At 45.5% G+C, this 72,089-nt stretch overlaps 2 protein-coding genes across 2 annotated transcripts; both read right to left on the reverse strand.

Moving 5' to 3' along the window:
• Positions 1 to 17,517: 17,517 nt before the first annotated feature.
• On the reverse strand, positions 17,518 to 35,261 carry LOC135379099 (choline dehydrogenase, mitochondrial-like). The gene is made up of 6 exons (XM_064612354.1): positions 35,113 to 35,261; positions 33,149 to 33,296; positions 26,406 to 26,563; positions 23,002 to 23,179; positions 21,670 to 21,889; positions 17,518 to 17,725 (listed from the first exon to the last, which is right to left on the reverse strand). Exons 1-6 carry the CDS (start codon positions 35,221 to 35,223, stop codon positions 17,572 to 17,574), a joined length of 969 nt encoding a protein of 322 aa, XP_064468424.1. The 5' UTR covers positions 35,224 to 35,261; the 3' UTR covers positions 17,518 to 17,571.
• A 919-nt stretch (positions 35,262 to 36,180) lies between these two features.
• Positions 36,181 to 47,885, reverse strand: LOC135396272 (glucose dehydrogenase [FAD, quinone]-like). Its single transcript, XM_064627293.1, has 4 exons — positions 47,702 to 47,885; positions 40,075 to 40,206; positions 36,443 to 36,567; positions 36,181 to 36,270 (listed from the first exon to the last, which is right to left on the reverse strand). The coding sequence occupies exons 1-4, from the start codon at positions 47,835 to 47,837 to the stop codon at positions 36,181 to 36,183; spliced, it is 483 nt and encodes a 160-aa protein (XP_064483363.1). The 5' UTR covers positions 47,838 to 47,885.
• Between the last annotated feature and the right edge of the window lie 24,204 nt (positions 47,886 to 72,089).

The raw sequence follows: 72,089 nt of genomic DNA on the forward strand, positions 1-72,089 counted from the left end.
CCCCAATGTGAGAGGCCTCATCATCATCTTCCCCTTCGTCAAATGCGCCAAGCAGCACAAGTGCCACAACTTCTACAATCATGTCCTCGTCAAAAACGTCGTCTGCCTCTGCCGCCATGTTCGCTGAGACGGGCGGGCGTAATTCGTAATGGGCGAAAATTTCTAAACGGGGGTACCTACCCACAGGTCACGTGACATCTCACTCGAGTCACGTGGTGCGTAACCTCGGGATTACCCGGGTGGAATAAAAAAAAAACCCACCCTATGATAAGTGATATGAAAAGTTCCACGACACTTCCAAATCCATGAAACACGAGTTGGTGTTGTTGCCATAGAACGTATAGCCCTAAGCACTCCTGAGCGTGGCACTGAGGAGTACTAAACACGACATGTTGGTTTGTGGTTCTCCTCATTCTGCCTTCCACTGATGACGTGTCCTGTATGGGGGTACGAAACGTCTGTTTTTCCTGTTATGTCAGTTCCGAGTTATTCTTTCGGAGTATTTTTGATAAACACGACATGTATCTTATTTTTTCAAAAATAAAAATCAACCGCCACTCGAAAACTCGGTACGCAAAATAGAGGGTGTTTATTTTTAGCGTTTACATAATATTTATTTAACAAAAAAACTATGAGAGCAGCTTAGACGTCGTTTGTTCAGTTGAGTTCTACGGCCACGCGGACACCCTCTCGAAGAACGTGCGCAACTACGAGGTGATTAATGAGCTAAAATTGATTAATTAACTTTTTTAGTTAGGGGATTTCGATCGAAAGCGATATGACAGATTGAGAGAATATCCTGGTTGCAAGCCCTTCCACGTTTAACAAATGCTGAAAAAACGCATGTGCGTTTAAATATCAATCCTCAAATTTTTATATGCAAATGAGCCGGAACCGAAACCGCGAGGACCGGGAGCGCGGGGAGTACAGCGCTCACTTCACGTTAGATTGTCACGTGCTTTGGAGCGATGAAGATGATTGGAGTAGGGGCCGCTCAGCTGTGCAGACAAACCGCTTTCTGACCCGGATGAGCCTTCGTCGGAGAGGGTAATCCGCTCCCCAGGCGCGCTTTTTCCGTTTCGGCTCATTTGCGTATCGCACATTCGGAGATGGACATTTTAACGCGCGTGCGTGTTTCAGGATTTTTTTAAACGTGGAATGGCGTTCAACGAAGATAGTCAATCAATCTGCTATCTCTCTTTTGCTCGAACTTCTCTAATTAAAAAGTTAATTTTTGAATTTCAGGTAATTAGTCATCTGGTAGTTACGTACTCTCTTCAAGATGTCGTTGGCCTGGTCGTAGAACTCAAATACAAAAAAAAAACATCTATGCTGCTGCCATAGTTCTTTTTATAGCAATGCTTTAAAGTATCAAAATAAACACCTGGTATAAAAGCCACCAGAGAGCCTTCCAGGAATTTTCGAAATAAATCGCAAAACATCGCAGGGTTCTTGAAGGTGAGGTACCGTCATCGTGACTTTCCTAGCGACAGCACGTCCTGCGATTCGCGCTCTTCGTCACGTTGGATGCCTACTAGCAGTTACGCCGATCAGATAGAAATTGCTCCTTGAGACACAATGTTGCCAGTCGAAAAACAGATTGTGGGCCTTATCGCGTTGTATTTCTCAAGAGTAGAAATTCAGTTTAGGACACCTTCGTGTCAGCCAGAGGAGCAATATCGTAGGAAGGTACAGTCTCAAACACGTGGGATGCAATGACGTCAATTCGAGAGGATTCTAATGACGCGAGATTAATACCGATATCACACGTGCGGACAGTTTTCAAAGTTAATTGGAACCAATGGTCAATAACATGCGCGTACTATCACCTTCGAAGCGGTAAATGCGAACAAGTGCAAAAGCAATACAAAAATGTCATTCTAAATTATACACTATATGTTCCTCTCAGCTCACATTTTATTATACAACGTTATCATGTTACCTGTCGTTCGGCAACCCTTCTAATAAATGCGACCGATGCGGTCGCCCCCTCGGTCCTCCTTCGAAACGTATTCGTAAGACAAAAAGTGCCGAATCAAGCAGCTTGTATGAGCAGCTTCAACAAACTTTGTGCGTACGACGCTACCACGTAGAAGAAGAGCGTGCACAGTTGAAGAAGAAGAAGACACAGCAACGAGCGTTCCATCTGAAGCGTTTTGTCTAACACCCTTTTCCAGTCTTCGCACAGAGACGGCCCTGACATGATGCAGTCGAACGAAAGATGCATTAGCCCTGATCCTCAAGGCACGTCACCTAGTCCTGTTCACCCGTCGAGCAACAAGGAAACAACGTCTGGTGAAGTTTCAGGAAGTCCCCAGTCCCGCCAGGACACTGCCCCTTCTTCTGCCCACAGTGGAAGATCCTCTGAGCCTGCATCACACTTCGGGTCAATGCCTGTCAGAAGTCCTCCCTTCTACTCGCTGAGGAGTTTGGAGACGCGCGAAGAAAGCGAACCATACCCAGAAAGAGAAAACGACAACTTATTGTATGTCTGGGTATTTTGCACCATAATATGTAGCCTTATGGTTCTACCCACCGGACTCATCTTCCTTCAGTTCCTCCGCAACGTCGAAACTGCGAGCGTGACACCTTTCACCAAAGCTCCCACGAACCATCCTTCGACGTCCAGATTTGACCACGTCACGGTCCCGGAGCATTGGGACGGACTGCCAGCAACGTGTTTGAAGAGCGCCGCAATCTCCGACAATATCCACGACGTAGCCGACTACGACATCGTAAGGGACAACATCAGCGAGCCCAGTAAGGACGTCGTATTTTGCTGTGTTTACAACAACAGCCGTTTCCGAAAACCGAAACAATACGACTACCTCCCGAAGCACGTACCATTCCATCTCTGTTCTTGCTTGATCTACTGGTCAGTGGGCATCGACGCTGGTCAGCTGGTCAGTAGGGCTCCCAGTTTCGATCACTATTACGGTCTTCGACAGCTCGGATCACTCAGACGGAAGTGGAACAGGGTTCTGCTCTCAGTGGGAGGATATCCTGAGGACAGCTTTCAGTTCGCGCGGCTCGGTTGGGACAAGGGAATGATGGCAAGGATCGCCGTAGACATCCTGGACACCGTCCTTCGTTTTCACCTGGATGGCGTCAACATACATTGGGTGTATCCTGAGGACGATTGCGGACTACCATCCGATGGAGAGACGCTGGCTGACCTCCTGGACAGACTGAAAGAACTGTTTCATCTCAATGCCCAAGTTGGACGGCATTTCAATATTACAGTGATGCTACCAGGAACCGCAAGTGAAGCTCGACAACATTTCAATATCTCTCTCCTTCGGGATAAGGTTGATACCCTGTTCTTCGACACGAAGATTTCCACGTTTCCCCCCGGTAAATATTTCGCTCAGCGGTGTTTGCAGGCCAGGAAGAGTTTCGATGCAGTCTGGAAGGCAATCAGCGCTCTGGCACCAGGGAATGCTTGCTTCAGCGTCAGCCTGCTCTTTGAAGCCGCTTACACGGGAAACGTACCGGGCGTACCGGACGAAATATCCAATCAAAGAGGCAAAGCTGCGCTGTTTGAGTTTTGTACACTAGTTTTGTCGAGATACACAGCCTTTACTAACTGCGAGGCGTACTGGCATCTGGGAGGACCAAAGAGCAGGGTCTTCTTCGTTGAATCCCTGGCGTCCCTGAAACATAAATTTTCGAAAACGAGATGCGTCCTGGTGTACGACATCGACTTCGACGATTTTAACGCAACGTGTCCGTCACCGTTTCGGCAAGACTATGGACTACACAGGATCTGGAAAGCGACGATTTAGTCGAATAAACCGATAGGATAGAAGGAGCCACGTCAATCAATACTCTACCGTACCGTTCACGGGCATCTACGTTATCTCCAATAAGCCATGGTGGTTTTAAGTTCAGAACTTGCACTCGTACAAGTAAACAAATAAATTAGATAAAATCATCTGCCTGTCTGTAGTTCTAGTTACGTATGCGGATGTAATGAGCACCCAAGCAGCACAATGTACGCAAAGTCGAGTGCAATAGGGGTGGACGGTATGTGTCTCATCAATGTTCTTTAATGTCAGGAGTCTGTTCAAGGCCTTCCATCCCTATTGCACTTGTTTTTCAGTACATTGTGCTGCTTGGGCAATGCACACTTGGTTTATGGTTGAACAGGTAAGGGTGGCGCACGATAGGACGAGGGGACAGCGGCTTCGCGGGGTGATAAGTCGGGCTAATCTAATCACGTGATCAGGTAAACGTTGTTCTCCAGATAACGTATTTTACTCTCGCTTGCTGCTTTCTCTGTCTTGCATATGGCTTACCCGGAGCCACTAGAACAAGCGTATTTAGTGACTCAAGTCTTACCAATGGACTCTGTGGGGAAAGGACGTATTACCTTACATCATTCTGGTAGTCAATGTGTTTGGACAACGGTTTCTACCTCTTGAATCAGGGTTTGTTTCCCGTGTTGATAAAGGAGTGCAGAGGAATGCATGCTAGGCGATGTTCGTAGAAAATATCGAATGCCTCCGTGGGAAGTGCGAGTGTTCCCAGGTAACACAAAAATTTGCGGCAACGTTGTCTAAATGTCAGCTCGTACATTGCTTGGACGTTGCTAATGCCCGCAACATCAACGTTATCTCAAAAGTTCATTTCAAGTAATGCCGCAACATCCATTGTTAACATCACATCAACGTTAGGTTGCCACTGTGATGCTTCTCAACCACAACAACGTTCCAGTAATGTACATGTGCAACATTACAGCAATGTATGAAATTCGAGCATTTCCTCAACATTACAGTGTACAACCAACCCTCGATTTTTGAACACCCGTCGTGTTACAAAAAAAAAGGTTCATAAATAGAAGTACAAGGTGCGCTGGAGAGAAACGGGCTGAAACACGACATGAAATACAATATAGTACGTTTATTTTTGACAATGCTTTGTAATTGTGCACTGCATCATACGTTCAGCCGTATTTATTCTATTCAGAAGAGACGATAGAAACGAGGCACTTGACTCGTCTTTCTGATCCTCAAAGTACTGTATCGCGCTGTGGATGTGATTCCATACTGAGCGAGCTCTCACAACTTCCGAGCAGTATTACTAGTTATCTTCACTATCACTATGGTCACCTTCGGCACCATCATTTGACAACTGCACTAAAGCACCACCATCCAGCGGCTCACATACGTCTTCATCGTCAGCACAGGAAATGCACACCTGTGTTCTCACTTTCTAATTCTTCTGGCTGTGGGACAATGACGGGTGTTTGACCTTCGTTCTGTGTTCATGTTTATTGAGTTTATCCCAGTACTTAGTACAGTAGTAGCAGTACAGTAGTCTCTGCCGTCTCCTTTCATAAATAGACGTCACAACAGCTCGGATATCAAGGGTTCATAAACTGAGGGAGAAATACGTGAAAACAGTTTGGTTCCTCGTGACGCCGTTCATAAACCCAGGGAATTCGCGAATCGAGGGTTCATAAAACGAGGGTGCACTGTATATAATTTTCATTGAAGGTGACTTCTGAAACGTGTACCCGCGTTGCGGCGCATCGTATCGAAGAAACAGCTGAACGAATACGTCACCAAATATAGACGGTTTTGGCGTCAGCGCGAATCTATCTACCACCTTTTGTATCACGACTCAGCGAACTTTTAACCAGTTCGTGGTGTTCGAACTGAGGTGTAATGAAAGGCATTAGTAACTCATAAGGGTTCCACTCGGGCTTCACTCATCATCTCGAAATAAACGTATGTTATATGGTACCATACGGTTGCCTTCGGCCGTGATGGCAACCGGCATCCGTCAGTCGAGTCGTTGACATGAACGCAAAATACGTAAACGCAACGCAACATACGTAACGCAAAATACGTTCCAAATACCGTTTTTGTTCATGTGAAATACTGTTGCCTTTCCGTTGCTCGCGTTCGTACCGCCACGAACGTTCACAGCCGGGCCCGTTAGATCTAGATCTGCTGCAGTACGCTTTGTCGTGATGCGTGCAGTGGATTATGCAGGTGCCTGCCAGCGTGTGACGGCAGCTGTTGTTCGTTTCTTCAGAAGGGTACCCGGAGAGGCAGGTATGCAAAGTCAGCAGTCTATGCGACGCCATCACATCAGTTTGCCGGTGGACGCCTACAGATCGCGTAACAAATTCTCAATACCGTAAGGGCCGATCTGTTTTCGGCAAGTGAAGGCAGCTTGAGAGTTGTAGCAACTCGTCGGGAACGAACGCAAAGTAGAAAGCCGCGGAGTATTCCAAGCAATATATTTTCTATTAAAATCCGTTATGCAGGTTAGCACAATGTTTTTGTCCCTTTCTGGTGATTTATGAGTCAATAATCAGTCAACCATTCCTGGGATCTTTCTACTAGAAAACTCAAATAAAGTGCAAGTGTGTGATCCACGTCAAGAGGAGACTCAATCGCCCGCCCTTCTGTGTCGATGAATATGGTAAGCTCTAACATGACACACTGTGAGAGGGTATTTCCACATCTGTGTTGCACATCACAGGGCAGCCCAACTCTGATTATGTGCACACCTCACGTTTGAACAGGGAATTTTCAAGCGGCTAGCACAGGCAAGGCTCAGTTCCCAGGTGAACAGCGATGTGCCATCAACGTCGAGGTTGACCAGGGTGGACGGCGTCGAACCATCAGCATTGACACAGACCACGGTGAAGAGCTAGCTGGTAAAGGAGGTGAGTTACATGTGAGCTCTAAAGTAAGTATTTCATTGTGTACTTATTTCCATCCTCAGTCATTCAACCCGGATGGGCAGTTGCCACCTAGACCTGCCGTTTTCTTTACGGAACCTGAGAAATGGCTTTATGGTGGCACCCAAGGGAAACGCATACCACTTCACCATGCTTGTACTTTGGAAAAGGCCGCCGTGCTGTGCCTTCTTATGTACGACATTAAGGACTGGTCCTACCCACTTGCACACAGCAAGACGCTGCTGCTGAAGCAACAAGTAGTCGTGAATGACGACATTCAAAAGGCATGAATGGAAAACTGAAGGACCTTCTGAAGGCGGCTCGAGAAGAAGGACATAATTTTAGTGCTATATTTACACCAAAGCCAAGGGGAAGATAAGTGCCGTTTTGTTTTTCGTTCACATGTATTGTACTCGAAAGAATAAAAGCTTTTGTCGCACAGGTTGTGAAGAGAGGGAAGCCCAAGATCAGTGGCGGCAGAGAGGGATACAAACCTCAAGAATGGTGCCATCGATATTCCGAGCAGCGGCTGCTCCCTCAAAGTTAGCCGTCGTGATCATAGGTATAGTGCATTGAAAGGTTCGTGGGGACATGCTTAGAAGTTTACCTCATCATTTTGTTCATGAAAAAAAGCTGGACATGCTAACATGTGGGAAACTTATTATTAATACGTCACCACAAACCGTGAAGTGCATTGCCTATGATCAAGAAGCTGAACAGTTCGGAAGCAGCCCCTGCTTGAATATCGGCGGCGCCGTCCCTGGGTTTTGTAACCTTCACGGCCTATATAGCATCGCGAGTAACCTGTATTTAAGGGTTACCAGTAAACCACGGCTCGCATGAAGTATAGGTTACACTGTAACCCACCCTCATGGGTTACACGGTAACTGCTAAAATAAAGGTAAAAAACCGGCACACTTTTTGCTCTTATTTAGGGGTTACTAGATTTAGAGTGCACTCTCACATACCCAGCTCAGCAGGTGGGTAGCAGAGGGTTATGACGTCACACGACGTCAAGTGAGAGTCCCGCGTCTTTTAACTTTCGGATTCCGATCATATTGCGGTGGCTTTAGCACGACTGTTGTTTCGTTGGATGCATGCCTTTTTCTTCCTTCATCATCATCATCTTCCCCTTCGTCAAATGCGTCAAGCAGCGCAAGTGCCGCGACTTCTACAATCACGTACTCGTCAAAAACGTCGTCTGCCTCTGCCGCCATGTTCGCTGAGACGGGCGTAATTCGTAATGGGCGAAAATTTCTAAACGGGGGTACCTACCCACAGGTCACGTGACATCTCACTCGAGTCACGTGGTGCGTAACCTGGGGGTTACCCGGCTGGAATAAAAAAAAAACGCACCCTATGATAAGTGATATGAAAAGTTCCACGACTCTTCCAAATCCATGAAACACGAGTTGGTGTTGTTGCCATAGAACGTATGGCCCTAAGCACTCCTGAGTGTGGCACTGAGGAGTACTAAACACGACATGTTGGTTTGTGGTTCTCCTCATTCTGCCTTCTACTGATGACGTGTCGTGTATGGGGTACGAAGCGTCTGTTTTTTCTGTTATGTCAGTTCCGAGTTATTCCATCGGAGTATTTTTGATAAACACGACTCGTATCTTATTTTTTCAAAAATAAAAATCAACCGCCACTCGAAAACTCGGTACGCAAAACAGAGGGTGTTTATTTTTAGCGTTTACATAATATTTATTTAACAAAAAAACTATGAGAGCAGCTTAGACGTCGTTTGTCCAGTTGAGTTCTACGGCCAGGCGGACACCCTCTCGAAGAACGTGCGCAACTACGAGGTGATTAATGAGCTAAAATTGATTAATTAACTTTTTAGTTAGGGGATTTCGATCGAAAGCGAGATGGCAGATGGAGAGATTATCCTCGTTGCAAGCCCTTCCACGTTTAACAAATGCTGAAAAAACGCATGTGCGTTTAAATATCCATCCTCAAATTTGTATATGCAAATGAGCCGGAACCGAAACCGCGACGACCGGGAGCGCGGGGAGTACAGCGCTCATTTGACGTTAGATGGTCACGTGCTTTGGAGCGATGAAGATGATTGGAGTAGGTGCCGCTCAGCCGTCCACGTAAACCGCTTTCTGACGCGGATGAGCCTTCGTCGGAGAGGGTGATCCGTTCCCCAGGCGCGCTTTTTCCGTTTCGGCTGATTTGCGTATCGCACATTCGGAGATGGATATTTTAACGCGCGTGCGTGTTTCAGGATTTTTTTAAACGTGGAATGGCGTTCAACGAAGATAGTCAATCAATCTGCTATCTCTCTTTTGCCCGAAATTCTCCAATTAAAAAGTTAATTTTTGAATTTCAGGTAATTAGTCATCTGGTAGTTACGTACACTCTTCAAGATGTTGTCGGCCTGGTCGTAGAACTCAAATACAAAAAAAAAAAACATCTATGCTGCTGCCATAGTTCTTTTTATAGCAATGCTTTAAAGTATCAAAATAAACACCTGGTATAAAAGCCACCAGAGAGCCTTCCAGGAATTTTCGAAATATCCCGCAAAACGTCACAGGGTTCTTGAAGGTGAGGTACCGTCATCGTGACGTCATCGTGACGACTTTCCTATCGACAGCACGTCCTGCGATTCGCGCTCTTCCTCGCGTTGGGTGCCTACTAGCAGTTACGCCGATCAGATAGAAATTGCTTCTTGAGACACAATGTTGCCAGTCGAAAAACAGATTGTGGGCCTTATCACGTTGTACAGGGTGTATGCTATAAAAGGTCAGTGACATTTTCGCGCGTGACACTGTATCTATTTGAGAGACGGACTTGTGCTGCCATACAGTGAATCACTTATGCCAGAGAAACCTACGAAAAAATTGTGGTTACCATTCACTGCGTAATAAAGTAAACACGGCCACGGAAACTTTCGTCTTCATGTGTTTCCTATGCGCAATACCGATGGATGGAGGTGAAAGTTTGCATGGCCATATTTATTTTATTACACAATGCTAGGTAACCACAATCGTTTCGTAGGTTCCTCTAGCATAAATGATTCACTTTGAGGCAGAGAAAGTCTTTTCGTGATAGAGGTATAGCATCAAGGAGGTATCACTTTTTGCACGAAAATGTGACTCACCTTTTATAGCATACACCCTGTATTTCTCAAGAGTAGAAATTCAGTTTAGGACACCGCTGTGTCAGCCAGAGGAGCAATATCGTAGGAAGGTACAGTCTCAAACACGTGGGATGCAATGACGTCAATTCGAGAGGATTCTGATGACGCGAGATTAATACCGATATCACACGTACGGACAGCTTTCAATGTTAATTGGAACCAATGGTCAATAACATGCGCGTACTATCACCTTCGAAGCGGTAAATGCGAACAAGTGCAAAAGCAATACAAAAATGTCAGTCTAAATTATACACTACATGTTCCTCTCAACTCGCATTTTATTATACAACGTTATCATGTTACCTGTCGCTCGGCACCCCTTCTAATAAATGCGACCGATGCGGTCGCCCCCTCGGTCCTCCTTCGAGACCTATCCGTAAGACAAAAAGTGCCGAATCAAGCAGCTTGTATGAGCAGCTTCAACAAACTTTGTGCGTACGACGCTACCACGTAGAAGAAGAGCGTGCACAGTTGAAGAAGAAGAAGACACAGCAACGAGCGTTCCATCTGAAGCGTTTTGTCTCACACCCTTTTCCAGTCTTCGCACAGAGACGGCCCTGACATGATGCAGTCGAACGAAAGATGCATTAGCCCTGATCCTCAGGGCACGTCACCTAGTCCTGTTCACCCGTCGAGCAACAAGGAAACAACGTCTGGAGCAGTGTCAGGAAGTCCCCAGTCCCGCCAGGACACTGCCCCTTCTTCTGCGCACAGTGGAAGATCCTCTGAGCCTGCATCACACTTCGGGTCAATGCCTGTCAGAAGTCCTCCCTTCTACTCGCTGAGGAGCTTGGAGACGCGCGAAGAAAGCGAAGCATACCCAGAAAGAGAAAACTACAACTTATTATATGTCTGGGTATTTTGCACCATAATATGTAGCCTTATGATTCTACCCACCGGACTCATCTTCCTTCAGTTCCTCCGCAACGTCGAAACTGCGAGCGTGACACCTTTGACCAAAGCTCCCACGAACCATCCTTCGACGTCCAGATTTGACCACGTCACGGTCCCGGAGCATTGGGACGGACTGCCAGCAACGTGTTTGAAGAGCGCCGCAATCTCCGACAACATCCACGACGTAGCCGACTACGACATCGTAAGGGACAACGTCAGCGAGCCCAGTAAGGACGTCGTATTTTGCTGTGTTTACAACAACAGCCGTTTCCGAAAACCGAAACAATACGACTACCTCCCGAAGCACGTACCATTCCATCTCTGCTCTTGCTTGATCTACTGGTCAGTGGGCATCGACGCTGGTCAGCTGGTCAGTAGGGTTCCCAGTTTCGATCACTATTACGGTCTTCGACAGCTTGGATCACTCCGACGGAAGTGGAACAGGATCCTGCTCTCAGTGGGAGGATATCCTGAGGACAGCTTTCAGTTCGCGCGGCTCGGTTGGGACAAGGGAATGATGGCAAGGATCGCCGTAGACATCCTGGACACCGTCCTTCGTTTTCACCTGGATGGCGTCAACATACACTGGGTGTATCCCGAGGACGATTGCGGACTACCATCCGATGGAGAGACGCTGGCTGACCTCCTGGACAGACTGAAAGAACTGTTTCACCTCAATGCCCAAGTTGGACGCCATTTCAATATTACAGTGATGCTACCGGGAACCGCAAGTGAAGCTCGACAACATTTCAATATCTCTCTCCTTCGTGGTAAGGTTGATACCCTGTTCTTCGACACGAAGATTTCGACGTTTCCCCCTGGTAAATATTTCGCTCAGCGGTGTTTGCAGGCCAGGAAGAGTTTCGATGCGGTCTGGAAGGCAATCAGCGCTCTGGCACCAGGGAATGCTTGCTTCAGCGTCAGCCTGCTCTTTGAAGCCGCTTACACGGGAAACGTACCGGGCGTACCGGACGAAATATCCAATCAAAGAGGCAAAGCTGCGCTGTTTGAGTTTTGTACACTAGTTTTGTCGAGATACACGGCTTTTACTAACTGCGAGGCGTACTGGCACCTGGGAGGACCACAGAGCAGGGTCTTCTTCGTTGAGTCCCTGGCGTCCCTGAAACATAAATTTTCGAAAGCAAGATGCGTCCTGGTGTACGACATCGACTTCGATGATTTTAACGGAACGTGTCCCTCACCGTTTCAGCAAGACTATGGACTACACAGGATCTGGAAAGCGACGATTTAGTCGAATAAACCGATAGGATAGAAGGAGCCACGTCAATCAATACGCTACCGTACCGTTCACGGGCGTCTACGTTATCTCCAATAAGCTACGGTGGTTTCAGGTTTAAAACTTGCACTCGTACAAGTAAACAAATAAATTAGATAAAATCACCTGCTTGTCTGTAGTTGTTCTAGTCATGTATGCAGATGTCATGAGCACCCAAGCAGCACAATGTACTGAAAGTCGAGTGCAATAGGGGTGGACGGTATGTCCCTCATCAATGTTCTTTAATGTCAGGAGTCTGTTCAAGGCCTTCCATCTACCCGTCCACCCCTATTGCACTTGTTTTTCAGTACGTAACATGAAAAACGGTTAGGAGCAACTAATATTTATTCGAACAAGAACTTTCGTGCAAGAGACTGCACTTCTTCAGGTTGCACTTGTTCAGGTTCTTGCACGAAAGTTCTTGTTCGAATAAATATTAGTTGCTCCTAACCGTTTTTCATGTTACGTGTGTGATTCCCTCTTCGCGGGCTCCTTGACAGTGTTTTATTTTGTTTTGTTTTTCAGTACATTGTGCTGCTTGGTCAATACAAACTTGGTTTATGGTTGAACAGGTAAGGGTGGCGCACGATAGAGGAGACAGCGCCTTCGCGAGGTGATAAGTCGTGCTAATCTAATCAAGTAATCAGGTAAACGTTGTTCTCCAGATCAACGTATCTTGCTCGCGCGTGCTGCTTCCTCTGTCTTGCATACGGCTTACCAGGAGCCACAAGAGTAAGCTTATTTAGTGACTCAAGGCTTACCAATGGACTCTGTGGGGAAAGGACGTAATACCTTGCGTAATTCGGGTACGTAATTCTGGTAGTCAATGTGTTTGGACAACGGTTTCTACCTCTTGAATCATGGTTTGTTTCGCGTGTTGATAAAGGAGTGCAGAGGAATGCATGCCATGCGATGTTCGTAGAAAATATCGAATGCCTCCGTGGGAAGTGCGAAGTGGTCCCAGGTAGCACAAATATTTGCGGCAACGTTGTCTAAATGTCAGCTCGTACATTGCTCAGACGTTGCTAAGGCCCGCAACATCAAAGTTATCTCCAAACTTCATTTCAAGTAATGCCGCAACATCCATTGTTAACATCACATCAACGTTAGGTTGCCGCTGTGATGCTTCTCAACCACAACAACGTTCCAGTAATGTACATGTGTAACATTACAGCAATGTATGAAATTCGAGCATTTCCTCAACATTACAGTGTATAACCAACCCTCGATTTTTGAACACCCGTCGTGTTACAAAAAAACAACAACACAAGAAGGTTCATAAATAGAAGTACAAGGTGCGCTGGAGAGAAACGGGCTGAAACACGACATGAAATACACTATAGTACGTTTATTTTTTACAATGCTTTGTAGTTGTGCACTGCATCATACGTTCAGCCGTATTTATTCTATTCAGAAGAGACGATAGAAATGAGGCACTTGACTCGTCTTTCTGATCCTCAAAGTACTGTATCGCGCTGTGGATGTGATTCCATACTGAGCGAGCTCTCACAACTTCCGAGAAGTATTACTAGTTATCTTCACTATCACTATGGTCACCTTCAGCACCATCATTTGACAACTGCACTAAAGCACCATCATCCAGCGGCTCACATACGTGTTCATCGTCAGCACAGGAAATGCACACCTGTGTTCTCACTTTCTAATTCTTCTGGCTGTGGGACAATGACGGGTGTTTGACCTTCGTTCTTTGTTCATGTTTATTGAGTTTATCCCAGTACTTAGTACAGTAGTAGTGGTACAGTAGTCTCTGCCGTCTCCTTTCATAAATAGACGTCACAACAGTTCGGATATCAAGGGTTCATAAACTGAGGGAGATATACATGAAAAAAGTTTGGTTCCTCGTGACGCCGTTCATAAACCCAGGGAATTCGCGAGTCGAGGGTTCATAAAACAAAGGGTTCACTGTATATAGTTTTCATTGAAGGTAACTTCTGAAACGTGTACGCTCGCTGCGGCGCATCGTATCGAAGAAACAGCTGAACGAATAAGTCACCAAATATTACATGGAAGGAGAACACGAAGCAGTCGTATTACTGAACAGCAAACACCGACTGCAAGTACGTTTTTCCCTCCTTCGAGACCCCACGGTTTTGGCGTCAGCGCGAATCTATCCACCACCTTCTGTATCACGACTCAGCGAACTTTTAACCAGTTCATGGTGCTCGAACTGAGGTGTAATGAAAAGGATTAGTAACTCATAAGGGTTCCATTCAGGCTTCACTCATCATCTCGAAATAACCATATGTTATATGGTACCATACGGTTGCCTTCGGCCGTGATGGCATCCGGCATCCGTCAGTCGAGTCGTTGACATGAGTAGGGTCATCACGACGTGAACAGTGATCAAATACTGCCTGCACCGAACACACGCGGCGAACGCTTTCACCGGCAAGTTCCCGGACTGTGCCATTCATTCTTTGTTTGTTTGCTTTTTGCATGTGTGTGTGAACTCATTCCAGTATTGAAAACAGATCCCGTCCCAAGCAGCACACAATGTTGGGCCCATATTGGCTGGTCATTGGGGATACGGGTCCAATATGGGACCCTTTTTGCCAATATTTCACCCATATTGGTTCCAAGATTGATTCTCTCGCATGATTGCCAAGTTTGAGCCAATATGGGAAAAATCTTGTCAATATAGGCGCTATATTGCCCGTATACAACTCATATTGACTGAAAATACAGAAAATCGTACGCACACGTGTTATACCAAATGCCCAAGCAGCACGGCAAGATCGGACGTTGAAGCTTGTGAAATGCCCAGTTCAATTCGCCGTTAAATGCTACAACTTCCCGCAGATGATACACATCGTTCGAAACAGTCAACATACGTGGTTTCACTGCACTGGTGGCACTGCAACTCAACAGCTTAAAGGTACTATAAAGCAGTCGAGGTGCAATCCCATGTTTTGTGAGCCCTGAATTGTGTACGTCCTCAGGAGTAAAATGCCGCGAAAGTTTCTCACATAGACGTTATAGCTCCCGAAAAAATGTAAATTTAAATCTACTCGCAACACTGTGGCGAAGCAGACCGACGAAACGCCAACTCCGCCAAGTACGGTGGCGAAAATGTCTCATGCGCACGACTCTGGGCCAAACAGACCGAAGTACGATAGCAGCGCCACGGTGCTGAAACAAGGCCCAGGTATAGACGTTGAGCTACTGAGTGCAAGATTCGGTTTTGGTTTATTTTCTTTCACACAAATTACATTTTCTCAAAAGGTAGTATTTGCAAATCCCAGCAGGAAAGCCATCTGTTTATCGGTCTCCTTGTTAACAGGGTTGCTTGACAAATTGTTGACTTCTTCCCACCAGGCGTCGCCCCGACATTCTTGACTGCATTTTTATTTACCAATTAAAATACTTAGAGTAAACTCCTGCGCATATTGCTTGTTGTGCTGAACCTTTGAATCTAGCACTCTCACGTCATGCTGATTGCATAGGTTCGACCTCGGCTGCTTTATAGTACCTTTAACTTTCCACTTGCTGCACACAGTCGCCATCTTGCTTCAAGACGCCAATGCGAATCGATCGAACCGACTGAGAGCGTAGTCGTTTCAGCGAAATCACGAGTACTGTAACTAACGCGCATGCGCTGTACTCGGGTCAGACGTTTCATTCGGATAAAATGTCGCTGGTTCCTCTAATGATAACGGAATTGCGGCAAGTCAAGTAAAAAACGCAATGCTTGATTGAAAGGGATGGTTCTTCTGTAAAGTTAGGTTCTTTCAAGTTACTGCAAGCAGTGTGAGTTGCTCTGGAGTATGTCCGTCACCGTCACGAAAGTGTTTCGCTCCTTTACTCTCGGAGCGGGTTGGAAACTTCATAGAATATTGTGATCCTAATGAAGGCTTCTGAGGGATGTTTGGCATTGGCAGTTCCGTGGGACTGCCTGCCTAGCAGTAGCTGATCCTGTTCTTCCTTTTTAGAGCGAGGGCAGTGCTGTCCTTGAAATGTGACGTGGGAAAGCTTGCGTGTCCCATGCTACAGTTAGCAATACGACTGCATGTGTCCTTCGGCAAAACGGGCGTGGCATCTGTTCTGTGTTTTTAAGCCTAAAGCAGTGTTGTTCTTGTAAAGCTATACGCAACGCGCATAATTAAAATTTGCAGAAATGAAAAAGCAAAGAGAAGAGATAAGTAATGTCAGTTGTGGATATTATACCGAATAATGCATGTACCATCTTTTGAAGTAGGAAAACCTAATCCCTCGGTGTGTGTGTGTGTGGCGGCAGGGATGGGATTGAAAAGATGACCATGGGCATGGAGGATTTCATTGTCGCCTTGCGTTTCCAAGGGGGCAATGCTTTTGTCGGGATGCAGTTCTGTATATCGGCACCATTGTTTTTTTTTAAAGAAAAAGAATAAAAATCAAAAATCAAACTCTTTTACGTACCCTCGTATATTGCGTAAAACGTATAAAAATTAAATTTTTTCGCCGGTTTCTTGAAGGCGATCCGCCATCTTTACTGAGCACCTTCTGATCTAACCCGAGGCACAGTATCGACGCCCGCACCGCCTAGTGCGTGTCTGGGGGGGGGGGGGCGCCCCAGACCCCCCAATCTGTAAATCTGTAGAACCTAACCTGGACTACCCTCACTAATGTGAGATGAGTTATTCCAATTCTACGACCCTACCTCTTGCAAGATGGCAAGTTTCGAATCCGTTAGGCTTAGCATTCCCATGTTTCTCCTGCGCTAAAAGTTAATCAGATGGGGATGTTGAAAATGCATATAAAAAAACTTCTAGTGCACAGAATTTTATAATTTTTACACTTTTAGATTCAGTACATGACCTTCTTCCACTTCTATGCAATATTTACCGTCCTAACCCTTTCACTATTTTTCTAAAAAACGAGTGATCCCGATACGGAACTGCGCCCCTTTTTCGGAGCCCTTCAGAGCTGCCTAGCAGACGATACTGGGAACCAATCAACGAGCTCGGACCCTGTAGCGTCAGCGCAGGGACACAGGCTGGTACTACTCTCCAGCGCCGTTGCGCGCTGTCGCTTTTTGCGGCGTACTCTAAATTCAATTTCTGCTATCATGGTTCTTTTTACTGGCCTGCTTACCTGTCTGTAGAAATGCAATAGCGTTTTAAAATGACTCCTGTGCTAGTGTGAAACGATAGTGGTGGCCAATATGCTGCATTTGTATTTCTTTCTTTAGTATTCTTTATGGTACCGGCCTCGGTGGCTCAGTCGGTAGCCTGTTCGCCTTCTGATCCCGAGATCGCGGGTTCGAACCCGGCCGAGGACGCCAGGAACTTGGTGGCAGGGTACAAGTTGCTTAGACACGCCGTCTTCCGGGAGGGACGTCAAATACGGGGTGCCGTGTGATGAGCTTCCATCGCACGTTAAAGAACCCTCAGGTGGGCAAAAGCAATCCACAGACCGACCGCTGTGGCGTCGCTCATGATCTCAGTTGTCTCGCGACGTAAACACCCAATTATTATATTAAATTATTATTCTTTATGGTGGCTTTCTTTATTCTCTCAAATTTCTTGTCAGGTGACTGCCTTGTTCGGATACATCACGCTAACCTGCTATTTCACCTAGTTTGTACTCATCGATGATCATGTCAGACGCCTTGGCCGCGATAGCGTACACGGTTGCCATGATATTCCCGGACACGACGCTTGGCATAATTGAAGCATCCACGACTCGAAGGTTCTGGATGTGACCTCGAACTCTGAAACAGTATTATTAAGTGCACGTTACTCATTTGAACAGTTTATAGCATTACAGAAGTCTCTAGGGTACTGTGTGCGGTTATACGAATGCGAAAATTATGTTATTTTGTTTTTTTATTGGTAATATTGCTGACCGCCTAGTGGCAGCCTAAGCAAAGAAACACTAGGGCGAACAATAAAGCAACACAGCAAGCATAACAAGCAGTATTGTTAACATTCGGCGGTAACAGTACGTATGACAAGATGGTAATATCAACGAGTGCGAGAGACCATGTTAAAGTGACTATGAAATTTCCCGAACCCCCATACTTTTTTTCGATGGAAACTGTTCTTCCCGCAGAGAAACTAATATGCCACAAATTTTTCCGGACGAAATCGCTCCACACTGCGAGGAGCGCGCGCTGGAAATGTCTCTTCCGCGTTCCTCCTCTCCCGCGCATATTTCCCTGTCGATGGTGTAACTGTACGGACCGCACTTCGGTTCCCCGTTACGTCACCGGTGTTGCACAAGGGCAACTAATGCCGCGAGCTCGCGCTGTGGCTGCCGCCACTGCCGGAATCTGCCGATCGCGCGAAAGCTGCTGTCATGGAGATTTCCACTCCCGATGAACGCATACGCGGGATCCTACGGCGCATGCTCCTGGCGGGATTCCTCGGCTCGGCAACACGTCACGATGACGTGTTGCTGAGCCGGCCGTGGTCGCGTCAAGTTGTCCGTTGTGTCTCCGCTCGGCAGCTCGCCACGGTGCGGCGCCAGCTGTCCTCCCTTCGCCGCTCCGTTTAAATTCGCTCCCGAGAAATCCGCTCGCGCGACGAAAGTAAAATTTCGGTTCTAGACCCAGAAAAATGTCTTCTTTCGAACGAAACGAAGAAAAAAATCGTTTCATAGTCCCTTTAAGATGTTCGCAAACATACTTGTTATAGTTGAAACCAACGTGTTTGTATCATGTAAAGATATGACTGGTTCAGGAAGCAAATTCCACTCAACTGAGGTTCTGTGAACAAAAGAAAGCTGACAAGCGCTAATGCGAGGCGTAGGCAGATAAATATGTCGGCTTTGTCGTGTCCTAGACTCGCACAGGCCAGAGTAGCGGAATAATTGTTTATAATCTATCCTCACTTGCCACTTATTTCTCCCGATGTCTGTTAAACGACTTCTACATGCAGGATGTCTTTTTTTTTCTTCGATATAGATTGTCATAAAAAAAAACTATAAGAGCTATAGGAAGGGAGTTGCCTCAGGACAGAAGCCGCCGATATTTCGAACACGTGTTCGTGAACCTTCCACTTTTCTGTAACCGGTCTGTAGCCTAGATCACAACGTTCACATAATCCCCTCCACACTCTAACAAAGCAGCCATTCACTCCGGCCGTAGAAGCCCGTACGGACCCTTTCCTCCCTCTGGGCCGTTGACCCGCAATTCGCATGGACCTTTAAACACGTCACACCTAACCCTTTAAATACCATGCCAATGATGAGGACGGTGCCCAGAAGAAGAACAGTCTCTGTTCGAAATATCGGCGGCTTCTGTCCTGAGGCAACTCCCTTCCTACATCTGTACCGGTTCGCTGGATTTCTACCCATCTATATAAGAGCTATAGACTTTTATAGACCGTCTTTTAACTGCTATCGTCCATGGGCCGGCGGTCGTTCTGGGCTCCATCTGTTGCTCAAGCGTCGAATGACTAATTACCTAAGAACCGTTAATTAACTTTTTAATTATAAAAGCTACGAAGTTGTCCCAATGAGGATATCTGTTCCTTTCGGTAACCTAATATTGTAGCCGTTTTCAGAACAAAAATCCGTTCGCTAGATCATCCGCAAAAAATTCATGAAGGAGCGCCATTTTTTTTCTTTATTTCGTTCATTTGGCATCTTCGGAGACCCGTCTTTCGTTCACCCCCAATGTGAGAGGGTGAAAGAGCACACTGTCGCCTCTTGCGACCTGGAAAAATATTAAAAGAAAACAGAAAATGCAACACAAGATAAGGACAGTTTCGATAGCGTCAATCGATACGTGTGTTTTTGTTTGGTTTCCGCAAGTTAAAGCTCATCTTGGACGCATGGGGAGACAGTGTGCTCTTTGACCCTCTCACATTGGGGGTCAAGGAAAGTTACCGCTCTGAGGCTGGAAGACACAAACAAATGAACACAATACAAAACGCAAGGTGCCGAAGAAGATGAAAGTTTGAAATATTGAAATGTCGCAGTCCTCGATATCACGATAACTACGAGTACAGCAGTATCAATATTTCAGTATTTAGTTGCTTTCCAACACACTTCTTCTGTTTCGTGATGTTCTTCAGTCCCAATCCTTCGTTGCACTTGATCATAGCAATTTATAACAAAATCACGGGTCGGCAATTGGTACGGCACGTCATGTTCTTTAGACGCTGATATCAATCATGGTTTAAGAAGGACATGTACCCTAGGATGCTCATTTACGGCATCCCTTTATTTGAATGCAACAGTCTACATGCTTAATCTGAGCTTAATCTCTTAGTGCAGAAACACCGCGCGTGAAGGAAAAGAAAAGAGAAAGAGTGTGTGTGAGAGAGAGAGAAAGGCGGATATGTGAGCAGAACAAAAACATAAGCAGCATGAAGTGCACCTCGAACAAGAGAACGCGCAATGGCGCCTGCTTCCACCAGCTCCTTCCGTCATGGTGTGACGTCAGATCATCCGAACACTTTTATTGGCGTCCGACAGTCGTATTCTATGGCGCGTCGGGAAGCAAACAATTGATTTGCTCTCTTTTACGTGTAAAATGAGCGTACAATCGCAAGCGGAACGAAGGGGAACGCGCTTCACTATTGGCCCGGTAACGTGACGTCGCAGACTGGCAGCCGAGGGAAATGGGAAGGGAACAAATGACGTCATAGTGTTCGACAGTGCCACCAATTTGGTAGGGTTGAACTACGCTCGAATCTAGGGGGCATACAATGTCGCACTCGAAAGCCACGGTCTTCAGGAGATTACGATGGTCCCAAATAGGGACGCGACCACCGGTCCTACTTTTCTTTCCATGGGAGGCAGCGAACAAGTGCTCATTCGTGGAACCCAGCCTTCCCCTCCCGATTTGTTTCGGTGTCAGTCTGTCTACCATCGTAACAATGACGTTTCTCGGGTAGAGTTCTACTGATGCCTCATTTGCGCACTGGGATTGCACGCTGCACCCGTGCTTTTTCTGCCACGTGTATCCCACACTCGGGGAAAAAAACGAGCTTCACCGCATAGCGCGATATGCGCCAACCATGCCCATGAATGATAGGGTTATCACTGAAAATGCGTGAACCTCTTTTTGTGGCAATTACCGTATATCCAAATCGACAAAAAACGGTGTATGCACCGTGTCTATTCGAATCAGATACGAATAGCTTATCATTCGTGGCAATGGTTGGCGCACAGCGCAGTGAAGTGTCGTTCTTTGACTGCAGAGCTTGTAACAATAGGCCATTCGCAAAACTTCCAGACAGCAGCGCGCGCCCCTGGAGGCCATGCCGGGAAATGCTGTGCAAAAGGACAGCGACGGCGCATGCACCAGTACGACGACCACGACGACGATCGGAGACTATCGCTGTCGTTTTGCACAGCATTTCCCGGCACTCCCTGCCAGGGCGCGCGCTACTCCTTGAAACTTTTGGAAATGGCTCATTAAAAACCCCCAGTGCTGGGTAGGACCAGGACCGGAAAATAAAAACGACAAGGACCGGAACTGAAACATGTACCAACCCGCCCAAACACTCGCTCTGTTACAAGAGCTTGTAATCTTGATTTCTACTCCTCAGGACTTTTTCTTTTCTTTGTTCGTAACCGTTTCATACTGCTTTTGTGGTTCCTCGTAACACTCTCTGTCAAACAACATGGACAGCTCGCGGACGAGAAAGACGCTCGCTTGAAAGGTTCCCGTCACATTACCGAACACTGCGGTAGATATCTTACTTCAGTTTGTGATTCACTACAGCATCCGTGCCGTTGCCCATCTTACAGGTGCCCACGAAGTGGTAGCCGGACAATGTCAGCTGCTTTACGAAACACTTGAGATACTCGTCGCTGTAAAGCTCATGTCCCTCGCATCCAGGCATTGAAATGTTCCACAGTTCCACTTCGTATTCCTTGCGGAGAGCAGATGTGTTCATGAATTGCAACGTCGCTTTCGCAGCTGGAATTTAGAAAGCGAGAACACAGTGAGTCGAAAGACCTGCACTAAAAGACACACAGAAGACCTGAAGGGTTAATAGTGCACGAGAATAGTGCTCTGCCATAATTGCCTAATATGTTTCTCTCATGACTGGACTGATTGATTCGAAGATATAGCGACTGGAACGTTAGATCACGATGTCATTATCGTGTTTCGCAAAGTCAAGTGCAATCCGAACAACCTTCATGTTCTCTGCAAATCTTGCTGGACTCCCACTCGAGTCTATAGAGCTAATCCCGGACGACATTAGTGTGATTCTTGCATCATACACTAGGGTTCGGAATCCCAAGCCGTCTTTACAATCCCGGGATTTCGGGATTTCGAAATGTGGATGCTGGGGTCCCGGGACGGGACCGGGATTCTTTCGCAACTATACCCAGGGTGTCCTATGGGACTGTATCCACTTGCACAACAGTACTATCACAAATTGCGATATAGATCGCGCCTTCTGTCATCCCCACGGAACATTCTAGTGTGGAAAAAAAAAGCGAAAAAAAAAAAGAAACTGCTCACGGGACAAAACCTGCGTATTACATTGAGCATTCGCACCGTGCCGGAATGTCAACTGAAATGCCGCAATGAAATGCGTATCTTCTCGTCGTCTGCTACGGAATATCTTCTGGCTGCGCATATATAATATTTCTTGTTGTATAGGATTAGAAGACTCCTTCTGATTTCATGGGAGTTTTATGCTACTTGCGGCCGGGCTGTTCTCCGCTACGGCTTGCGTAGTTCACATGAGTCAGCAGCTAACGTCGTTGTAATGTGTCGTGGACGACAAGGTTGGTACGCTTTCGGATTGCAAATGATATTGTTCGGGGAAGGAACGGTTGAAACAAAAAGTCGATTGAACACCGTTCTTTCCCTTTCACTCGTACCACCGAATATTTGTTGTCAAAAAAGCCGAAATTTATAATCATGAAATCGGCGGGATTTGGCCTTGCGAAATCCCGGGATTTCGGGACATGAAATTGTGCAGATAGCGCGGAATTTCGGGATCCCGGGCTACGAACCCTATCATACACTATTGCCTTTGGGGTGACTCGAAGGGACTCGATATAGATAAAACCTACCGTCTACTGCCATTGTTATGTCGTCATTGTGAGAAAGATAGTTCGGGTCGAGAAGCGGTGAATCGTGCGGGTTTGTCGTCTTCAGCGTAAGGTTTCCTCTTGACTTCGGTCTGTTCAGTAAGTATACGGCGTTGAATGTTGGCTGTCCAGCTTTGGGCTTGTAGTACTTGTTGTACACCTATGACGTACGGATCGGATTCGGTGAACTGTCGCTTCTTTGTACAACGAAAAACTCTGTGTCATCAGAAAGACGAAACATTCATGACACCCTTTGCTATATTCGTCCGTTCTTTAATATATCGAGACGGACTTTGTGTGACGGGTGGAAAGCAATAAACGCAGAGTGCACGAAAAAGACATAGGACGCAGGGAGTGGCGTAGCCACGGGGGGATTAGGGGGGACCGAGCCCCCCTACCTGCTACGGACCGACCCACGCAAATCGTGCAAATCCGTGGAGAAAATAATATATGGGGGGGGGGGGAGGAACCAGTGTGACGATCGCGAAAGTTCTTACTGTTCATGGTATCTATCTAAGCGGCACTCCTGAATGTTTTTCAAAGTATGAGCTCTTCAAAATCCTTCCAATCTCCTGACACCACCTCATTCGACATCACAGTGTAATCGTATTGTGAACGTCCAAAGCGGTTATTTTCGTTCTGCTTTCTTTTCAACCGCATTTTGCAGTGTGCACAAGTATTGTGTGCTGTCGCACCCAGGATCAGCGGGGAGGGGGAAGTTGTCGTCGAGCCTCCCCTACCTTGGAGGTCAGGCTACGCCACTGGACGCAGGCTATAGGCTGGTTATATATGATGGAAGGAACAGCCATCAGACAAAGGAACACGCAATACGGAACAACAAATGACTATACAGATACGATTAAACCGGTACCAGATATACACAACAAATACAGTTTGTTGCTCCATGTTGCGTGTTGCTCTGTCTGGCGGGCGCTTTTACCACCACGCAAAGTACATCTGTTGTGGGAGCAAACTAAATGTAGAGAGCCTAGGGATATGGGTTCATTACTAGGTTCTTCTGATCCTGAATTGAGGGTTACCGCATCCCTATCTAAGATGGTGCCAATGTTGAAAGAACATGTACTTTTTTAATCAAGGAGTTTGGGCGCTGTAGTTATCTTAGTACAAACAACTGCGCAGTACGTTTCTTTTCTTCTTTTCTGTTTTATCATTTACGAAATTTTTAGAATACGGGTCCGAGAGACGCCTAGATCCGGTTTTCAGAGGTGGATAAAACGGCCTGGTGGACGTCTTCTCTTCTCATGAAACCTATGTAATTACTGTACGACTAATTTACCTAAAATTCATTAAGTATATTTCGAACTAGATGCGTTCGGGGAAATACAAGATGGACGAATTGAAGCCAGTCATTATGTGAAGTCTAATAAAAAAAAAACGATAACATCCCAGTGGCGCGGAAACACAAAAAACGAGACAACGCAGGCACGTCTTTTATGATGAAAGAAGGAAATAAGTCAGTGAAAAGGTTAGACAGCTGTTCGTGTCCTACAGCTGGCTAACCTTTTCAGTGACTTCCTTCTTTCGTCATTGATTGCATAGGCACTTGAGGTCTTGTATGTATTTGTACTTTCTATGTGTTCCACCCTTAGAACATCAATTGCCATCACGCGTCTTTTATGTTTCCCAGAACTGAGGAGCCAAGCGTTGGTTCAATGTCTCCCCGAACACACTTACAGGAAAGCGCACTAGGACGGCAGCCAAAAAGTTTGAGCGCCACTTATTGCTGTGAAAGTAAAAGTAAAAGTGAACCAAACCGTCTAAGATGCATGATAAATATTGTGCTTTTTATAGAAAACTCTCTTTTTGTTATTCGCAATCATACAAATGAAGCGCTCATGTAAGACAGATTTTGATGTTACCGATTCATGCAATTCTTTTTCAGGAAATCGTTTAAGCATAGCGTTGCATTTTTTAATAGCAGCAGCTGTCTTCCGTTACCACAAAGAAGGTATTGATATCAGTATTTCGCTACTTTTTCGCACCATAATTTTAGCGACGGTTTACTTATACCTTTCCTTTTTTTTCAACAGCAACACACAAGAGAGGTACATCAATCTTGAGAACAGGGGCTGTTCCGCCACCCGTGTGTGCGACGCGTTTTAATGGGAGGCCCCGGAACAATGCGAAACTATTACCACGCCTGCGTATATAAGTTCAATACATTCTTCCGAAATCAGAAATAAATTCGGTTTGGGGGTCGGCGACTGGTTCGTGACGATAAACAGCTGGGAAACCGAAAACGAAACGGAAAAGGAAACCGAAACTTCCGAAGGTTCCCTGTTCTACCCCCTGTATCACGCGTGACGTCACCTCCGGCTTTGTAGCTCTTCACGCCTCGTGGATGCCCATTTATTTGTTTTCTCGACCTCGTTCTAAAATATTCACGGTTGCTAAAACCAAAACCTGCAGAAAGCCGTGCACGAGGAATGCTGGTGCTGTGAAGCCCAGTGTTGCTGGACTGCTTTTCCGTGGAGGAGCGCGTAACCACTCAAACGAAATTATTCCTTTTCTAATTATCTGTGCCGCTTCGGGATGAGGAATTGTATTCACTGAAATATCTTACGCTGCGGATTAATGTCGCACAGCAAACACGTTTTCGGTACGGAGTCTCACTTTAAAGGGACTATGAAACGATTTTTTTCTTCGTTTCGTTCGAAAGAAGACGTTTTTCTGAGTCTAGAACCGAAATTTTACTTTCGTCGCGCGAGCGGATTTCTCGGGAGCGAATTTAAACGGAGCGGCGAAGGGAGGACAGCTGGCGCCGCGCCGTGACGAGCTGCCGAGCGGAGACACAACGGGTAACTTGACGCGACCACGGCCGGCTCAGCAACACGTCATCGTGACGTGTTGCCGAGCCGAGGAATCCCGCCAGGAGCATGCGCCGTAGGATCCCGCGTATGCGTTCATCGGGAGTGGAAATCTCCATGACAGCAGCTTTCGCGCGATCGGCAGATTTCGGCAGTGGCGGCAGCCACAGCGCGAGCTCGCGGCATTACTTGCCATTGTGCAACACCGGTGACGTAACGGGGAACCGAAGAGCGGTCTGTACAGTTACACCATCGGCAGGGAAATATGCGCGGGAGAGGAGGAACGCGGAAGAGACATTTCCAGCGCGCGCTCCTCGCAGAGTGGAGCGATTTCGTCCGGAAAAATTTGTGGCATATTAGTTTCTCTGCGGGAAGAACAGTTTCCATCGAAAAAAAGTATGGGGGTTCGGGAAATTTCATAGTCCCTTTAACTGTCCGTACGGGGCGTCAACTCGAACAAGCACACAATGAGAGTTAGTGACCATTTGCTATTTGACTTCATCACGACAAGACTTCGCCACATGCCCACTTCTAGCGCAGAACTGGGTAAAATCGTACCTCTTGCTTGACACCGATCACTTTCGTCTCGTAGGGTTCCCTTTCAGGATCTGCCGCGCTTCCAGCCATGAAGGTGACCTGAACATCAGGATAGTCTGGACTGGCCAGGCTTGTGTTGACGAACGAAAAGGACACCAGTGGTGGAAGAGTGAACCCCCCTGACGAAAAACAAAAATATGAGGGCATTTCATAATATTGTATTAAAGTTTTGTTTTAAAGCGCAACCAGGTTGCACCTTTCGGTTTGCGTTTCTTGCGACCAGGTCTCTTTGTTTTAAAGTAGAACCAGGTTGCACCTTTCTGTTTGTGTTTCTTGCAACCAGGTCTATTTGTTTTAAAGTGGAACCAGGTTGCACCTTTCTGTTTGTGTTTCTTGCAACCAGGTCTATTTGTTTTAAAGTGCAACCAGGTTGCACCTTTCTGTTTGTGTTTCTTCAAATCAGGTCTCTTTGTTTTAAAGTGCAACCAGGTTGCACCTTTCTGATTGTGTTTCTTGCAACCAGGTCTCCTTGTTTTAAAGTGCAACCAGGTAGAACATTTCTGTTTGTGTTTCTTGCAACCAGGTCTATTTGTTTTAAAGTGCAACCAGGTTGCACCTTTCTCTTTGTGTTTCTTGTAAACAGGTCCATTTGTTTTAAATTGCAAAGTCGGGGCGTATGAATGCGGTTCTTCCGTTCTCGTATCCCCGGATGACGATCGCGCCAAAATAACGCTCTGCTTTCGGCGGCGTTACCAGCTAAAGTCGACATCAGGACGTGTATGACTAACGTAATTCGAACCCACACTTATTGATTAGAACTCAAAGATGGGAGCCATTACACTCGAAGAAAAGAAAAACGAGTAAAATGTGGAGTAACTGCAGTTTCTATAGCCTTCTACACTGCATTTACTCCTCATTTTAGTCCCCTATACTTGACATTTACTCCCCAGGACTGCGAATAGTCGATGAGCCTCACAAATGGCCTCCTGGATGTAACAGTCTACGAGAATATGTGCTCTTCGTGAACGTGCTGGAATAAGGCTATATAACATATCTAACGAGCTAATTTTCCACCCGCACACAGAGCAAAAATAAAGGTTATTATTATTATATTTTTGTTTTCAATATTGAGCATTATGCATGTTGCCAGACTCCATGGCACTCGGCGTATCACGTTCGACGGTTTAGTACCCATTTCCTCATTCCCCTAACTTCCAAATGTCACTGATGATTATATTCGATGATCCGATGATCCCGTGACGGCCATGTATTGCTTCACAACACAGGTTAAGAAAACATCAGTGCAATTTCACACTACAGGAACTGAGTACGATTTCAGTTTCCGATTCAACAGATTCATTCATTCAATTCATTCATTCATTCAATTCATTCATTCATTCATTCATTCATTCATTCATTCAACACAGTTCATGAATCCTAATAAGGTGCATATGATGGTTATAGTAACGTAATTGTGGATCACTGGCCAGCCTATTGTCCATTTCCTTCTCTATCATGTTCTCTATCTTGTCCGTCTACACGAGATGCAATAGACAGGCAATGGCAGACGTCCATTTTCTTCTCTAACATGCTCTCTATCTTGTCTGTCTACAGGAGATGCAATAGACAGGCAATGGCAGATGTCCATTTCCTTCTCTATCATGTTCACTATCTTGTCTGTCTACAGGAGATGCAATAGACAGGCAACGGCAGGGGTTTTTTATCAGGGCTATCAGGGCATGGGTTTAATTTTGATACATTTATGTACTATCGCGTGAAATAGTGGTTTAAAAAATAAGTGTAGTCGAGCTTACATTGCTATCTGTAAAATAGGACGAGCTTTTTTAATGGAATTGCCTCGCGAACCTGGTGAGGTCTTTGTTTTGGGCAGGGTATTTTATGAGTGCCCGACGCCGGTCCTGTTGTTTTTTGTTTGTTCGCGTGTACCTGTCACATTCGTAGCGCTTTTCAAGCTTTGTTTTCTTTGCAAAAATTCAGACTTTATGGTATTACGCTGTCCGAGTTTCCCTGCTCGCTTAAGATAAATTGTGTGTCCTTTTTCTGTGTTTTCTTCACGCAGGGACAATGCAAACGAGTATTTAGCATCATGCAATAAATATCTGATAGCAGAAATGGGTGTCTCTGCCACAGTTTATTAGTGTGTGCCTCGTTATTTTATTTTTTTCGCTTATAGGTTTGCGAGCAAAAGTGCGTGTAATTTTTCGCTGCTCTTTTCTTATTTTGTTTACTTTTACGTAGAAGAAAGCCTCCTGGTAAAGGCTGAATAGTGTTCTATCAGTAGAAGTGGGGTTGTTTGTTTGATTTTGTTGGATGTTCGATATCTTGATGAAGTAAGCAGTGCTTAATTTTGCAGTCATAGGTTTTTGAGCAGAAATGCTGGTATCTGAGCACGGAGTAGAAATTCCTACATTTCTCTGCTCCGTAAGAAAATTTGTGCGTCGTTTTCCAAGCAGGCCGCGTTTAGTTTACGCGAAATAGAAAAATGAACTTGTGTATGCTCTGCGATGATCCGCCGCAGGATTAACCCTTTTCCCCGATCACCAGTCTTTTCGCATCCGATGTCGCATGTCTAGACTTGTTCCGTAGTATCTTTCTTTCTGCAATTTTTACCCTTCGCTAGTATCTTGTTGTTGTCGTCTTGTGTTAGCCGTTGAGATTCGTAGCGATGTGCGGTAACGCTATGATTATTCCTGAGCGCTCCGTGAGGTTAATGCGTTGTCCTGTGTGCGTGCGTGCGTGTGCTTTTATCCTGATTTGTGATGACATCCTGGCATGTCTGGACTTGTTTAGCAGTGTTGCAGTTTTACCCGCCGCTAGTATCTTGTTGGTGTCATGTTGTGCTAGCCGTGTAGCGATAAGCGGTGATTCTCCGATTATTCCTGAGGGGTTCGACTTAAGCCTTTTCCCTGCTCACTTAAGGAAATTTGTGTATCCCTGTCATGTGGTTTCTTCACGCAAGGGCAATCCGGCTATATATGTGGCATTAAGCAAGAATTATCTGGTGGCAGAAATGGGTGTCTTTTTCTTAGTTTATTAGCATATCTTCAGTTTTTTGAAGTCAAGCACAAGTGCGCACAATTTTTGCTGCCCTTTCCTCAAATCACTGCTTTTGCGCAGAAGAAAGTGGATCTCTGTGCTTGTTTGTTAGATGTTGTTAGGAGCTCGGAATGTTGAAGAAGTAAGCTGTTATGGGTATTCGCGGAGAAATGCTGGTATGTGAGCGCAGGATAGGAATTCCTGAAGCACGGCACCCTCAGTGTAAATTAATTATTTTGGATGTGAGTCTGCTTTACTGCATGACAAGGCTGAAATGGGAAGAGAGAAAAGATTTTGAGCGCTTCATTAATTGCGATCTAAGTAATAGGGCAATTTTAGTTTCCATAGAATGTAGAATTTTAATAGGCTCCTAAAATTATAGTTTTGTAGTAGTTGTTTTGTAGTTTTCTAAAAACTGCAATGCAATAATCATTAATATGGTGGGAATGCCATCATGATCCCGTAAAGGCGTTCTGTCTTGTGCTTTGTCGTGCGCGAATGGAACTTTGCCCCCCTGGCTTTCACGCCTTTTTTGCTCGCAGGTGTGGCCTCAGTCAATGAGTATACGAGCATAGAAAGGGTCATGTATTACATAAACCTGGTGATGATAGGCCTGTAGCAATGCATTGACCGTCACTGGAAAAATGTGTAGCAATAGAAAAATGGCGTGTATTGTCCTGGACGGATTTATCATGAGCACTGTTTTTTGAATAACAAGTGCGTGTGCTTAGAAATAGTTCGATGCTGGTTTTCTTCTTTGTTCAAGTGTTTCTCTTGGCTTTTTCCCCCTTGTTGTCTGACAAACATTCGCTGACATGCCCTGACCTGTTCTGTTTTTCTTTTTGACAAGGGACATTCTTGTCTTGACGATAGTGCTGCCCTGAATGGGAGTAGTGCTATTCTTAATAATTTTGCGACTCATTTAGTTCAGAGAGTAACCGCAAGGGGAAGAGGTGCATGGCTTTATCCAGTCGATGAACAAAGCGTCATTATTCAGCTATCTCCCTGGCTCTCGGATGGGACGGACATGTCTCGATTAGCTCGTTCTATGTAGCCATTGATGGAGTTCGGATATTTTGTTCTTTCCTGTACAGTAAAACTTTGAGAATGAAATGCATAATTCTTACAATCACCTCTCATGTATGGTGTTTTTCCGCAATAGTTTCCTATGCAATCGTTATAGTAGAATAAAGGAAATAACCTTGGGATAGTGATTCAATAAATAACAGGTCCCCTGTCTACAGCGTACGCGTCCTTGGGGCTTGCAGCTGCATGATGACGTCATACCGCGACACTATTGTTTCAGGTGGACCTTGTCCAGAGGAGCATTAGTGGAAAAAACAATGTAGCCCTGAGACAATAGGCTGACGTCACGACCAATGAGCACGGCCTGCAGGGGGCGCAAGGATTCACTTCTCTCTTGGACACTGACGGGTGTGGACGCATTAATTCTCTTCCTAGCAATTGCGTTGGCCGTCAGTGGAAGGGCGTAGCTTCGGTGGGGTTCCGTCTGCCTCTGATGGGGTGGGTATGTGTGGTTCGTCACTGGTGAATGGTTGATTTTGTGACGAACGGATTTAGAATGAGGGAATGTAGTGAACATGAAAAATGATGGTAAGTGTCTTTTTCACTCTGTTCAAGTGTTTGCTTTCCTCTGTTGCCCAGCAGTTGTGCGATTTGTCCTGACGTGTCCTGACATGCCCTGACATGCATGCTCTCGTTTGTTGATGCTCTGTATTTTTTCTTTCTTGACAAGGAACATTCTTGTCTTGACGATGTTGATAGTGCGGCCCTGAATGGGAATAGTGTTTAAAAAATTCTTAATCATTTTGCGATTAAATTAGTTCAGAAATCAACCGCAAGAGGGACAGATGCATGATTTTATAGAGGTGAAAAAACATTACGATTCAGTTCTTTTCCTTGCGGTCGGTTGGAGTAGATGAATCGTTTCGCGCTCCTTGTTACCCGTACTCTGTGTCGATCTGTTGAGTGCCTAGTCCTCTCATAAGCCATTAATGGAGTTACGTTTTAGGAGATTTTGTTCTTTTGCAAGTCTCATTGAGTAAGACTTGGAAATCCTACGATCACTTTTCATGTATGGTGCTCCACTGCAACAGTTTCCTATGCAATCGTTATAGAAGAATAAAGGAAATAATCTTGGGATAGTGATTCAATCAATAATAGGTCCCCTGTCTAGAGCGTAGGCGTCCTTGAGCCATGCAGGTGCATGATGACATCATGCCATGGCTTCATTGCAGATCGTCCAGTACATTGCTTGTCTATTCATTGCTTGTCCAGTTGTGTCGACCGTGCGACAAAAAAAAAAGCGGTGTAGCCTTGGGACAATGGGATAATGTCACGACCAATGAGCAACACAAGAAGAGGGCGCAGGAATGCTCTTCTCTCTTAGCCTCTCACTGGTGGTCGCCGCAGAGGGCGCTACGAGCGCATGCGTAACTGCCGCGGCGCGGCTTCTCAGTCAGTTGCTCGCTGGCAGTCGCGGAGCGCAGACGTGCGCTCGGTTTCTCCGCAGTTCCCGCGCTCGCTCAGTTTCTGCCTGACTCTCGGATGGAGCAGTCGCACCGTCGCCGCAGGGGAAAAAGGTGAGCGATTTACCGATGTTTGCTCGTTGTTTTACCGCGCTCCTTTTCTCGCATGTTTAGACTTGTTTTGCGGTGTCCCGTGCCAAGCCTGTTGACGCACTTTTGCCGTGGTGTGGCTAGTGGTTCCCGCCTTGTGTTAGCTGCATAGTGTTGTGACGCCGTGGTTAGGCCTTTTCTCTCGCATGCCTAGAATTGTAGAGCAGTGCTGCCATTTCTACGTGCCACTAGTACTTAGTTGTTCCCTGTCTTTCTCGCATAGAGCTACGATGCTTTCGCCATCTGGTGTGATGCCTTGCAACTAGGTGGCCACCTGCCTATGCAACCGTCGTGCCCCAGTCGCGCGCACCGGCGTGATTTCTTCAAGATGGCGTCGTTGCTTTTCACATAAATTATTTCCCACTGTCTGCTTCCTTTCTATCTAGTTTTTTTTCTACAACCCGAGTTTTACATAGAAAATCCACGACAAGTATTGCATTGTGTTAGATTTTGCACAATTTATAAATTTTAAAAATTTAAATTAAAAAATTAATGTAATTTTAAAATAACTTAAAGTAAAAAGTGCAATACTTGCCGTGGATTTTATGTGTAAATCTTGTGTTGAATGATTACAACTGAGGTTATGAGGCTGGAACAACATACAAGGACAAACACACTATCTTGAGGCCTTGTATGTATTTGTCCCTTCTGTGTTCTTCCAGCCTCAGAACATCAGTTTCTGTGTTGTTCGACCGTTGCCACTTGCGTCGATCCCGTCGTATGATTGTGTGTATGAATGAGCAAAAATATAAGAGTGAAAGGAGGATCAGTGAGAGAGGGTGACTGGTTTGTCCCTTCAGATGACGCGCCCTTGGAAGTCGCTGGGGATGTGCGTTAGCTCAGCTCAATTGATAGAGCCTTGGACCGGAAACCGAGAAGGTGTGGGATCGAGTCCTATCGCTGATCAACCTTTCTGTGACTTTCATCGCCTTTTCAAGTGTATGATTTCTCTTGTTATCCAGGTGGCTTCGTCGTCGCTCTTTTTAACCTTCTTAGGTATAAACGTCGCAACGGCTACTAATCTTAAAATATGACCTTAGTTGAACCTACTCCAAGTTGCCATCATACCTGTCGCCTTGAAGGCGTACCGCAAGTACTCCGCTGGGCTCTTCAAAACTTGCGACTCAATGAGCGTCTTCGTCGTCGCAACCAAACCTCCGATGACGACATGGTCGTGTAGATTTTTCCCCACAGGGAGCTGAGCTACCTGAGTAATCTGAGCAAGGAACAAGTTAATGAGCATAAGTAACACAGGGTTGAGCATGAAAGGGGAGATTAGCCGCGTCGCAATGCAATCAGTGCAATGATTGACGAGCTGATTGTTTGATCTTTAATGTTTGTTTTATGGGGTTTTTTTTGGGGGGGGTGGAGTTTTCCGCACGCTAATTAACGCACGTTCCGAAATCATGAGAACAAATCTCCGTGAGGACAAGTCTCCGTGCGCTTCTAAAGATGAGTGCGGTGTGGGTGTACCTGCGGGTACCCGCGCCAGTTTGTTCTTCGCGGGTACACATACACACTTCGCGATGTTGGCAGTAAGTTAGGCATGTCAGCCCACCATATCACGACACTGCCCACTTGTGGCCGTTATACCACAGAAGTTGGCAATGTCGGCTCGATGTTGGCAGAAAAACGCGACATCTAGCCGAGACTGGCAACTCGCGACCGATATCACATTGAGGTTGGCAATGTCAGCTTGATGTTGACCGAGATAAGCGACATGTAGCCGACAATGCCAACATGTGACCGACATCACTTTGAAGTTGGCTATGTCGGCTTGATGTTGGACATCTTGAAATGAGGAGAAGTGCTAAATTTTTCGGTCAAACATCCATAAGCCCCTCCTAGAATACTGAAGTACTGATGGGAACTGTAGCGGGTCGGTGGGACAATGACGATAGCCACGCGCGTGGAACAGTGGTGGTGTTGGTAATGGAGAAAGGGTTCGTCGTTGTCGACCTCACAGATGGTTGCGACGTCACGACTGACGCCAGGGAGAGAATGTACGTCCTGGGCAAACTACTAAGGGAACCTGGAGCACCTGCTTCGGCCAAAGAAATAGATCACTATCGGCGCCTCCCCGTGGCGTACAATCATCGTCGGCCGGGCAAAGCGCAGCACGCAGCATGATCATGAAAGGGGCACTCGCAGTTGCACCTCTTAAAGAAAGGCTATCACGGCATCTAAATTTTGAAGAAAAAAAAAACACTGTAGCTCGACGGCGTTCCTAAAAAGGCAGGCAACCCTGAAAGGTACTGTACAGCAGCCGAGGCCGAAATTCATTTAGCGTGGCTATTCGACAGTCCAAGCCATCAGTACACAAACGGCGCAAATTGCATTCCAATCGGTGGCGCAGTTAATTAAAAAAATAAAATTTAAGATTACGGGCAACACTGTATTATGTATTCAGAAGAGATCCTTACATTCAGTCGCGTACGGCGGCAACTCCGTTGCATGCGTATCACACTGGGCCCGACAGCCGGACAGCGCTGCGTTTCTTTTCCATTTTATTTAGCAAAAAACACACTAAACTGGGGTCACTGCACTCCTATGGAAATATGATACGATATAATATAGCCTCCAAAAGAACAAAACGCGACAAAATACTGCTGCATAGATAATACATATTCGACAGTGTTGCCTGCTGCACAGGGGGTTGTTCGACACCAGGCGTCGCGCCGCTGCACTACGCCGGATTTTTCATGATAAATTAAAAATATTTAGAGAGCGTTGTCGGTCGTATTGTTTCGCATACGGGATTTACAAGCAACAAAGTCTCAAGCCACGTCGCCAGCATATCCTGCTTGTCTAGTGCTTTGCAGTACCTTTAAAACGTCGCATTTAGGCGTTTATAGGCGTTTTTAGGCACGTGCGTAAAATTTCGGGACCTTTGCATAACTGTTGGTAAGGCGAACGAATGTTACTCAGTGTGACATCGTTTTCTAGAAATGACACAAGATTATTCAGTGTGGCAGCAGAACATACCTTAGTGCGACTGGTACATGAAAACTGGCAACGACAACAATACGTACGTTATGCTTTTTGAGCTCTCTGGTTGGTCCGACGCCAGACAGCAGCAGCAGTTGCGCGCTGCCTATAGTCCCTGCCGAAAGAATGACCTCTTTCGTTGCGTTAATGGTCATATTCTTTCCATTCTTCTCAAACTGCACTCCCACAGCTTTCTTTCCATCGAAGATTATCTAAAGAAAAGGAACACAGTAACTCATGAGGTCGAAACACAGCCTCGTATTCGACATCCTCAAGTGAATACAGTCAACCCTCGATTTATGAACCTTCGATTTATGAATTCCCTCGTTCTATGAACACTGGCACGAGGAACCAAACTTTTTACATGCATTTTTCCCTCGTTTTATGAACCTCGATATTCTAATAATGAATGGAATTTCTGGAAACCAACTAGGAGTTGCCCAGCGTTTTTGCCCTCAATTTATGAACGGATCGTTCGAAGGGCAACAAAAACCTTCAAAGGGATTATTCGTGGTCTTATAAATGACGCCTGAACAGACAAAACGTTTCCCACATATTGCACCCTCGGTTCTTAACCCCTCGAAATCTGAACAACAAACGAGTTTTTGTAGAAGTGTTCCTGACCTGAATTCATGAATAATGTGTCCGCTGTCACCCGGAGATTAATAAACATAGATTAAAAACCCCAGAGGAAATCCGAGACCAGTTGAGCGCGAATGTGCTGACATCTCCTCTTTCCAAGATTGACACAGCGGAAGGCATGGTCCAAAGCAAAATTAAACTATTTAGTATTGCATAATAAACAGAGTGTGAATACGCTAACATCTGTGCTTTGTGAGATTGATACAGCAGAAGGCATGGCCGAAAGCAAAATTACACAATATATTGCATTATAAACACAATACCAACTCGGAAATACTATTCCATTTGCTCGATAGTACTCACTTAAAGGAATTTCGGATTTATGAATCCCTCGATTTATGAACGATTTTTCGGGGAACCGAGGGTGTTCATAAATCGAGGGTTGACTGTATTCGCCGGTATGTAACGCGCTCTTTCTCTTGGAAAGGAAGAAGCCGAACCCATTTGTCTGCACGTGTGGCATATGTTTATCAGTGCCTAAACTTCGCCGTAGGACCACTTTCGCAGACCTGTTTTGGTCTTATTGGGCCATCGTCAGCAATACGCAGGTAGGCATACATCTGAGTAAGTTGCCGCAGAAGGTCACGTGGAACTTGATGTCCCCCACCCCGTTTGGGTGGTTCGGCTTCTATATTTTTAGTACCATTACAAGAAGCGGGACAACCATTTGCTGGTAGTACAACAGTGCGATGAACGATGCGTGACAAACGTATATTCAGTGTTACTTCTTACCTTTGTCGCTAGGCTATGCAAAGTAATATGAAGATTGGGCCGTGTTTGCACGATCTTTCGGATGAAGGCCTTGCTGGCACTGACACGACGGCCTTTGAAAATATCCGTCTGAAATCTTGTGCACCCTGAAAAAGAGTAGCGAAAATACATGTTGAGACAACCAGGTATATGGGCCTGGCGGTGCATTTCGTTTCATCATACAAACTGAACGGCTCTGCCTTAATTTCGGTGGCACCTGGCTCATTTCCAAGCAGCGAACAAGCCAGGAGAGCCGAACAGCAGGTCCCAAGGGGTTGCGTCCAACCCTTCTCTGTAACGTCTGTTGAAGGAGCATGACACAGAACGACAAACATACATGTCAGATGTAGAAATCAGGGTTAGATGTCCATATATCCTAAGGGACTGTACATTCGTTCTGTTACCAGGAGGGAAAGGCACAAAAATGGTATTATACCCGAAACAGACCGGGTAACGGTAACAGAAACAGAAAATTAAGCATATCGCATACTCAGAATACACTCTAAGAAAAAAGGAGTACTTTTACTCCTTTTGGGGAGTAATTGCATTGCCACCAAAAATAGTCCCTTTCGGGAGTAAATGTACGGGAGTAAATGAATGTCACAGAGTGAAGACCGCATTTCACGCGCTGTTGTAAGAGTCCCAGGTACATAATTGGTGTGCATGCGTGAAGATACTTTGAAGCAAACCGTCAAACGTGATATATCGAGTGATATAAAATCTTGCGCCATACTAGGGCACAATTTGCGAAGAAAGATGCGCTAACTGTTTCTTACTCTCTGTGGCTGGAAAATTGCTACGTTGTGTGAGTTACACAGCCTTATCTCGTTCAAATTGACCAAGGGCACATATTTACGTAGACTTTTGCATTGAGGAGACCATTCGCGAAGTTTAGTGACAATTTGCAGTCCTGGGGAGTAAACGTGGGGACTAAATGTTGGATTAGGGCACTAAAATGGGGAGTAATTGCAGACTAGGGGACTAGAAGCTGTAATTACTCCCCGTTTTACTCCTTTTTTTTCTTAGAGTGTACCTGGAACACATTCAGCGAAACAAAATTTTAAAAAAAGACCCGAATTTGACAATCCTTTACAGTATGATTAGGTTAATTTATTAAATACACCTGAATGAAACAAACTAGAGCACACAACTAAATCGAACCTTATATAGTAAACCGAAAAAGCATAGTTTTCATGCCCTTATGATGGCTTGCATTTTGCAAGCCTGAGGAACATTCGTGAAGTCCATCTTCGTATACGAGATATTTAAGAGAAAATAGTTACTATATCTTTTAGAGTGGCCACGTGCGCCCGACTGCAGCCACGCCATTGAAGATTGCAGGTGCTGAGCAAGCGATCCTCCATATCCGTCAACCAGCTCCCGTGGCTCAGTGGTTAGCGTGCTGGCCATGTCACGTCGAGACTGGGAGGTACCCGGGTTCGAATCCCGTTGCCGGCTGTGCTGTCTGGGGTTTTTCCTGGGTTTTCCTCAGACGCTTTCAGACATATGTCGGCGCAGTTCCCTTAGAAGTCGGCCCAGGACGCACATTCCCCCAGGGCGTGAGTCGTGACGTTGCCCACATACATGAGGCCGACAACGGCAAGCCCTATCACCACCACCACCAGATCCGTCAGCGTACTATTCGTGTCGGCGGTGTGGAAATAATCATTCACGGCACTTTCTGTCCGCAAGGGCTGTGCAAGATGGGTTGTCCGACACCTCGGTGACCGGAAGAGAGCGCGTATGGCAGAATCTGGGCAGCTGCTGGACCGCGTTTTTATCAGAGGGGGAGTGTTTCTTGAAATCAATCACCACATATGACGCGACCTGGATGTTTCATTTCACACATAAAGTTAAAAAGAAGCATCCTGAAATAGCGACATATAACTCTTCCCCACCGCTAAAATAAGATGCAGCCGCCTGCTGGGAACTCCACAGGCACTGTCTTCTTGGGGCATGCAGCTTGTCATCCATGCGGACACGTTTGAGCTAGGGGTCACGAATAACGCCCAGTAGTACAGCTTGGGACAAAAGTTTACGGAACACGGCACTGGCACATTTCTTCATCGGAGCGGCCCCCTGTTAGATATTAGGAAGAGATCGAACAAGGAACGGGTGACCGGATATTCTGTTAATCTTTCAGTATGTTTGTTTGCTCCTTTTGGGTGCTAGGGTGTCGTTCCAACAGCGAAATGCGACACCCCCGTGTTCCGTAAACTTTTGTCCCAAGCTGTACGCCACGTTGAAAAGGGGTGCCGAGCGAAACGCGATTTGCAATAAATAGGCCTGGGATGCTGTCCGGAACGGTCATGGTTCTTCATGACATTGCCCCGGCCCCACACGGCGAATCTGACGGTAGGAACCCTCGTGGAAATGCACTTGGAGGTTTTGTCCATGGCCCTTACAGGACAGATTTGGCCTCGAGGTGAAACACCGGGCATGTTCGTGTGGATCTTGCATGATGTACTAGCACTGCGAACAGGGACGGAGAGGAGAGACAACAGGACAGGTGCTAGACTTCCGGCGAAATAATTTATTGGCAACCTAGTACTGTCTTTTAAATAACACACTACAATGCTAATACGTCATCCACATGCACGTCCTCCACAGACCATAGAAGCAACATTCTCCATGTCCCACATTTTCAGGAATTTCACTCAAGCACCTGTCCTGTCGTCTCGTCTCTCTGTCCCTGTTCCCAGTACTAGTTCCCCCGGCGATTACTGGTTCTTAGAAGAAAAGACGTTCCATACCAGTGAAGCCCTCCAGAGATATGTATTCCAGTGGCCACAACAACAGGCCCACTTCTTCACGAAAATAACTGCCGCAGCAATGCAGCGGTGTCTATACCAGGTCGCCTGGCTCAGAGGTTACCATGCCGGCCCATGTCACATCGAGACTGGGAGGTACCCGGGTTCGGACCCCGGGGCCGAGTGTGCTCTCGGCTGCTGGAGTTTTTCTTGGGTCTTCCTCAGACGGCTTTCAGGTATATGCCGCCACAGTTCGCTTAGCTGCCGGCACAGGACCCGTATACCCCAAAGGCGTTTTTCGGAGCCCCTTTAGCGTCACCAGATGTGCACGGTGAGCACTTCGGAAGAGTGGCATGTTTAGGTGATTCCCGAGTTTTTTCATTGGATGTAGGGTAAAAATAAAAGTCTCGGTTAGCTTAAACTACCCTTGTATATGAACATGGTTTTCAAGAATGCTACTGACACCTGCAACTTACAGCTCACCAGAAACCTTATAACTACTATTCTTCCATTGCCTATATACCATTTACTTATACACTCCAGTGTTGTGCTTCATTTCACCTTTACATCCTCGGTCAATTTTAGTTCGACTCACTCGCCTTGATTTCATAACTTTATCGAAATAGTTCGGTAAATGTCTTATTACCGTAAATCATTTTCTTTTCATTTCTCTTTCAAGTATTCCGGGTGTGCCATAGCCGCTTCTGTTTCCGTTGACGTTATCTTCTATATTTCCTGTATACTCTTTCCCTTTCTGTTACCTCTCTATGAAATATAACCCCAATCCATGGCTGCCATACAGAGCAACACCTACCTATACGGCCTACTCTATACGTCAGACAGGTGTCGAGTTAGGCTTCTTACCTGTGTGATTCTGGCCGTTATAGTCATTCTCTGGGTACCCAAGCTCTGCACAGCTCTTCAAAAGTGCGTCCGTAATCTTGGACTCCGCAGTGGAATTCGTAACTGGAATCTCTCCGCAGACGTCGTGGTACTCTGTACGTGGGTATCATAAATGTCATTATTTATTCGGGAAGGAAGAGCCTCAGGTTATTGTCGTAAAGGAATCATTTCTGAAAGAAAGTCAGAAAGTCACTTCTATTCATACGGCGTCAACAACTGAGTTTACATCAGACTTGTGCCCGTTACCAAAACAATGGAACTAAATACCGTTACCCGTTACTTCAGAAAAAAAGATAACTAAATACGTTACTCGTTACCAACATACAAAAGTAACGAGTTCTCGTTACTCACAGGTAACGGGTTACTTTTACGTTACCGCCGCTTATTTGAAGGAGCAAACAAATATGCCGTCACTTGCCTTCAACTCTTTATTAATGAGGAATTACACTTCAGAAGAAGCTGATACCCGAATTCGTGTTCAGTGTGTCTCGGCCCATTACCATGAGTCTATATCAGTTTGCCTGGACCTTCTCCCTTCTTTCCGAAGCGGGGGTGATCGGAGATTATGAAAACACACACACACAAAAAACACCGGTTTTCGTGCCACCGATCACCACCGGTTCCCAAAACACACGAGCGGGCTGCGTCATAATTTAGGGCGCTCAGAAGCTTAGCAAAGACAAGACAATGCTAGAAGTCGAATCGCGCGGTGACGGTCGGAGATTACGGAAACAAGAGAAAAGACAACAACACATCCAGCGAGGGACTGCAATAATACGTGGTCGTGGGTCACGTAGGTCAAGTCTGCACGCATTTCGCCATACGGTGTGCCGAAATGTGCTCCCCCGCGCTGAAGAAAAGGAACGAGTAAAGTCAGTAACCAGTTACCAATTTTTGTAACTGATTCCGTTACTATTACCCTTTTTTAAAAAGTAACTGAGTCGTTACTTTGTTACCAGGAAAAGTAACCGTTACCCAGTAACGGGTTACTTGTAACGAGTTAGGCGCAACTCTGGTTTACATGCAGGAATATGCGAATTCAAGACCCCAGTCGACTGATTGTTGAGGTCGACTAGCGATGGTTTATATGACTGTCGAATATGGCGTCCTAAACCTGTGAGGTATTCAGTCGGATGATCCTCCAGTGAAACGGGAAGATATTTTTTTAATTGTAACCTTGCAATACGTTGAAATACGTTGTGATACCTCGGTAAATAAGGCGGTAAGCTGAGATCAAAGAAAGAAATGGGAATGGCGGCGTGTTTGTGTGTGGGGGGGGGGGCAGATATCGACGTCCCGCAAGGATATTGTGCCGGTTGTCCGAGGACGCTTTCTTCGACTGTTTTTATAAATTCGTTCGCTCAGTGACAGTACACCACACCTCGAAAATGTTGTGTAATGAATATCCCGTTGGGCAGCTTGACAAACTAAACACGGCTGCGTGCCATATCAGACACATTTTTTTTCATACGCAGGTCTCGTGAATGGAATTGTCTGCCGCGTAACGTTGCTAATATCCGGTCTACCTTCAAGGACACACTCGAAGACTTACTTCAGCACCCTAACCACTAACATCAGGCAGTGAAAGAGTCCTTTGTAGTTGTAACTACATTTTCGTGTATTGCCAATTTTTTGTGTTACATTTGTATCTACAGCGCTTTATCCTTTGTTATACGCCTATTTGTTTGCCCCTCGCCTCTGCAATGGCTCACGGCCCCGAGGATACTGTAAATAAATAAATAATAAATAAAATATCACGTCGCTGCCCTTTCAGGGTAGAAAATTATCTAGATACGTAAATAAAATTTTTCGACGTCTTGGCTTCACAGGGTACAAAGCACACTGATCCTTTGCATTTTTTTTTGTTGTTGTCTCGTGATGACCATGATGATGATGATGATGATGATGATGATGATGATGATGATGATAATGATAATGATAATAATAATAATAATAATAATAATAATAATAATAATAATAATAATAATAATAATAATAATAATAATAATAATAATAATAATAATAATAATAATGTCTTTGTTAAGGAGCCCAATAACAACCAAAGCCTTCGTATTGGGGTACGGAGTTGGAAATGGTTACGACTTACATATCCCCTGGGTCGCCCAGCAAACATAATCACTAAGGATTTTTTTTTTCTGCCAGAAACGTTCCCCCACAATATTGGTACATTGTTATTTCGTTTCACTCGAGGGTTATTTATTTCTTGTATTGAAATTCGAAATTTCCCAAATCAGCCTAACGTTTCATCTGCGGACATGGGTTCCTCGGTGTCATTTTACTCTGTGTTGCACCTGTAACGCACTGTAACGCAACTAAAATTGCAGAAATAAATTTGTCGAAAATTCACCTCTTTGTTTCTCAGTTCTACTTAGGGCGCAAAAGTGTGACTAAAACGTTACACTGTCTCGCCACATGCGGTGGATAGGGTCAGAGTCCCAACCCACAGAACAAGCACGCGCGGTGAGTGCAGGAATAAGAGCTATCTTATGAAACATGAGGTCACCCGAGGTTTGGAGAGGCAGTCGCAGTCTAGCGCGCAAGACATGCACGCAGAAGCCTCTTAAGCGCGGACCCCATAAGACGCGACAAGCGACGCGCTGCAGAATTTGCTGTCGCTGTCGCGTCTGGTCATGGCGCGACTTCCCGGTCCATTTGAGCAGCGACATTTCGTCGCCGAGAAATTATGTTTTTGGAGAATCAATACTTATTTTATTCGAGCTAAGTTGTAAATTGCCATAAATATACCAAAAAGAGCATTTCATGCGCCAGAACGAGGAGAACTTGTAATGAAGGTGCTATGTAATATTCGCCGTAACGCAGTGGCGCTGCGGTTGAGGTACCCAACGCCCCGGCCACTTCTTCGTCTGCTACTTTCGTTGATTACCCTCTCCACCCTTGCCCTTGTCCACGCGCTCAGTTCTTGTTTTACGCCGCCAAGTCTAACTGGTTTTGTCAAACAACAGGCAACGAACACAGCGACATGCTACAGATATCTGATGGGAGTAGCTATACATAAATATCAAGCCGCGACAAAGCTTTTCTTGACGTTCGCGTGGCGGCGGTGACGTCGATTTTGTCGCTTCTGGCGTGTATCTGCCGCGTGTCGCTTGTTATGAGACTCGGGCTTTAATAATAGCTACAACCCACGGGTCCAGTTTGTACCTCTCATGGAGGCCGTCTCACAGACAACAGTCGAGAACAGTTACAATTCGCGTGTACACACAGCACATCGGAACATATACGATGTTTATCTTTATCCGTCGCGAATATTATGTAAAACAGCCATGGAAGCTAATGAAATGCTTGTTTTGATGGCGGGATCCGCTGCCAGGCTACGGGTCCTAGAGTTTTACGTTAGTGGTTATGGTTCCCAGTTTTTTTTTTTTTTTTTCACGTCCTGTCCAAAAAATACAGTGAACCCTTGTTAATATAACCCCCGATAATGTGACATATGCGCGTTACAACCATATTCCCAGGGAGCAATGCAGTGAAGCCTCTGCAAATCCCCCCTTTAATATGACAACAACAACAACGACATCTTTATTTTGACTTTGGAAAGTGGGGAGGTTCATCGCCAGAGGCTACACTCTACCCCATTGCTGGTGGGGATGAGGGGAATAAAATAACGAGCCCCTTCACAATAACGATCGAAGTCCGATGGTGTCCAGAAATGTCAAAAGAGCTTTCAGCGCAGATCGTTGCTGGGCTGGATTGGGCCAGGGACCAAGCAATTTCGATATAGAGAAGGGGCGAGAGTCCAGTTGACTAAGGGACTCGGAGAGTGTGGTTCGGGAAGGTTGGTAGTGAGGGCAATGAAGAAGAATTTGCTCCAGATCCTCAGGAGCACCACAGTGGCAGCAGGTGGGAGGGTCAACTTGTCTCAAGTGGTAACGCCACTTAGCTGTAAAAGCCACATCGAGGCGCATTCGGTGGATTAATGCAGCATCTTGACGAGAGGTGTTTCGTGGCATGCGGAAACCACCTTCCGGCTCATTTTCTTCCATTGCTGACTCTTCATTATTTAAGAATGCTCTTTGTGATCATCTGAACGCCACATAGTGGTTTTTCTTGTCTAATTTTTCATTGTTTTGTGTTTTCTGTATGCATCCTCTTATATTTCAATTTATTGTTACATACGCGCCTCTCCTCTCTAATGCTAATAAGCCATTAGGGTATAATCAATCAATAAAATAAATAAATAAATTACCGTGTAGAAACTTTTGTCGACATTTAGGAAGGCTTTTGGCAATTTTTTTAGGTGACGGAATTTGTTTTCTTTTTATTCTTTAATATTTTTGTTGCAGGCGACTTAGAAAACTGCAAGGCGAGACCCACTCTCTTTGCAGAAATCTGAAGCCCTCTGTGGATAAGCGCAGACCCAACCAAAATTATGCACTGTATAACAACGGAGATACGTAGGTAAAGCTAAAAAGGTAAAAATCCGTTGAAGTATCCGTTGCCGAATTTCGCTCATCGGGATGAATAAGTAAGATGATCGACTTCAAGAATGACCGGCTCGAATTCTGCTATCTGGATTTTGCCAAAAAGCATCTACTTGATAAGTTAATTAATGAATCATCGGCTAGCAGTCGTCCAGTAAATGCATAGACTTTCTGGCAGAATGCCAGCGCAATTGCGTAACCTTCCTTTGAAGAAAGGCACCTGTGTACCTTTCATAGCTCTTTTTATATAAAAAGTCCGTATATGAAAAAAATATAAACGTCAGCATGCAGCTTTTGTGCCGCACATGATCATTTCGCTGGCGCACCTGCTCGACACAACAACATGGTTATGGGTGACATTCAATGTCGAATGAGTAATTTGCTTATTGCATTTTTTTTATGTCTGGGTAGTCGTAATGATCGTAAACGACTCAGCTGAAAGAAACAGAGAAAGATACAGGTGTTTTACTTAAGGGTTATCCCTAATTATTAGAAAAAAAAATGTAATTGAGATAAAATTGTGAAACCTTCTGCGTGGTACTTATGAAGGTTTTTGCAGCCAAAACAGGCGGTTTCGATCAGTGTACCTCATTATTTTGTCTCATTAGCTTAACTGAACTCAGAAAATTATCAAGGAAAGGTAACTTTTTTTTTGCGCTAATTCGAAATCCCATGGCCACAACGCCCCATTTCAGTCACAATTGCAGGATCTTCCACGATCTTTCCACAAAAATTTGACACTCAAAAACACGTAAAAATTGGCCGAAAACCCGTCGCTCATCAAGGCGCACTCGTTCAAGTTGTCCCGCTTAAAGTATGGGGAGGAGGAAAGGACAAGAGAGGGAACAGCACAGAACATCCGGTGTCGGTGATTATCGGTAACCGTAGAAACCTTACGGAGAGAGGCCAGAAGGAAAGGCGGGGAAGAGGATCGGAGGAGAGCAATGAACATGAACCGGGCTCTTCCCTCTCTCAATGTATGCGCCAGGGATTTCCCTACACCCCCCAGGGGGGTGTAGACCCTCCCTGCATTTTTGCAACCCCCCCTGCAATTTCTCAGGTGACCCCAACCAGCTCGGCCACCAGCACGTTCTAGCTGGTAGTGAGTCTCGCGCAGCGAATTGCATCCTGTACAGTCAAACTTGGGCTGTAGGACCGCAGCCATGGCTACGATCTTATCATGCATTTGTCCAAAGTCAATTGAAAGTGACTGTTCAATGCATATATTACGCGCATATACGAGCAAAAATGCGTGCGGGCACGCATACTCAGTGTGGTATTCTGCTTTTTTCGTCTAAGGTTTTTTACCGTTGGTTGCTAGGTATTCATTGAGGTTCGTGAGACAAGGCGCTAGTCTTTTTTGTTTGTCGGTTGTGTGATTACGCATCTTAATGTTGAAATGCCGTTCACAATGAATCTGTATTCTAATGTACTTTGTTCTCACGTAATAACATGTACAAATAAAACGGGAAAGCTGCACAGATATGTCACCATTGTGCCACGATTCGTTCCTTGTCTAAGAAAAATTCCGTAAGCGGAACCTTCACCAAGCATTAGCCCCCTCACCCCCACCCCCCACCCCCAGCAGTGAATTTCTGGGGAAATCACTAGTATGCGCTCGGCGGCAGCCATATTAAATCAGCCGGTGGAACGTCGCCTATTTTTAGCCCGTGCAAAAAGGCGCCCTTCCGAAAACTGTTGGTAACACTGGCTGCGTTCCAATACCTCGCGCCAGCGAAGCCGCCTGACTAGGCAGCTGAGTAGCAGCCCTTTGCTTGTCACTATTGGAACGGGCTTGCCTAGCCGAGGCGCCTGTGGCGCCATCTCGTTGCTCACGCAAGAAATGCGTACGGCGCAACCGTAGCAGGTACTAGCGTTTCCCGCGTTGTTGTCATTATTATCTCTTGGTTTAAAAAACATACAACTATGTGTAACTTACATTTAAAGCCAGCAGAAACAGCGGGCACGCTGGTACCGTCAACGCGCGTCTCCATCCCGGTTGTCAGATGACCAGGGGTATAACTTGACTGCATCGATGCGCACTAGGCGGTAGCCGACTGAATAGCGGACTTGGCGAGATTTGGAACGAGACTTAACATGGCGGCACTTCCGGTTAGACCGCTAGGCAGTCGACTAACCAGGGTATTGGAACGCAGCCACTTGCTCCTCTTTTTTCTGTCGGCTACGGATTAGGCCACTGTCGGCCCCTATCCAGGCTTGTAGCCAAGGCTGGTCGGGCTGGTCGAGGAAGCAGCAGAGACGGCGTCCTCATGTGGCGTCGGTTTCCTGTCCGTGTTACTTCGTGTCTGTTTCTTTTCTTTGTTTTTCTCAAATCTTAGGGTTTCATGGATTATGGCTGCGCGTCACTAGTCCGAAAATATTTTTGACGTTGTATTTGCTGTATGCATACCGGATTCTGTTTTCGCATGAGCCGCGGCAGTAGTAGCTGATTCAATATGGCGCTCCCCACGCTCGTACGTGTGCGTTAGGGAGGTTTTCCTTCTACCGTACTCCTTAAGATTTCCATGTCGGTAACTGATGGCTGCGAACGGACAAGCTTGCGAGGACAAAATGCTTGATTGGGCTGGTCCACACCATGACACTTTTTTTTTCTGTCTTTCTCCTGCTGTTCCCATGCGCAGTGGGAGAGTATTCGTGCCTTGCCGATAGCGCCCCCACAGATGAAATCCGAGAACGGGCTTGCAGAGATGGCAAGTTTTCGGGTGTCGAATTTTTGTGGACAGATCGAGAAAGATCCTGTAATTGAGACTGAAATGGGGTGTTGTGACAATGGGCTTTCTAATTTGCGAAAAAAAAGAACGTAATCTTTCCTTGGATTTTTTTTAAATTCGATTAAGCTAACTAAACAAATTGGTGACGTACACTGGTGGACACCACATGCTTGAGCGGCAAAAACCTGGACAAGTATGACGCAGAAGATTTCTAATTTTTATCTCTGATACATTTTTTTTAATAATTAGGGGCCACTCTTAAGTGGAACACTCCGTACCTGGTAATTAGTAGTTTTTCAGTTTTATATTTACTACTTCTGTATTCCGAACACGCAATGCAATTTTGATGTATAGTAATATACGAATTACGTTAGTCCTAATACCATTACTTACCTGTGTCCATGTACTTTGTAATCGTGAAGTTCTCAATTTTCTTGTAATATTCAAGCATGCTCTGATAGGACCAACCCGTGGCGCCGGACTTCTCCCAGGCGTCAAAGTCATACTTGTTTCCACGTACCCAGAGCATAGAGTTGATGACGCTTGACCCACCCAGCAATTTTCCCCTCAGCCAATATGTCCCCTGTATCGAAACAATGTGTCTGAAGATCAGCTCCCTTCTGCTTTACATACAATGTCACTCAAACATACGCCTACATGCGCCGCAACGCGCACAAAAGCTGTTGAAAGAGAAGCCTGCTCGCTTACGTTGCCATTTTGGCGCGCTATGGACCGAGAGTGGGGGGGGGGGGGGGGTATGTTTATTAAGAAAAAGAAAGGGAAGGTCAGCCAGACGAAGGTCGGCTTGCTACTCCAAACAAACAAAAAAGGCAAAAGAAGGGGAAGGGGAAGGAAAGAAAAGGGGACGAAAAGAAAAATAAGAAAAGAAAAGGGAAGAAAAGAAGAATAAGAAAAGGGAAGAAAAAGAAAAGAAGAAAAGAAAAGAAAAGGAAAGGAGAAGAAGAAATGAAAAGAATTTCGAAGATTCGAAAAGAAAACCGAGAGGCTATTAAAGCAGGTCCCCCAAACTCACCTCGGAAAAGCGTGCAACGAAGAAGGCCGCCACTAGATACCCCACTGTTGCCGTTCCGGATCACTCCAGCGCGCTAAGTTTAGCGGCAAAATGTTTTTGTTCTTTCTGCGAATGAATCTAGTCTTTATATGTCCAAATAAAACGCGTATAACAACTTTCTCTGTCGTGTTTCACTTTTTGGTCCCGTTTTTAAACGTGTTGAGCGATCGGAAGGATCTAGTGCACGGCTGCGTGCATCACATAGCGTACCTGTCGTACCAGGCGCCGCAGGCGCTGCAGTCGTCAATTTCTCCTTCGGTGTCTTGGCCTGGCTTGGATTGTGCTTCAACTGGATCTTTAGCGCGCTACAATCCACGCAAGCCAACGTCTGGTAACAATGGGGTATCTAAGGGCGGCCTCCGGCATTGCACGCATCGGGATAGGAACAAATACATGGGAAAATGGCGACATTGGGGGACCTGTATTAAAGGGATCACAGGGGTGACATAAGCCCGCCATTTTGATACCATTCAAGCGGGTGCTTTGTGCTCGACCGCCATTTCGTCGTGGTCGCACGTCATAAGCAACGTCACGTTCAGGCTATGCGAGTTTTCCTTTTTTACAAGACGTTTTCGCGCTTGCCGATATATTCCTGTCGTATTCGGCAGGGTAAACCATGCGGTGCTTCTTCCGCGTCTTGGTAGCCCGTTTCTCCTTAGTTCAAAGTAGCAGAGAAGTGATTCTTAACGCCTTGTTTTCTTCCAATAAAACTGCTAAGTAGGCCAGCACACCATCCGAAGTAATTCACACCACACAGTCACAAATATTCCAGCAATTGAATTTAAGGTACGTTGCAAAAAGCGACCGTGCGCAACGGCGGTGAAGAGCGGTAACAGCCAATGGTGTGCCTGGAACCTCGCGCTGACGCTATAAGGAGAAAGCTCGCAGATTGGTCTAAAGAAATGTTGTCCGCTACTCCGCTGTCATCTGCTGCTGGGCTGTTCGGGGTTCTGAAAAAGCCTTTTTCCTGACTCGGTAATGATTCGGCCGCTCCTTCTATCCTCAGTTCTTCTGGAGAACTGGCAAAACTGGTTTACGGCGGCAAAGGGACAAGGCGCTGACTTCCAGTGACCGGCGAACCAGAACGAGTTCTCCGTATAACGTCATCGGTGACGTGGCATCATACCTTCTCATCCTCATTATACCTGGCGTGGCGAGTTAAGGGTGAATGCGCGGAGACACGTTTATGTGAGTCCCTTTTTTTCTTCTTATTTTCTTTTTTCTGGAAAACTAGTTGCACACATCAAAACCTTTCGCTCTGTTCGGTAAAATGACACGCACACTTTCATCAGACGTCTTAATCTGAAATATTTTTTTAGGATGGACCTCTGGACTCCTTTAACAACATCGTGTCGATTCAGTCTGTCTAATCGGAGGAGCCGTCATCAGATCTTTGAAAGCGGTCAAACAATACACAATACGGGGCCGTACCCCCAAAACTGCGCGTTTTACTTCGAGATTGGTTTTCCGAGAAGCAAACAGAACCCTGGCCGTCTTGCAGCAGACAAGGTTGCGTATGAGCAGCTCGCATAAATTTTTGGGACATTATCAGGGACACACTAAATTTACGTGAACACTTTAATGGTACCTGGAATAAAGGAACGCAGGAAACATAGCAAAGAATGGCACCGGCACGTTGTAACAGATATTTGTGGTCGACGAATATAGCAAAAGTGTCGCCCGTATCACTCGCTCCGCACGTGAACCATGTGTTTCAGGTGGTCGCCTCGCCGGCGTTTCTTCGCCGCGTGTACAAGGCCATGGCGCGCGCGCGCGACCTTTTAAGGCGGAATCACTTCTTCAGAAATCGATGGGCGATTTTCGTTCGCACAAGACACATGAACGCTCTAAACGATTATCATAATACTTTGACTTTGACTTTATTGTTTCCAAATTACATTGAACAATCTGCTACCACTGTGGACTGCGAGGCCAGGGCCTGTGGTGCGGTCCGCAAACCATACAAGTTACATATAACAGAGGATCAGCAGTTATATGCTTGTATATGTTACAGTTAAGCATATATGCACAGGTACGTGCATAAACGTACGCATCAACATACATACACACGCACATATAAAATGCGACAAGTAATGATTGAGAGCATAAGGAAATAAATTAAAAGTGAGGTGAGCGGTGCGCGTAACTGTTGCACAACTTCCTGGGTGAAATAACTGACGATTAATTAACGCTCAAGGCTCAAAGGATGACACGACTGATAATCTGACAGTCAACAGTCTGTTCTGCTGACGCACATATTCTATAAACACTGAACGACTAGCACTCGGCTATCAACTCATCATGAAATTTTCACGATTGGTACTGGCGTGTTATTTTAGCTTTTGTCTAGTCAATGACGTATTTTTGAAAGGACAAGGTTGAGCTGTTGATTTTCAATAAATTAAGGTTTTTGGTGCGTCTCGAACTTCTGCTGCCATCTCAATCAGTGGCGGATCCAAGAGGTGGGGGGCGACCGCCCCCCTAAAAAACGTCAGTTTATGCATTGAATTTTCCTCTCCCCCTCCCCCACGACGCGCTCCGACAAAGAAACAGCCCCCCCCCCCCCGAAACCGAGAGTTTGGATCTGCCCCTGATTCCGATAGAGTGTCGCACACTAGAATATTTGCGAATTCGGGCTCAATACAAATCAACGGATAGTCCTGGAATTCTACAAAATGTGTCATTGGCAAGGACAAAGCAAGGAGAACGCGCCAGTACTTCTTTTTTGATGATAATTTACGCCGTTTCTGGGCGTTGTGCGAACAGACTTTCTCTGTTGTCTTGTGAAGAAGTCAGGCTATCTCCGAAGCTAACTTTTAAGCTATCGAAGGGAGTTGGCTGCACAGTGGCAAAATTGTTTTCTTCGTTTTGCTTTCCTCGCGCGCTTTAAAGAAGTAATGTAAGCGGCGCGAGCGTGCAGAGCATGCTAGAAAACGACAAAGCCATTATTTCCATTCGCAGGGATCTGGAAACCTGCAGTATGCTTGTCGAATTTGTTGATTGCAATCAACTCCAGAACTATTACTGTAGGGAATGAAATCATTTTGGCCGAAATATCGCGGGCGGGCGGTCCGAGAGAATCGACTTTCTTGCATCTCCCATACTCACACGTATCGAAAATTGGACAAACTTTAATTCATCAAAAATCAATAGATCGCGTTAGGCCTTCAAAAATATGTCATTCCCTAGATAGACTAGAGGAGAACGTGCCTGTACCTGTTCCGTGTGAGAAATTTAGCGAGGGTTACGATAACCCTGCGAACAAAAATCCCCCATACACTTTCTTAAGAAGTGAGTCCGCTTTAACCACAAACGAATATGGCGGCGTTTTGCTAACACTCAAATTATTTCCTAATTGCAGACTGTATTATTCCCTTTCCTCGCAGTGTGAACTTTATGAAGGGAATCAGAGAGAAAGATACATTATTGAAAATGCATCCATGTAACGTTTCATGTAACTGTTTCGCGTCCGAGGTAGGGTATCACATCGTAACGATCGAACGTGCCATCACATCGTCAGTACCTACTTGTTCTTATTCCGTCGTTCCATTTTTTTGTGCATAATTTTTATTGTGTCACTTTTTATCTTAGCGTGATAATTAAAATGAGATCCTCGTGTATAGATGTCTTCTTCTATGAGCATTCAACCACTAATTCTTTATAACGACTTTTTTTTTGCTAGCAAAGTTTTTTGCTCGTCAATCTCGTCACCACTGTAGGTAGTACAAAAGCAGCTCTAAACTAAAATTAAAAACCAATAACTGAACACCATGTACCTTGCTGTGCTCTGCACTGCAAGTGGTTTCACAAAGCCACATTGTGCACGAGAAAACAAACAAATGTATCGGGTGACAGAACTGCCCTTATATTGGGTTGCATTTCCTGTTTTCTTGTAATCCTTTTTCCACGACGCAAAAGGCAGGTCCCCCAAACTCACCTCGGAAAAGCGTGCAACGAAGAAGGCCGCCACTAGATACCCCACTGTTGCCGTTCCGGATCACTTCAGCGCGCTAAGTTTAGCGGCAAAATGTTTTTGTTGTTTCTGCGAATGAACCTAGTCTTTATATGTCCAAATAGAACGCGTATCACAACTTTCTGTGTCGTGTTTCACTTTTTGGTCCCGTTTTTGAACGTATTGAGCGATCGGAAGGATCTAGTGCACGGCTGCATGCATCACATAGTGTACCTGTCGTACCAGGCGCCGCAGGCGCAGTCGTCCATTTCTCCTTCGGTGACTTGGCCTGGCTTGGATTGTGCTTCAACTGGATCTTTAGCGCGCTACAATCAAACGCAAGCCAACGTCTGGTAACAATGGGGTATCTAAGGGCGGCCTCCGGCATTGCACGCATCGGGATAGGAACAAATACATGGGAAAATGGCGACCTTGGGGGACCTGGCAAAAGGCGACGGTGTGCTCTTTCACCCTCTCACATTGGGGACGAAGGAAAACCCGTCTCCGTAGATGCGCAATGAACAAAATAAGGAAGAAAAACAAGGTGTGCTTCCACGAATTTTTTTTGCTGTATGTCACCGAACGGATTTTTGTTCTGAGAACGGCTACGATATCAGGTGACCGAAAGGAACAGGTTTTCTCACTGGGGCAAATTCGTAGCTTTTATCATTAAAAAAGTTAACTAACGATGTTTAGGTAAGCAGTCACTCGACCGCTGAGCAACAGATGGCCAAGAACGTCGGCCGGCCCAGAGATGATAGAAGTGAGAACAGCATGTCTGTAGTGTATTTAGGGTTCTGCGTTTTCGATGTTTATTTTTGGGCGGATTCGGCGTATGTTTTTCGATGTTTATTGATTTCCGCGAAATCGGAGTTTTTCGATGTTTTCCTAGTTTACAAGAGCTAGTTTTCCTGTTTGCAAGTGCTGCAAGAAATGACCGGAAGGCGTTTGCTTACCTTCTCCGTTACCTTGTTCGTTACGAGGATTCTTCAGATTCACGTGGCGCCGCGATTGCACGTGCTCCGATATGCGCACCACGGCCCACACCAACTGTCACGCGACGATACTTTCATACGGCAACACCTTGCTTGCCTGAGAGTTCAAAATATTTTTTTCCGAAAACGTAGTCCGACGCCCTCTTCCTTTTTTCTTTTTCCATCTCGGGTGCCGCGGAAAGACACAGGACAGCCGTAGGTGGAAAGTGGAGGTGTATGTACTGTCGCGACCTCTCCACAAAACAACTAAGGCCGGTGACCGAGATTCTACTTGGCGTCACGTCCCTAAAAGGTTCACAAGCGCGGTGGGGCACCTACAATGGCAGAAGAATGAGATTCCGACCAGCTCACCCGATCCGGAACAAAACGATTGACCCTGGAACACTCAATGGGGTCGCAGGTCACCCAATCCTAGCATATACCAAGAAAAGAAGACTAATAAAGCAAGGCCTGCTTGGAAAACCAGCTCCGGTGGCGCAGCGGTAACGTGTGCGCTTGGAGACTGGGAGGTCCGCGGTTCGAATCCGCGGGCCGGCTGTGCCGTCTGGGGTTTTTCCTGGGTTTCTCTCAGATGTGTAATAGGGGTATGCCGGCACAGTTCCTCTGAAGTCGGCCCATGGACGCAGCTATCCTCCCCCCGAGCGGATTCCGCTCGTTCTTCCACTTCACCCTTTCCTCTCCTCCTTTCCACCAGAGAGGAACCGAGAAACCCCGAGAGTTCCCGAGAAACATGCCGCCTAATCAGGCAAGCAGACCTCTCGGGTTCCTCCCAACGACACTCCTCCTCCTCCTCCTCCTCCTCGCCTGCTTGGAATGTCCGAATCTTAAGCTGTGCAGCAATTTAACTGTCCTGGAATGTTTCTCCGTATTCGATGTTTTTCGATTAAAACCGAATGAGCGAAAATTTAACCCGCGTATGTTTTTTCGACGTTTTTCGATTAACACCGAAAACGCGGAATTACTAACTGTATATTATATTTTTTTTTTAAATGAAAAATCTGTGTATAAAGAAAGACACCCTGTAAGAAGTTAACTTACGTTTCCGTTCAGCGCGAAGCAGCCGTTCTTCTGTGTTTCTGTCTTGTCAGTCCAACGTGTATTCTCCGGCTGTAGATTCGCAAAAGCTGGAATCTCGGTGAAATCCGTCTCGACACCGCCAGCTTCGATCACGAGGACGGAGGCCCCTTTGTCGGACAGCCTGTTAGCCAAGAGGCATCCAGCCGTACCGCCTCCCACTGGAACATCACACAGGAAGATTGCGTTACCGAGACAAACTCAATGTCATTCACGCAACGTCATGCAAATCACTGCGGTCACGAGAGTGTAGCAAAAGCACAGAAATACGAGCGGATTATTAGCTTGAAGGGATGGTCAGGCGGGATAGCTCTGCTTTATGTTTTGCTCAGCTAAAAAAGGTTTCCGTGGCTAAGTTTTCTTTTATCTTCTTCCTTTTTTCGCGTTCTTTCTGCAATTTGACCAGGCATGTACAGGATACTCAGAAATGTATTTAAGATAAGATAATAATACTAACGTTAGAATGTAATTAAGATAAGAGAGTAATACACGAAAATTTAAGTAATTAGGATAGAGGCCAAAATACTTCATCAAGTATTTGAAATACAGTTAAGATACTATTTATCCATGAACCTAAACCAAGCGTACTTCGCTAGCCGCCGCTGTATGATAGGAGTTATCTAAATACAAGTACCAAAAAGATGACAAAGATATATCACATAACTCCACTAAGCATATGTGACCCAGAACAAAGCAAACTTCTAGCAAGTCCCTCCTCGGCGAGGTCAGAATTCGGAGTCACCGTGTCAGGGAACACATAATAGAACCCTCACTGGCCAAGGATTAGTACACACGGGGCAAGATCTCTAAATGGGGACTTCCAAGAGGGGTCAATGTCCGGGTCAAGTCCGAGGGACTCAGGAAATTTCCACTGAACAAGCAAGATAACGGAAAGATGAGACACACAGTTTGAGAGGGAGATCCAAAATTTGTAATTAGAGTATTGAGTAGAAAATACCATAAAATGTATATTAAATAAAGTACAAATACACAAAACAAAAACTATTTAGTAGAGTACCAAAATACCACAAAATTGTATTTAAAATACAGTATTTTAAATACAATACTCCAAATACGTACGTCGGAATTGGACACATGGCTATGCCATCTTGTGGATCTTTTTTTTTATTTTTACTATTTACTGACACATTGCTCGTACACTGATGAAATGTGGGACTACGAGGCCGCAGCCTTTTATGTTGTCCCGTGTGGGCAAACAATATGAAAACTGTGTTACATATCTTGTGAGTCAGCCCAAGTCAGTGAGTCAGTGTGAGTCAGTTGTGAGTCAGCCCATCAGCACAAGTGTAATAAGTGAAACCGCAGGTATGTAACAGATGTACGACAAATTAACAGCATCAGCAGTAGTTATCTCAACTACAACGCTAACGCCTAAAGTAGAATGGCTAGCCCTGGTAATACTAAATGACACATGTATCACTAACAACAACAATATCATACAGTAAAACAGTGACAAAGATAGCGGTGTATCAATGCCCAGTTAAATATGCTCGTAGTCGCTGTCTAAATAAGAAAAAAGTTATTTAATTGTCGAAACTCTTTTGGTATTTTATTCCATGCTTTTGGTCCGTAATAACTAAATCTATGTATACCAAAATTAGTTCTTGTGAAGGCTGCATTCACTGATGCATGCTGATTTCAGTGATGACTGCAAAATTTGCTGTCCTCATACCCCAGATTCGTGTATTTCATGCAGTCTTGTGCGTACCTTTAGCACGTACGGCATTTTCAGTACTTTTTTCCGGTATTTTCATTCTCTACCCATTACTTTTTGCGGGAAGTATTTTCAAAGCTTAAGAAATACTTTTTTTAGTATTTGCTACCCAGTACTCAAGTTACTTTCCTTCGTCGTCAAGTACACTTCCCCGCCGGGTCCAGATTTTCAGCTCACTGAAACTTAATATTCTTCTTTTTCACTTATTTTTCTTTTATTTTCTTTCTTTTTTTGTTTGGATGATTCGCGTATCTGTCATTTACCCTACTGTGTATTAGGCTGGACCCACGCTAGGCCTTTCTTGTCAATGGCCCGAACCCTTTGTCCCAAACCGACTCCTATACTCATATTGCCAGGTGAATGCCGCCCTTCATTTCCTTGGTCGTCAAAGCAATAAACAGGCGCCGGAGGCCCCAGCTGACGAATCCAATATCTCGCTCTTGACACAATGTAACACTGCTGAAAAAGTTGCGGCCACATTTGTTTCCTCTCGCCATGGGCTTGGTATAAGCGTCACTGAAATGAAGGCCATGTTGGGGTGGGACTCACTGAGTGTTCGGAGAAGGTTCCTTCGGCTCAATTTTGGTTCATACCATCGATAATTGTAAGTCTGCATTAGAGCCATCCCGGTATATACATTCGCCTACACTCTAAGAAAAAAAAAGAGTACTTTTACTTCTTTTGGGGGGTAAATGCATCGGCACAAAAAATAGCCCATTTCGGAAGTAAATGCGCGGGAGTAAATGAATGTCACAGGGTGGAGACCGCATTTCACGCGTTGTTGTATGAGTCCCAGGTACGTACTTCGTCTGCATGCATGAAAATCCGTTTAAGCAAACCGTCAACCGTGATATATCGAGTTGCAAAAAATATTGCGCCATGCATAGGGCACAATTTGCGAAGAAAGATGCGCTAACTGTTTCTTGCTCTGTGTGACTGGAAAATTGCTACTTTGGCTAAGCTATATAAAGCATTATGCCATCAAATTGACCAAGGGCACACATTTACGTAGACTGTTGCAGTCAGGAGACAATTCGCGAAGTTCAGTGACAATATGGAGTCCTGGGGAGTAAATGTCGCGTTAGGGGACTAAAATGGGAGTAATTGCAGTCCAGGGGAGTAGAAGCTACAATTACTCCCAGTTTTACTCCTTTTTTTTCTTAGAGTGTACTTATGTGTCATCAACATTGGATCGTACCAAAGAAGTTGCTGAATATGAGTGCAGAACTGATGATTCTAAATACTCTTTTTTTGCCCTGGACTGTTTCTCAATGGAATGCATGGCCTGTCCGTCTTGTTGAAGAACGTGACTCTAAGCACTTTCATTAGCTCTTGTATACTATGTAACCCTGTATGCAGGTTGTGCGTAGTCGCGTTTTTAAATTACTCTTTGTTATGTTTCTACTTTGCATTGTTCCCCTCTACTGTAATGCCCCCGCGCGCTGTAGGTATAATAGTAATCATTAATAGGTTAATATATCAGACGGCTACGAAGTTGAATAAAAGTGAAATAATAAGACTTGGACTACAGATTACAGGAACGTTAACAAAAACTAATTTACTTAATGGACAATTTAACACATAGATTAAAAAGAATGGTCGACGTTTCGACAGTGGCGCTGTCTTCGTCAGGACAAAAGAGGTACAAGGGTTGCACATTGCTTAAATAGGTTTCCTGGGTGACGTCACAATCGGTGCAAGTATGCCACGTGGCAGTTGTCTGAGTCATATTCTGCAACATTCCGCAAGGTCAAGTCCGGGTGGTGATGTCATCTTTCTTGGGGAGCCAGCTCAGGGCGAGCTGTACTGAGGCCAAAGCTGAAAAGAAAAAAAAAAGGAAAATAAAAGGAAAAAATGGGAAAGTATATCCCATCTAGACGACCAGATTCCTTACTGTTGAAAGTACACCGGGATCTTGGTTAATGATTGATTGGAATTTGTAAATGAGGTAAGACTCGCGTTGTTCCCTGCCTCTATCGGAGCTAAAGTTGGATTGAAGAATAAAAAGGGCAACGTCATTTATTGAATGACCAGGCTGGTTGAAATGACGAGAAACAGGAAGATTTTGCTTTTTATTAACGTCCGACCTGTGGCTGTTGAACCTGATCCGAAAAGATGTTTTGGTTTGACCTACGTATTGTGCTTGACACGCGTTGCACGGAATGGCATAAATGACGTTGGATGAATTGCAGTCAAAGTCACCATGAATTTTGACGAAGAAATTAGAATTTGTGCTGTTAAGCACGTGGGCACTTCGCATTAGTTTGCATATTTGACATCTGCGGCCATTGCACGGGTGGCAGCCTGCCGTCGGACTTGTTGGTCGGTTGACTTTGGAGCTGACTAGATTATCGGGGAGGTTTTGCGTGCGCCTGTAGGCCACACGTGGCGGTTCCTGGAAGATTTGTCGCATGCGCTCTGACTGACGAAGAATACCGTGGTGGCGATTAAGTATACTGTTGATGTTGGAAACATTATTGTTGAATGTTACAACGAGGTTGACGAAACCATTGTCAGATTTGCGGTTGCGGTTTTGGAACAGAGCTTTGCGATCTGCCTGCGGGCCTTCCTTATTGCGTCCTCAACTAAACTGGGTGGGAATTGGCGACTGATGAATGTTTGCTTGAGTTGGTTCAAATTTCTATCCAGATCACTGTCGCTGGAACAGATGCGTCTATAACGAAGTGTCTGGCTGTAGGGGATAGCAAGTTTAGTGTGCCGCGGGTGGCAACTCTTGAAAGCTAGGTACTGCTGGGAGTCCGTAGGTTTACGGAACAGGTCCGTAGTTAGGACCCCTTCCGTTAACTTTACCTGGACATCTAGGAATTTAACAGTTAGAGCTGAGTAAGAATTGGTGAATTTGATAGACGGATGTGATTGGTTAAAATTGCTAATGAATATATTCAGATCGTCCTCGGAATATGGCCAAACCATAAAGATGTCGTCCAGAGCGTTTTCTGGACGACATCTTTATGGTCCTAACTACGGACTCCCAGCAGTACCTAGCTTTCAAGAGTTGCCACCCGCGGCACACTAAACTTGCTATCCCCTACAGCCAGGCACTTCGTTATAGACGGATCTGTTCCAGCGACAGTGATCTGGATAGAAATTTGAACCAACCCAAGCAAACATTCATCAGTCGCCAATTCCCACCCAGTTTAGTTGAGGACGCAATAAGGAAGGTCCGCAGGGCAGATCGCAAAGCTCTGTTCCAAAACCGCAACCGCAAATCAGACAATGGTTCCGTCAACCTCGTTGTAACATTCAACAATAATGTTTCCAACATCAACAGTATACTTAATCGCCACCACGGTATTCTTTGTCAGTCAGAGCGCATGCGACAAATCTTCCCGGAACCGCCACGTGTGACGTACAGGCGCTCGCCAAACCTCCACGATAATCCAGTCAGCTCCAAAGTCAACCGACCAACAAGTCCGACGGCAGGCTGCCACCCGTGCAATGGCCGCAGATGTCAAATATGCAAACTAATGCGAAGTGCCCACGTGCTTAACAGCACAAATTCTAATTTCTTCGTCAAAATTCATGGTGACTTTGACTGCAATTCATCCAACGTCATTTATGCCATTCAGTGCAACGCGTGTCAAGCACAATACGTAGGTCAAACCAAAACATCTTTTCGGATCAGGTTCAACAATCACAGGTCGGACGTTAATAAAAAGCAAAATCTTCCTGTTTCTCGTCATTTCAACCAGCCTGGTCATTCAATAAATGACGTTGCCCTTTTTATTCTTCAATCAAACTTTAGCTCCGATAGAGGCAGGGAACAACGCGAGTCTTACCTCATTTACAAATTCCAATCAATCATTAACGAAGATCCCGGTGTACTTTCAACAGTAAGGAATCTGGTCGTCTAGATGGGATATACTTTCCCATTTTTTCCTTTTATTTTCCTTTTTTTTTCGTTTCAGCTATGGCCTCAGTACAGCTCACCTTGAGCTGGCTCCCCAAGAAAGATGACATCACCACCCGGACTTGACCTTGCGGAATGTTCCAGAATATGACTCAGACAACTGCCACGTGGCATACTTGCACCGATTGTGACGTCACCCAGGGAACATATTTAAGCAATGTGCAACCCTTGTACCTCTTTTGTCTTGACGAAGACAGTGCCACTGTCGAAACGTCGACCATTCTTTTTTTAATCTATGTATATCTAAATCTTTCAATCTACTTAATAAAAGTGAAATAATAAGACTTGGACTACAGATTACAGGAACGTTAACAAAAACTAATTTATTTAATGGGCAATTTAACACATAGATTAAAAAAAGAATGGTCGACGTTTCGACGGTGCCACTGTCAAAACGTCGACCATCCTTTTTTAATCTATGTGTTAAATTGCCCATTAAATAAATTAGTTTTTGTTAACGTTCCTGTAATCTGTAGTCCAAGTCTTATTATTTCACTTTTATTCAACTTCGTAGCCGTCTGATATATTAACGTATTTGTCCTATATATACATATATATATGTGTTTGTAACTCAAACGTCGCCATGCCAGTACTGGACAGCTGTTTCGGCCTTCTTGGGCCTCATCAACAGGACGCAGGCAGGCAACGTTTGAGTGGGTGGGGTCAGAAGGTCACGTAAAACGTGATTCCTCCCGTCAGGGTGAGATAACTCACTCACTGAAAGCCCAGTGCAAAGTCAGTGAAGTATAAAACGAAAAAAATAGCCGGAGCTCTTTGGCTGCACGTATAGCATATGTTTGTAACTCAAACGTCACCATGCCAATCCTGGATAGCTGTTTCGGCCTTGTTGGGCCTCATCAACAGGACGCAGGCAGGCAACGTTTGAGTGGGTGGCGTCAGAAGGACACGTAACACGTGATTCCTCCCGTCAGGGTGAGATAACTCACTCACTGAAAGCCCAGTGCAAAGCCAGTGAAGTATAGAAGGAAAAAAATAGCAAGAGCTCTTTGGCTGCACGTATAGCATATGTTTGTAACTCAAACGTCGCCATGCCAGTACTCACTCAAACGTTGCCTGCCTGCGTACTGTTGATGAGGCCCAACAAGGCCGAAACAGCTGCCCAGTACTGGCATGGCGACGTTTGAGTTACAAACATATGCTATACGTGCAGCCAAAGGGCTACGGCTATTTTTTTCCTTATATATATATATATATACCTGGGAGGGTGACTGAGCACTCCTCAATGCCACAGTGCAAGCCAGTGAATTATAAAGAGAGGGGGAGAGCCATTAAACAGTAAGTAAATGGCGCTAGACGTGTTTGAAACTCAAACTTACAGATTAACATGGCTTCTATGGCTGCACGTAGAGAAACAAATACTCATGGAACGATGCGACAGCACCAGAGGACATGTGTTTCGTGGTGTTTGCGGCTCGTCAGCCCTGGGTAGCTGCGCATCGTTCGGGATTGGCAAACCAGGGGTCACTCAGCGAGCGATATACACCTGGGAGGGTGACTGAGCACTCCTCAATGCCACACTGCAAGCCAGTCAATTATAAAGAGGGGGAAGAGCCATTAAACAATAAGTAAATGACGCTAGACGTGTTTGAAACTCAAACTTACAGATTAACATGGCTTCTATGGCTGCACGTAGAGAAACAAATACTCATGGAACGATGCGACAGCACCAGAGGACATGTGTTTCGTGGTGTTTGCGGCTCGTCAGCCCTGGGTAGCTGCGCATCGTTCGGGATTGGCAAACCAGGGGTCACTCAGCGAGCGATATACACCTGGGAGGGTGACTGAGCACTCCTCAATGCCACACTGCAAGCCAGTCAATTATAAAGAGGGGGAAGAGCCATTAAACAATAAGTAAATGACGCTAGACGTGTTTGAAACTCAAACTTACAGATTAACATGGCTTCTATGGCTGCACGTAGAGAAACAAATACTCATGGAACGATGCGACAGCACCAGAGGACATGTGTTTCGTGGTGTTTGCGGCTCGTCAGCCCTGGGTAGCTGCGCATCGTTCGGGATTGGCAAACCAGGGGTCACTCAGCGAGCGATATACACCTGGGAGGGTGACTGAGCACTCCTCAATGCCACACTGCAAGCCAGTCAATTATAAAGAGGGGGAAGAGCCATTAAACAATAAGTAAATGACGCTAGACGTGTTTGAAACTCAAACTTACAGATTAACATGGCTTCTATGGCTGCACGTAGAGAAACAAATACTCATGGAACGATGCGACAGCACCAGAGGACATGTGTTTCGTGGTGTTTGCGGCTCGTCAGCCCTGGGTAGCTGCGCATCGTTCGGGATTGGCAAACCAGGGGTCACTCAGCGAGCGATATACACCTGGGAGGGTGACTGAGCACTCCTCAATGCCACACTGCAAGCCAGTCAATTATAAAGAGGGGGAAGAGCCATTAAACAATAAGTAAATGACGCTAGACGTGTTTGAAACTCAAACTTACAGATTAACATGGCTTCTATGGCTGCACGTAGAGAAACAAATACTCATGGAACGATGCGACAGCACCAGAGGACATGTGTTTCGTGGTGTTTGCGGCTCGTCAGCCCTGGGTAGCTGCGCATCGTTCGGGATTGGCAAACCAGGGGTCACTCAGCGAGCGATATACACCTGGGAGGGTGACTGAGCACTCCTCAATGCCACACTGCAAGCCAGTCAATTATAAAGAGGGGGAAAAGCCATTAAACAATAAGTAAATGACGCTAGACGTGTTTGAAACTCAAACTTACAGATTAACATGGCTTCTATGGCTGCACGTAGAGAAACAAATACTCATGGAACGATGCGACAGCACCAGAGGACATGTGTTTCGTGGTGTTTGCGGCTCGTCAGCCCTGGGTAGCTGCGCATCGTTCGGGATTGGCAAACCAGGGGTCACTCAGCGAGCGATATACACCTGGGAGGGTGACTGAGCACTCCTCAATGCCACACTGCAAGCCAGTCAATTATAAAGAGGGGGAAGAGCCATTAAACAATAAGTAAATGACGCTAGACGTGTTTGAAACTCAAACTTACAGATTAACATGGCTTCTATGGCTGCACGTAGAGAAACAAATACTCATGGAACGATGCGACAGCACCAGAGGACATGTGTTTCGTGGTGTTTGCGGCTCGTCAGCCCTGGGTAGCTGCGCATCGTTCGGGATTGGCAAACCAGGGGTCACTCAGCGAGCGATATACACCTGGGAGGGTGACTGAGCACTCCTCAATGCCACACTGCAAGCCAGTCAATTATAAAGAGGGGGAAGAGCCATTAAACAATAAGTAAATGACGCTAGACGTGTTTGAAACTCAAACTTACAGATTAACATGGCTTCTATGGCTGCACGTAGAGAAACAAATACTCATGGAACGATGCGACAGCACCAGAGGACATGTGTTTCGTGGTGTTTGCGGCTCGTCAGCCCTGGGTAGCTGCGCATCGTTCGGGATTGGCAAACCAGGGGTCACTCAGCGAGCGATATACACCTGGGAGGGTGACTGAGCACTCCTCAATGCCACACTGCAAGCCAGTCAATTATAAAGAGGGGGAAGAGCCATTAAACAATAAGTAAATGACGCTAGACGTGTTTGAAACTCAAACTTACAGATTAACATGGCTTCTATGGCTGCACGTAGAGAAACAAATACTCATGGAACGATGCGACAGCACCAGAGGACATGTGTTTCGTGGTGTTTGCGGCTCGTCAGCCCTGGGTAGCTGCGCATCGTTCGGGATTGGCAAACCAGGGGTCACTCAGCGAGCGATATACACCTGGGAGGGTGACTGAGCACTCCTCAATGCCACACTGCAAGCCAGTCAATTATAAAGAGGGGGAAGAGCCATTAAACAATAAGTAAATGACGCTAGACGTGTTTGAAACTCAAACTTACAGATTAACATGGCTTCTATGGCTGCACGTAGAGAAACAAATACTCATGGAACGATGCGACAGCACCAGAGGACATGTGTTTCGTGGTGTTTGCGGCTCGTCAGCCCTGGGTAGCTGCGCATCGTTCGGGATTGGCAAACCAGGGGTCACTCAGCGAGCGATATACACCTGGGAGGGTGACTGAGCACTCCTCAATGCCACACTGCAAGCCAGTCAATTATAAAGAGGGGGAAGAGCCATTAAACAATAAGTAAATGACGCTAGACGTGTTTGAAACTCAAACTTACAGATTAACATGGCTTCTATGGCTGCACGTAGAGAAACAAATACTCATGGAACGATGCGACAGCACCAGAGGACATGTGTTTCGTGGTGTTTGCGGCTCGTCAGCCCTGGGTAGCTGCGCATCGTTCGGGATTGGCAAACCAGGGGTCACTCAGCGAGCGATATACACCTGGGAGGGTGACTGAGCACTCCTCAATGCCACACTGCAAGCCAGTCAATTATAAAGAGGGGGAAGAGCCATTAAACAATAAGTAAATGACGCTAGACGTGTTTGAAACTCAAACTTACAGATTAACATGGCTTCTATGGCTGCACGTAGAGAAACAAATACTCATGGAACGATGCGACAGCACCAGAGGACATGTGTTTCGTGGTGTTTGCGGCTCGTCAGCCCTGGGTAGCTGCGCATCGTTCGGGATTGGCAAACCAGGGGTCACTCAGCGAGCGATATACACCTGGGAGGGTGACTGAGCACTCCTCAATGCCACACTGCAAGCCAGTCAATTATAAAGAGGGGGAAGAGCCATTAAACAATAAGTAAATGACGCTAGACGTGTTTGAAACTCAAACTTACAGGCACGACAACAGCAGTACAGGGTTGGTTACTGAAAATACTATTGTTTCCGGTTCCGTTTCCGGTAACTGAAAAAGCTCGGCTTTTCGTTTCCGTTTCCGAGGTAATTTCCGGTACTGCCTTTCTGTTTCTCATCCAGAACTCGTACTGTCTGGTTTTGGCTTTTTCATATCAGATAGTCTAGTTACATATGTAATGGATGCAAAGGGACAGCCACACCAAACACAAACACTAAAGACTTTATTGCAAAGTTCGTCGCGAATCTTATACACCACAAGCAGCGCAAAAATGACACGAATTTTTTGCGGGCGATCTATCGAACGGATTTTTGTTCTGAAAACGGCTTTGTGTCTGGTGACTGAAGAGATCAGATGTTCTCATTGGAGCAACTTCGTAGCTTTTATAATTAAAAAGTTAATTATTGAAAGTTAATTAAGACATTGCCTTAGGAGTCTGTTAATGCCCCCTAGGGAGTGCCCTTCAGCATATGCTATATTGCAATTGATTTCATCTCGGAAAAAGTGATTGATATATTTTTAAAAAATCTGTTCACACTGAGCGTGGACACCCTGTATATATATATATATATATATATATATATATATATATAACTTTCATATTAACGCGAAAACACTCACGGAAACGTCCTGCGAACTTGATTTCCGTTGACGTTACCATTTTTGAATTTCGTTTCCATTTCGGTTTCTGGTAGTGGAAACTAAAACTTTTTTTTTCGTTTTCATTTTGGTTTCCTGTTGAATTTCGGTAATTACCGTTTCTCCTTTCCGTTTTCGTTTCCGGTAGCGAACCCTGCTCCTTAAGTATAACACGTGAGAAGTCAAAAGACGAAGAGGCACACCTAAGCTCCCGTTTCCCAAGATTTGGTACGGTGATATTTATTATTTAATTTTTATTTTTTATAATAAAACGACATTGATTAGTCGTACTCATCTTGTGCAATAGCTTACTTAAAACACCTCATGGTCTCGTCATTGAGCGCTACTTAACCTACTACAGCTTACCTTGAAAAAAAAAACTTCCCATGGTGCATTACGTATTTGTACGGAAGTCTAGCTGATTACAGATAGAGGAACGGAGTAGTTAACTAAGACTGAGAAACGAGGTAGTTTGTAAGTCATACTTAAAGTTAGACGCAGCAGAGAGACAAGAACAAAAGAGACGAGACGGGATACAAGCAAGCTGCGGTAGCGTTTCTCGAGAATGATTGCTGTCGTTCACATGTTTGCGATATGTCTACGCCACGGAGTTTAACTATGTAAGTGTGTTAACGACACAAATTTCGTTTAGTCGCGAGTTCGCAGCCGTCCCGTCTGATTCTTTCTGTCTGTGTGTCTCTGCTGCGTAAAAACTTTGTGTGTAATTTCAGTTCACGCCTTCCTGCGACAGATACAAAGAACAAGGATTGTGTTTCCATTACTCTCCATATCCGAGTTAAACTCACCGATTATGAAGTCGTACGTGTCGTTCAGTTGCGCAGTCTCATAGAAGGACGGGCCGGGTGTCCTGGTGTTAGTCATTAAGGCTGCCATGTAGGCGTATTGAGTGAGAAACCACGGTAACATCCTCGCATCGGTCCCGCAGCGGCAAAGCGTACCAGTGCCCTTGTGCACGGAGTCTGGCTTAGTCTTATGGTTGACCCAACCGACGTTTCTTCGTTTCTCAAGCAGCAGCTGTTTCGAGCACTCATTGCTTTGTCCGTTGACCTTCTCACTCTAAGGGTGGACAATATTTCTCAGAATTCACTGCCGTTAACATGCTATGTTGGCTAGACAATCCGAGCCTTGAGGCTTCAACACCTGTTTTCTCTCATCCGAACAGCTGATGTCACTACTAATTCCTTTAAAGAACTCGTTTCACACAGTTTTAAGCCACGAAACACTCGTGGTTTGCAACTGTCATATAGTATGTTCATCAGTTTCGTACGCACGGACGAATAGCCCATTCATCATTTTCTTTTTTCTTTTTTTTTTTTTTTCGCTTTAATGCGATAGAAAACGAAAGAAAACGACAATGACATCAACGAGAAGATTTTTTTTTTGACGCGAAAAAAGCACTTCATCCATACTAAAAAGGAAAAACAAAGGGAAGGAAACTTAAATCTCGAGATGATATTATGCTAAGACCTGCCGACACGGGTGGCGGAAATCTGTTTCTTGGCGCCAATTTAAAAAAAAAAAAAAAGGAAACGAACAAAAGTAGTTGGCGGATTCGAAAGATTCGATTCGTTCTTTTGGGCAGTGGGATGTCCCGAATCTCGTATCCCTGCCTATAGGACGAATAGCTGATCCAAGTGCCGTTTCTTGGGGCTGACGTTTCTCAAGCAGAAGCTGCATGGATCGACCATTCCATTGTCTGTTGACCTTCTCGCACTATAGGGGCAGAGAATATTTCTCATGATTCGTTCCTCTTAACACCTACCCCCTACACCTGCACATATCTCACGTCAGCGCGTCAGCTCTCTTTCCACGTGTGATAACTTTTTTTTTTGGAATTGCTTAGCATAAATCTAATTACGTGGACCCCAGGTACATTAAAGGTCGAGGAAAGACGACTAATGATTAGAGACGTAAGTCACTGAAAAGGTTAGCTAGCTGTAGGACTCGGACCCGCATCTTCTCGATTACCGGTCCAGGGCTTTACCAATTGAGCTAAGCTAACACGCCTCCTCAGCGACTTCCAAGGGCGCGCCATCTGAGGGGACAAACCAGCCACTCTCTCTCACTCCTCCCCCTTTCACTCTTACATTTTTTTCTCACTCACACAAACATTTCATACGACGGGATCGACGCAAGCGGCATCAGTTCAGTCAAAGTGACTGGTTTGTCCCTTCAGATGACGCGCCCTTGGAAGTCGCTGAGAAGGCGTGTTAGCTTAGCTCAATTGGTAGAGCCCTGGACCGGTAATCGTGAAGATGCGGGTTCGAGTCCTACAGCTGGCTAACCTTTTCAGTGACTTTCGTCTTTAATTTCTTAGGCATTTGAGGCTTTGTATGTATGTGTTCCAGTCTCAGTTGAACATCAATTTCTCAAGTTCAACATTAAAAATCGACAGTATTGTTCGTTTTATCGGATTTTTGCTTTTATATGTCCGGGAGCTGTCATGTTCGTAAATGACACGAACAGAAGATGAAATACCTGATGTAGATACTCATTTGTCCTATTTTGTTTTGTTTCGATGCCGATATTTTTCTCGAACGTCGATTGTTCGAAGTTCGAAAAGGACAAACGGCAGTAATCTCTGCTAGGAGTTCCTTCTGACCTTCACATTCTCGGAATTGCAAGCTGAGCAGTATAACGCAACGGAAGAAAAAAGATGCATTGGCCCATATTTCATTAACTCATAAAAACAGGCTCGAACGACTTGAGAGGGATCCTGATCTCTTCGGTTCATAAGGTTGGGCAGCGTATATAGACAAACGTGACACAGAGTAAAAACAAACACGTGTTTTGCTGTCCTTCTTGATTAAGGGTGACCTCTCATAGCTTCGGTTTATGAAAATAATGCCTATCCCAGTAACACTGAACGAGTTTCTATTGTTTTCAGAAAGGTAGAAAATCGTGCACGCGTGGGTGAATGGTGTACAGGCTACACGCCCTGATTAGCTGTCGTACTTCAGGCACAATACATCCAGGAAGCAGAAGCAAGCCTCTCCATGAACGGGCTGAAGTAGAAGAAAACGTTAAGAAGTTACACCTGAAAAGTTCAAAAAGTCAAGTTAAAAAGCTACAAAGTTAAGAAAGCTAGAAGATAATGTTGCGCGTACCTAGGATTTTGTAAACAGTCAACGCTACAAGAAAATAAAGCGGGAGTTTTCCTTGGGGATATTGAATTCAGATCGTCTTTCACATCGCAGCTGGAAAAAAATCTATAGAAAATCCGGAATAAGTTGTGCGGATAAAATGAAAATAAAAACTCCATCGGATAAAATCCTTGTGGGTTAACTCCAAACAACCGGGTAGGGCGGCAGCGGCAGAGACCAGGGTGCTTCTGGCGATGTTACGTCCTTAACTACGAAGCCAGTCCTCAGTGCCATTACATTTTTATTTTACGTTTTCTTTTTTCTATAGTGCGTTGAAGTTCAGTCACCAGGTTTCGAATATGCAACTCTGACGGTTTGATATCTCCGGGGCTTGTTTCTCGTATCTCTAAGTGATTCAAGAACATGCATTCGCTTGAACATAGCAGGAGCAGGCAAGCTAGCTGGTGTTGAATTGATATTAACATTGCCTTGAGTTTGAGGCGAAAACACAGGGCGAACACAGGACGAGATGAACAGATAGACTCAAGAACCAGGAATTGCTGGTTCTTGAGTCTATCTGTTCATCTCGTCCTGTGTTCGTCCTGTGTTTTCCCCTCAAACTCAAGGCAATATTAATATCATGCATTCGCTTCTTCGTCTGTATTATAGCCTTGTGAGAGGCAAACTGGAAATTCGTTTTTTTTATTCCGTGTTAGCGCGGCCAAGCAACTGTAGCTATGAGTGGCGTACAGACATGGACACATGGAGAGGGAACAGCAGGAAGCAGGGGGGACAGGGGGTTAGTATGAGTTAGTATTACTGCGGCGACATTCGTCTGGGAAGTCTTCGAAAAACACAGGGAAAACCTGAGAATGCACAACTGGTGAGAGGATTCGAACCCGTGTCAGCTCCCAGTCTCGGCGCGGAAGGCGATCATCTAACAGACCCCTGCTTCAAATGGAGTTCTTGCCTGGTCGTGTGTTAGCGGGGCGAACTATTTTTCCTGAGGAGTTCTTCAAAGCTGTAAAGGACTCCTCCTTCAAAGGAGCTCTTGCCTGGTCGTGTGTTAGCGGCGCGAACTACTTTTTCTGAGGAGTTCTTCAAAGCTGTAAAGGACACCTGCTTCAAAAGAGTTCTTGCCTCGTCGTGTGTTAGCGACGCGAACTACTTTTCCTGAGGAGTTCTTCAAAGCTGTAAATGACTTCCCATCAAAGGAGTTCTTGTCTGGTCGTGTGTTAGGGGCGCGAACTACTTTTCCTGAGAAGTTCTTCAAAGCTGTAAAGGACACCTCCTTCAAAGGAGTTCTTGCCTGGTCGTGTGTTAGAGGCGCGAACTACTTTTCCTGAGAAGTTCTTCAAAGCTGTAAAGGACTCCTCCTTCAAAGGAGTTCTTGCCTGGTCGTGTGTTAGCGGCGCGAACTACTTTTCCTGCGAAGTTCTTCAAAGCTGTAAAGGACTCCTCCTTCAAAGGCGTTCTTGCCTGGTCGTGTGTTAGCGGCGCGAACTACTTTCCCTAAGGTGTTCTTCAAAGCTGTAAAGGACACCTGCTTCAAAAGAGTTCTTGCCTTGTCGTGTGTTAGCGGCGCGAACTACTTTCCCTAAGGAGTTGTGCAAAGGTGTAAAGGACCCCTGCTTCAAAAGAGTTCTTGCCTGGCCGTGTGTTAGCGGCGCGAACTACTTTCCCTAAAGAGCGCTTCAAAGCTGTAAAGCACACCTGCTTCAAAAGAGTTCTTGCCTTGTCGTGTGTTAGCGGCGTGAACTACTTTCCCTAAGGAGTTCTGCAAAGATGTAAAGGACCCCTGCTTCAAATGAGTTCTTGCCTGATCGTGTGCCACGGATATAAGTCGTGTACTCCGTGTATACGTTGTCGTTACTTAGCTGCTGCAGAACGCAGATTTGTATGAATAGTGCTGCCCCTCCTACTTGAACACTTCAGATCTGTAGAATTTCAAAAATTAACAAATAAATAAATAAATACCGAGACGTCCATATGACGTGCCACATGGATGCGGAGAAGACTGCAAGTGCAGAAAATTGACCGCTATATCACGTACCTTGCATATAATAGTATCAGTTATGTACACCACAAAATTACCTGATATATCACGTACCTCGAATCATGTACAATCAGAATGAGCGAGTGTATTTACAACTCGTTTGACGTTGGACACTACTATTACATGTTACAATTCACTGTTCTAATTCTTATTGTTATCGTTTTTGCATTTCCAATTGAAACCTATAATTCAATATCTACAATTCCGGCACCCGTAGTAAGCTCCTACATATTGCAGAGTCTTCGCAAGACATGCCTTTGAGTGTAATTTGTGATACCTGTGTTAGTTATGGGAAGGCGTAATTCTTATGAAACAAGGAAGTCACTGAAAAGGTTAGCCAACTGTTGTTATTAGGCACTTGAATATTGTGTGTTGTGATGTCCTTTCTTGGTGTGTTCCGGCCTCAGAACACCGATTTCCATCGAACGAAGTTCTTTTGTTCGATACCCCTTCAATGCACTGGTCGATTGTATACGCAATATAATACAATATCACAACCTGCAGACTAACATTTCGAAGCCCGTGATACTGCCATCACAGTGATGCCTTGACAAACGATTTCACAACGTAGAAGAGTAGAACACTCAGCGATAATGTTAAGGTTGACTACAGCCGCAACAACAGCCTTGGGTTAGAAGCTGTCGCAATTTCAGAGAACACGCATAGAGGCAGTATGACACTGGAAAGAAATGTAGCAGGAGAATAACAGTCGCAATTCGAAGGATACGCTTCCCGGAACATGAGTCTTGTGCTTGAGTAACACAATGTGACAGCACCTCATCACAAAAAATGTCGGACACAATGGTATACCAATGACGAAATCCAGGCATCCATGAACTTTTCAACGGAGCACTCGACATTATTAAGTTTTTCCGGTCACGCAAGAAATTTAGTGCAACGTATTTCGTGTAACGTTGTTACGGAGTTGCGCGGGAACTCCTCCATCCGTAGTAGCGAAACGCAATGGGCCTCTACCCGATAAACTTCGGTCCTTCGGTCCTACTTTTCTTTCAATAAGAGGCAGCGAACACGCTGCCTCCTATTGAAAAAAAAGTAGGTCCGAAGGTCGCGTCTGTTGCAGGGACCACCATAATCCCCTCAAAGACCGTTGTTTTTGGGCGCAACCTTGTTCGCCCCCGGCTCCGAGTGTAGTTCAACTCTACCAAATTGGTGGCGCTGTCGAGCACTATGACGTCATTTGTTTACAAACAGGGAGCTGTCTATTTTCAAAGGCTGTGTATGGTTACAGAGAGCAGATGACGGACCTCACCCATAACGTGTTCCGACATTAAAGTCTTGGTCTTTCAAGGTCTTGGGCTGCTTCCGGCGTGAACGGTTGGAGAGGGTGTGAGGCTGGAGGACGAGGGTGTGGAAAGGTGCTGATTCACTAAACGTTTTTGCCGGAACAGATGACTTCTCCGTCTCCCTCACTACTAG

Source organism: Ornithodoros turicata, chromosome 1 (assembly GCF_037126465.1).
Source record: "Ornithodoros turicata isolate Travis chromosome 1, ASM3712646v1, whole genome shotgun sequence".
In the NCBI taxonomy this organism is placed as follows: Eukaryota; Metazoa; Arthropoda; class Arachnida; order Ixodida; family Argasidae; genus Ornithodoros; species Ornithodoros turicata.

Bases quoted from the DNA above. Each gene is read 5' to 3' on its own strand.
- LOC135379099 (XM_064612354.1), bottom strand. From the start codon at position 35,223: ATGACCATTAACGCAACGAAAGAGGTCATTCTTTCGGCAGGGACTATA. The intron at 23,180-26,405 runs GTACGATTTTAC...CGTACGTCATAG, and splicing joins TGATCGGTGTCAAGCAAGAG to GTGTACAACAAGTACTACAA. The intron at 17,726-21,669 runs GTAAGATATCTA...ATACTGTTTCAG, and splicing joins GTAGTGAATCACAAACTGAA to AGTTCGAGGTCACATCCAGA.
- LOC135396272 (XM_064627293.1), bottom strand. From the start codon at position 47,837: ATGCTCTGGGTACGTGGAAACAAGTATGACTTTGACGCCTGGGAGAAG. The intron at 36,568-40,074 runs GTAAGAAGCCTA...ACTCTTTTTCAG, and splicing joins TAACGGCCAGAATCACACAG to GGTGCACAAGATTTCAGACG. The intron at 36,271-36,442 runs GTAAGAAGTAAC...CAACTTACTCAG, and splicing joins TGCATAGCCTAGCGACAAAG to ATGTATGCCTACCTGCGTAT.